Genomic DNA, 52,957 nt, shown 5'->3' with positions numbered 1-52,957 from the left:
TGAAGAACAGGTCCTAATTTTCTTGGATATCGTGTATCACAATAACAACATGCACCAGACAGCGGTTAAGTTCCGCTGTGGCTTGTTTACAATTACTTGGTGAGCAGTTGCTTACTTTGCAAAATAATTGATTGTTTCAATTCATTAACAATGTGTGCCGTTTGATCAGGTACTTCGGAATTGTTCTTGAATCACTTGTTGCTATATATCCAAACTATGTGAAATTTGACATGGAGATGTGTCAACAAACTGAGGCAATTTCAGAAAACCCCAAGTATAAAGCTTTCAAGAATGCTCTAGGCGCTCTTGACGGGGTATTTGTACCTGCGACTGTACCAGCTGAGATTCAGAGCCCATGGCAAAACCGGAAACATTTCGTGGCCCAGAACGTACTTGCAGTGGTTAGCTTCAACTTCGAATTTGTTTATGTCTTGGCTGGGTGGGAAGGAAGTGCTCATGATACGCAAGTCTTCAACAATGCCACATCCAAAAGTCTCAAGATCCCTCAAAAGAACTACTTCCTTGCCAATGCCGGATACGGTCTTTGACAAGGATTAATGACACCATATCGAGGTGTCCAATACCATCTTAAAGAACAAGCACAATCTGGTCTGAAGCCGTCAAAAAACCGAGAGCTGTACAACTTAAGACACACCTCGCTCCGCAACACCGTTGAGTGTATCTTTGGATGTATCAAAAGGAAGTTTTCAATCCTCCAATCAGCACCCGAGCTTGATTTAAACAAACAAATCCGTTTGATCTATGCTCTCTGCATGCTTTGGAATTAAATCCAAAGTCATGAGAGCATTGAAAACCTCTTCGATGATCCTAAGGAAGATGCCCGAGTATTTGCACGTACCCAAATGGACTCAGAACGGTTTGATGTTGCCGAGGAGGATGCAATCATGAAGCAAAGGCGCGATTGCCTGGCAAAGAAGCTCTGGGAACAATATCAAGCCTATGCAAGGCAAAAATAGTTTTTTTTTTCTTATGTCACCTATCATGTCATACTATAAAAAAACAAACATAGGTTCCAAAGAGAAATTTTGAAGAAAATAAATAGTGCATGTTAAAACTATTGAAATCACTAAAAAAATAACTGTGAATAAAAAAGTCTGTCAGCAACAAAGATGAAAGAGATGGAATATAGTATTTAGCTTTTAGACTCACATGTGTTAGATCATGCTTTCTGGTTTGCCTTTGATACATGCCTCTCAAGACAAGCTTGGCAAACTTTGAAGTTGGAAGTACAATTGAGGGTTATGAAAGTTGAGGCCTTATCTTTGTGTTTGAGCACAGATACATATTCAACGTACAAGTCAACCGGGACAATACCAAAGAACTTCTTGGAGCAAAGGTCGAGGGCCTCCTCTTTGACCAATTGGTTTGGTTGGACTGGGTGGGTTGGGGTCGCAATTGAATGTTCTTCATCTTTTGGGTTGTTTGATATCGCTGAGGCAATCATTGTGAATGATTCCATGAGACCTTTGGAGTTCTCCGAGACGGCCTGGATTGCACCGTTGATGCTGTCCATTTCGGACTTGATGAGCATGTTCTTGGATTCTCGCACACGTTTGGGTTTTGCATTTGAGGTGGTGATTTTGAGAGACAATGGGGGGTTCACTTCCACATCACTATTGTCTTTGTCATTGTCTTCCATTGCCATTTTTCTCTTGACTGCCGGTGTGAGTTTGATTGCATCGGTTGTCAATGCAGGGAGCAGATTACCCACATCTTTGCCAACAGCGGCCGTTCCATCAAAGACACTGAGAGCAAGATCACACAGGGGAAACAACTTGCCCTTCAGTTTGGAAAATTCTCTTTAAGGGTGTGTTTCAAGCAGCTCGGCCCAAACCTTTTTGTCATCAGTCACCGTTTGAAGCTCCTCATCCCACCCGAATCCGCTTTGGTCTTGAAGAAAATTGAAGTCAAGGAAAAGTTTTTGGAGGGCGTTCTTTTGGTTCCTGCATTGATCACCAGTAAGATTTGTTCCAAGCTTTTTGTTCAGTTTTTTCACAACCACCGGCCAAGTTCCTTCTTCAAACCACCATTATCGGTTTGTTTTCCAGCAGCATATTGTGTTGCTATAAGCTCCAGCAGGGCCAACCGTTCCTTGTTTGTCCAGATGTGGGGTGGTGATTTGGATTCAACATCGTCATTGTCGTTGTTTTGGTTGTCCTTGGCTTTTTTTTTAGGTTTCTTGGGAGCAGCTTTTGTTGGCGGTGGTGGCTTTGTTGCAGGCATGCTGGATGGTACGGTGGGTGGTGGGGTGTCCATGAGGACTGCAGGATTGATATTTTGCATTTCCATGAGCTGACCGCCAGTGATGGGCAATGATGAGCGGCGAGACCGGAAATTGGGTGAAGAAACAGGGTCAGGCCTGTTTCTGGAAATCAATTGTTTTGAAAGAAAAACAACATTTGGTTCTCCTCAAAAACATGTGTTGTGGTACATTTTTTTTGGTGAAAACTGTTTTTCACAAAGAAACTTGTTTTCTGGGCGGAAAACAGTTTCCTGGACCGCTGTGGTACAGGCCCTAATAATCGCATACAATTGGGATTTACATAAGAAGCATACAAGCGGAATTGGGTTTTTTAGCGGTTCAGTCAGCCGGTGGGTAAAAATCTGGGGTATTAATCACTATACATGCGGGATGGGTTTTTGTGCGGGTACAAAAGCTAATAAGTGATGTATGTACGTAGGTATGTGATGGGCAAATGTACCATTGGCTTTACGAGTTAGTGACAATTCAGAGGGGTGGCCATTGGCATGTGGCTGATGCAGAATCACCAAGACAAGACAATCAAGCTCATTCAAATGAGACACCTCGGAGGTCATCAAACCGGGCACCGTCCATAGCTGAATTGATAGGGGCGAGCCCGCCACGCGCGATTTCTTCTTCAACATCCTTGTCAGTTGGCAGTTTAATAGACGCCTTCGGAATTTGCTTGAATTCTTGAGTCCCAAACAGCGCTTTGTCAGTTGACACAATGAGCCGTGCAAACCTGAACAACCAAAAGCAGTACACACTTCAGCTGCAGCGCCCCAGTTCACCCATTAATGAAAAATTAAAACTCATACATACACATTCTTGTAGTCGTTTCTTTGCCTTTGGAGATACTTGAGATTACGGTCAATGATATCCCACTGAGTCAAATTGGAGCTGGGGTCCGGGTTCAAGTAGTGGAACACAACCTCAAGGCGAATGTACGCAATTCAAATCTTCATGGTTGCTGTATAAGTCGCATTGACCGCGGGGGAAGCTCTCATATCATTTGGGGCACCCATGGCTTGATCAATCTAGAAGCTCAGTAGCAACGGAGCTGATCAGAGGTAATGGGTCCCACAGATGGGAAACTTCTGGAGCTATCTGACTTACAATCATAATCAATTGCATCAGGCTGGGGACCGGGCCATCGACCAGACGGCAGTTGGAAGACTTGATATTGCTCAAAAGCTATTGATGACATGGTGGTTTGTACCAACGGTGGGGCGTTACAGTTAACCGTAACTGTAAATTATTGTAAAGTATTGAAAAATAAGTTACAATACAGAAAATTAAGATTATTGCACCAGGAAAAAAAATAGTCACTTGATGGCAAGTGACATGATGCAGCTTTGGTTTCTGCTCCAGAGCTACTCCAGCGCTGCTCCAAGTCTGCTCCACCAGCACTTTTAGAGCTTGCAGGACTGCACCAGAGCACTTAATGTGGCACAGTCAGCTGATCCTAATTTTTTCCCAGGAACAGCTGATGCTCATCATAAGCTGAGCAGTAGGCATTGACTGAGCCTGGGCCAAAGCTGAGCATTGGCTGAGCCTGGGCCACAGCTGAGCATTGGATATTCCAAGCCTGAAACAAACCCAAGTGTCAGCTGGACCAAGAATATTCCAAATCTGAGCATCAGCTTAGCCAACAATGGTCCAAAGCTGAGCATCATCTTGGAAAAGGCTTGTGCAGAGCTTAGGATCAGCTGGGACAATACTGTTCCAAAGATTAACACCAGCTGGACCAAAATTTTTTAAAAGCTGAGCATTGGCTGAGCCAATGCTGGTACAAAGCTGAGCATTGGCTGAGCCAAGGCTGTTCCAAAGCTGAGTATCAGATTTTTTGAGACTATTCAAAAGATTAATATCACCTGAGCCAAGGCTGTTCCACAGCTGAGCATCAGCTGAGCCAAGGCTGGTCCACAGCTGATCATCAGCTGAGCCAAGGCTGGTCCACAGCTGATCATCAGCTGAGCCAAGGCTGGTCCACAGCTGAGCATCAGCTGAGCCAAGGCTGGTCCACAGCTGAGCATCAGCTGAGCCAAGGCTGGTCCACAGCTGAGCATCAGCTGAGCCAAGGCTGGTCCACAGCTGAGCATCAGCTGAGCCAAGGCTGGTCCACAGCTGAGCATTGTCTTAGCCAAGGTTGGTCCACAGCTGAGCATCAGCTGAGCCAAGGCTGGTCCATAGATGAGCATAAGCTGTTACAGTAGTGGTCAGACTCAGAATCTGAGCATTGGCTGGGCCGAGATTTATCCAAAGCTGAAAATCAGCTGAGCCAATAATGGTCCAAAGCTGAGCATTGGCTGGGCCAATGATAGTCCTAATCTGAGTCTAAGCTGAGCCATGACTGGAATAAAGCTGAAAATAAGCTTGGCCAGGACTGGTTCTGATCTAGGCAACAAAGCTGAGCATGAGCTGGGCACCAAAGCTGAGCATAAGCTGGGAGCTAAAGCTGAGTATCAGCTGACCAGAAATGGGGATCAGTGGTTCCCAGCAAAAACTGAGGATCTCCTGTGGAAATTCTTAAACTGGTTAGATGGTGGATAGATGGTGGGTAGATGATGGGTAGATGGTGGGTAGATGGTGGGTAGCCCGCTGGAGCTGGCATGATGTCACTTGTCATCAAGTGACTATTTTTTTTTCCTGGTGTTGAGTGTATAAAACAAGTTAACTATAACACCCACGGTGAGGGACTCCTGTCCGTACTAGCGGTGGCAGTCGGTTGAGGGGATGTTTGCTGTTTAGGCTGCCCTCGAGGTGATGGTCCGTGAAGGTGAGCGCGGATGAGATCGGTGATAGCTTTGGGGTTAGGTGGTTTTGAGAGGTTCGCCGGGGTTTGGATCCTCGGCGGCGGTTGTTTGTTGTTGTTGAAGGGGGGGTAGGAGGTGATCTTAACGAAGAGAAAGAAGGGGGATCGCGAAAACTCTAGATGAAGAAAGATCGGCGAGCTGAGCTCAAAGGTTTGAACTCTGAAGATATGATCGATATACTCTTGATGGTCCGTATTCTGGGGATCAGAATGCCATGCCTCTCCCATCATCCAAGTTCGGCGAACTTGGACTCCGGGAGAGCCACATGTCACGTGTATTTCATCATCTCCTCCGCGCGCTACGCGCGCACACACACACAACAAACAGGAGAAACAGGAAACAGAGAACACAAGTCAAAGAACAAAGAAATGAAAGTGAGAGGAGACAGAAGAAAAAGAACCAGAGGAAAGGAGAAGGAAAAGAGGAAGGAGGAAGCAGAAAGACTCAGGCCAAAACAGACAGAAAAAAAAGAATAGAAGGAAGAGAACCAGAAGAAACCAGGGAATAAACCCACAGCAGATGAAAAAAGAGAGGGGGGAAGGAGTATGGAAGAGAAGGGTGAAAGATGAGGAAAAATGGGGGAGTTGAGGGTCTTGAGAATCTTGATGTTTCTTGAGACTTGAGGAATGAAACTGAAACTGGACTCTTGATGACAATCCTGGCGGCGGCGATGATCCTGACTAGCTGGCCACGAGAGGGGCCACCACATCCACCCACCACTTGGAGTCTGTCCCCAGACTCCTTCGACGTTCCCTACGGCCAAAGACAGAGGCAGAAACCTGGAAAGAAAACCCAAACAAAGGTCCCAAAGGCGGCTCACGAAGTGGCGACGTAATGCTTACAAACAGCGTAGAGGAACCCTAAGGTGCATACTAAGGAGGGGGACTTACTTCTGGTCAGTAATGCCCCCACGCGGAAAGTACCGCTTGACCTGATCCGCCGCGAAACGGCGTTTGAGCTCCGTCCCGTCAAGCTCGGCGAGGACGTAGGAGCCCCCTTGAACCTGCTTGACAATTTGGTAGGGGCCGTTCCACTTGTGGGCGAAAAGCTGCCCCATTGCACTTCTAGAGATCGGTTGTAGGCGAGGACGAGGTCGCCAGACTGGAGCGGATGCCGGAATTTCCCGAAGTTCTTCTCTTGCCAGTATCGAACGGACTCTTCACGCGAATTCATCATCCTCTCGTACGCGAGACGCCGAGAATCTTCGCTCCTCTCAAGCTGCTTGGACCGTGCTACCAAGAGATCTGTCGTGTCGCGGACTTCTTCCCAGTCGACGCCGAGGTAGGATTCAATGTCCAAATCGATTGGCAGGGCCCCACGCTGCCCGAAGACAAGCTCATACGGGGAATAACCCGTCGTGCGCTTAGTTGAAATACGATTGGCAAACAAGACCAAAGGCAGGAACTTCCGGCAGTTCTTGCCTGACTCGCCCGCCAGCTTGACTAACGCCGCTTTCAGAGGGCCGTGTCCCCGCTCAACCATACCCTTGTTGCGGAGGAGCTCCTGAAACGTCTTGATCCCAATTGAACGAGGATCTTGAAACAAAGCCGTAATCAAAACCTTCTCAAGATAAAACACGGATAGCTTATTCCTTTTATGGAGATGACCTTCTGGCGTGAAGAGCAACTCCGCGCCGTCGAACGATAGCGGATCTTCAAGCTGAACCAAGCGCTCCGCGAGCTGGCGGGGCTGGCTGATCAGAACCATGTTGGTTGGTTGTTTCAGACCGATAGCCTTCTGAGTTGAGGTCAGCGGGCTAAGATTCGCGCTAGAAAGTTGAGGAACCCAAAGAGTTGAGCGCTTCCCCTTGAGTTTCAGCTTCCGAACCCACTCATCGTCCTCTTTCGGATGAAAGGAGGGCGGCTTGATCTTGCTGAAACGATTGAGAGTAATCGGCCGTATCGACACCTCACTAGGAAAAGAGAAAAGCGACCAAGTACGGCTCACGAGAGTGGCAGGATGTAGAGTTTTTACAACACGGTAGGTATCTACCCGGAGGCGCATACTAAGGAGAGAACTTACTTCTATACTCCTTGCCTCCACTAAAACTAAGCCTCCTCGACCGCGCTCCGGCTGAAGTAAAGGTAGTTTACCCTCATTTCGGAGGCGATCTTCGGATGTTGGGATTGAATCGGAGCCTACTCCAGTTCGACTCCATGCAAGTCCAGGATCCACTTTGCCATGCGAGACAAGAGAACCGCTTGAGTTGATCTGAAAGGATGGACCGCGATGACAGGCAAGGAGATCACGGAAGCCAATCAGGTTAAGAGGAGCCCGGACCCATTTGTCGAGCGATCTAGAATCCAAGACATCCCAGGATTCGGGACCAGGGTTTGCGCAGAGACCAACACTCAGATTCCTGACACAATCACGCGAGGTCGTCGGCTCTTTGATTGTTTGTTGGGAAAACTCGGAATCAGTGTTCAACTCTGACCCGGGGATCGTACGCGCGGACTCCCTGGAGAGACCAAGACCTGGGGGAAAGGATGCACCGAGACCCTCGGGAGACTGGCGAATATCATCTTGTCTTTGGAAGGGGTTGGATCTAAAAGATTCAACTGTGGATAAGGATGTGACTGGATCGGACACAGAGATGGGATCCTTGAAAGAACCTTGAGAAGGGTTGGATTGATTGCCTCGGGGAAAGGGATTGGATGCAATGACTGAGGGCGGCTTCGGATCTAAAATAGCCTTCTTGACATCTTTTTCTTGCGGGTCGGCAAACGTACAAGTGGGCTCCTTGGAGAGACTGAGGCCTGGAGGATAGAATACAGGAAGGATTTTGAAGGGCTTGAGATCATCAGGTTGTTTTCGGGCAGGATGGCATTGAACATTTTCGACAAGAGACGGAGACGCAATTGGACTAGTCAAGGAAAAGTCTTTCTGATCTGAATCGGAGGCTGCTTCCGGTGAACTGAGCGATGAAGGTTGAGCGATCAGGGAAAATACTTCATAACACGAGCTCTTAACTTCTTCAAGAGTGTTGATATAAAAGGACTTCCCAACTAGCGCGGAAAAAAGGGAATCCCAAGATCGGCAGAAGACTGGACAATCCTCAGCGAACGATCTGCCCTCCTCTTCTGACCACGATTGAGCTAGGAATTCTAGATCCTGAAGTGTGAACTCTACAATGCCGACGCGGCGATTGGGAAGACTAGGCTTTGAATCTGGGGCTTGAGGAACCTGGGGATCTGAGAGTTCCCTCTCACAGTGCTTCCTTGATGATCGCGGCACCTTAGGAAATTCGTCCACCGGCGGTGAGGATTTGCGTGAATCCAAGAATTCCGTGGCATGTTGGTCGGCTTCCAGATTCAGCATGACCTGATTGACAGCTTCGCTGAGCTTCTCAAAACTCGGGAGCTGAAATCGTTGATTGCGCGTGGTTATCCTTATCTTCTTCCTGATCAGCTCGGCCCGGATTTGCTCTTGAATACCAACGGAGAAGGCGAGATAAAAGTCAGTTTTGATCTCTTCAACGGTACCGATCTGATTGTTCCTAAGCAGGGATGACTGAATCGGATCCCAGGACTGCCGAAAGATCTGGTAGTCGTTAACTGAAGAAATTCCTCCTTTTGCGGACCACGTCCGCACTAGAGCTTCAAGATCTTGACGCAAGAACCGAGATACATCAGCTCGACCCCAGTAAGCAAGCATTGATGCTTTGAGCTTCGCCCAGTCGTGATCCTCAAATCCATCGAGGGTCTCGACCACATCTAGAACATCGTACGTTGAAATGAAGCACTCGAGCTGATAGGCCATGTCAAATTCTGATGCGCCGTCCTCTTTAGCTGCTGTTTGGTATGCTTCGAGGAACCCCTCGACATTTGTCCCGTCAAATTCAAGGTCCCGATCCTCATCGTCGATTTTGACCATCCTCGCTGGCCGGACAACGTCCGACGTAGATGAACTCAAAACTGCAAATGATACAGAGAGACGTACAAGGGCGGCTCACAGCGGTGGCGATGATGTTTTGACAAAAGACGGGTAGAACTTCAGAGGTGCCACTGATTTGGTGGGGACTTACTTCTACAACCCAAGTGCCCCGCCGCTGAACCCTAAAAGAAAGACAGAATCGAATCCAAGAGAGCGATTGAGAGATAGGGGTCGTCTTGATCCTTTGAAACAAGGAGTAGATCGATGAGATTGAGAGGGAATTGCTCTGAGGCACCGTCGGCGCCTCAAAGGAATCCGCTCAAGGAGAGAGGCCCGCACGATCGATCGAGGTTGTTTGTGGTCGTGGATGTGCGGGATAGTCAAGAGAAAAGAACCAGACTCCGTTCAGCTGGAATCCTCGTGGATTTGGATGGATAAGAAAATTCAGAGAAAGGATCGAAAGAAAAGAATACTGATAACCGCCAAACGGCCTCAAAACCACAGTACAAGACTGTAAATCTTGAGGTCGCTGGTTCGATCCCGGCTTGGGGGACCAAATGAGGGACTCCTGTCCGTACTAGCGGTGGCAGTTGGTTGAGGGGATGTTTGCTGTTTAGGCTGCCCTCGAGGTGATGGTCCGTGAAGGTGAGCGCGGATGAGATCGGTGATAGCTTTGGGGTTAGGTGGTTTTGAGAGGTTCGCCGGGGTTTGGATCCTCGGCGGCGGTTGTTTGTTGTTGTTGAAGGGGGGGTAGGAGGTGATCTTAACGAAGAGAAAGAAGGGGGATCGCGAAAACTCTAGATGAAGAAAGATCGGCGAGCTGAGCTCGAAGGTTTGAACTCTGAAGATATGATCGATATACTCTTGATGGTCCGTATTCTGGGGATCAGAATGCCATGCCTCTCCCATCATCCAAGTTCGGCGAACTTGGACTCCGGGAGAGCCACATGTCACGTGTATTTCATCATCTCCTCCGCGCGCTACGCGCGCACACACACACAACAAACAGGAGAAACAGGAAACAGAGAACACAAGTCAAAGAACAAAGAAATGAAAGTGAGAGGAGACAGAAGAAAAAGAACCAGAGGAAAGGAGAAGGAAAAGAGGAAGGAGGAAGCAGAAAGACTCAGGCCAAAACAGACAGAACAAAAAGAATAGAAGGAAGAGAACCAGAAGAAACCAGGGAATAAACCCACAGCAGATGAAAAAAGAGAGGGGGGAAGGAGTATGGAAGAGAAGGGTGAAAGATGAGGAAAAATGGGGGAGTTGAGGGTCTTGAGAATCTTGATGTTTCTTGAGACTTGAGGAATGAAACTGAAACTGGACTCTTGATGACAATCCTGGCGGCGGCGATGATCCTGACTAGCTGGCCACGAGAGGGGCCACCACAACGGGTGCAAAAATATGCAAAAATACCCTAAATAACAGCAAATATTGGCCATTTTTCATAGATACAGCCAAAAATGTATCGTAATTTATCGTAAAGTATTGAAAATTTGATATTTTTTTGATAAAATTAACACCTTTTTCTTAAAAATAACGGTCGATGTGTTACACGTTTAGGCCTAAATATCGTAACATAACGCATTGGCCCACCGTTGTTTGTACATGGACTCAATCCAATTGCGACCAAAAGTACATACCAGATTACACAAATTTCCTCTCTCGTGCTTCAAGAGGACTTGCAACATGCCCAGGACACTCCTGTTGGACACATGATTTCTTGGCCAGCCGGCCGGGAGTTGTTTGGCTTGGAATTTGGGCGTTTGTGCGGCAAGGAATGCCTATAAAATGATCCAATGCTTAGCGTGGGAGTTTGGTAACAAGAGTGAACTTAGCCTACCTTCAAGAGTACCAATGGAGTGCAATTGATGGGGACACCGCCAGTCAAATGAGTGCGGCTGTAAGCATCCAAATTTCCTTGAGTGAGGAGTTTGCAGATTTTGATGCGGACAAATGTCTCCAGAACAAACACTGAGCTTAAGTTTGCGGCATAATGAAACAGGGGTCAATTGATCATATGGACTCACCTTGAGATCACACAAAGCAGGATTCACTGGTGGTGGGATGGGGCCCGGCGGAGGGACTACCTCAGTTCCCAGAACCCCATTGGCCAATTGGTTGAGGATTGCCATGTTGGTCATCATTGACACCCGCCATTGGCCCTTGGGGGGAGTCTTTCAATCACCATAAACATATATATTTGTTGAGTAAACTTGAGGATGTGGCATGATCTGATCAGAGGAATTAATGTGTGCCAGCTCACCAACAAAAGACGGATCAACGTCTGGGTGTGTCTCTTGTCAAGTTGGACCAGGCCTGCGAGCTCCGTTGCAGTAACATACAGCCCCTCTTCATCTGGTAAAGAACTTTGATCATCATGGTTGCTTGAATCAGGGTTACCGTTGGGCTCATTACGATTGCCGCTGGGGGTTGGGTTGGGTTGAGCTGCTGCCGGGGGGTGACCACCATTGGGAACGGCTGGGGTGGGATTAGTCTGACCACGCATTTGGTTGTATTGTTCTGGTCATGCCGGGTAATATTTGGGGTCAGCGTGCTTGGAATGGGATAAAACATCCCACACTTGTATCTACTCACAGAGATTGGGTGGGGTGGATTGCAGGTGTGCAGTAGAGCAATTAACACTTGCGCAAGACTGACGAGAGGCTGTATTTTGGTTGACAGATGCAGTTCGACGCAACATGACTAATGTATGTATTTTGAACAGTTGAAGTTAAAGGGAGCCAATGATCTTTCTGTTGGGTGACGGAGGCAAAACAGGTGAAGAAGGTCAGACAAGGTTTGTTGCTGGCATAATCGCAGGGAAGATAGTCGTTTTTAAGGTCCTCCAAGGCCCCGGTTTGCCAGATCAAAGCCATCAGCTGTGGAGACTTGGGAAAACTGCTCTCAGACATTTCGGATCGCCAAGCAACCGGTCACAAATGAGTCATGTGAAGCGGCTGATAAGGTGTTTGCAAGTGAGCCTCTCCTCAGGCATTATGCGGTCAGCACTCTGGTGACTCAACGGATCCCTTGCACCACCAAACTGTGTCTGTTTGAAGGGTTATTCCTCCATGTCCCCTGGGCAAATTCCCGTTGCACAGGAAGCAGTCCCTCAGATTTTGGTGAGGCAACTGTTTTGAGTGGGGAGAGGTGAGAGATGAGGTTGGAGTGGGCTAAATTCCATGGTGATTGGTGTAGATTGCTCATATTCCCAATATTCATTGCAACCAATCATCAGATTAGATTTATTGATAAGAAAAGCCTAGACAAAGAGGCCAAAGGACGCAAGCCAACTCCATAGCAGACTTGCGCAATGAGTGAAACTCGTTCAAACGTGCCCAAAGGTGAATGGGCATACGCGTTTCTGCTGCCAAATTTTCAAACAGAAACTTAAGAGTGTTCCTTTATGCCAGACTTTGTCATAGATCGGCGGGAATCAGGCAGGACATATTACAGATGTCTTGTATGTGTTCGAAGGGCTCCGACTCTGAGCTACGCTGAACACATGTGCACCGTGTTGCATCAAAGAAACCTTACGGAAAGGGATTCCACGGAGAATGGAGACACTGAAGTGATCCTGGTCCTAGCCGAAAACATGGAATCCGGCCATTTAGACCGGGAGCAGGCAAATGAACTGGTGCTTGATTCTATTGGCCTGGAAGAAAATACTTCTTCAACCGGCTCAGAATCCGACTGTGACCCCTTTGAAGGATTGGACCTGGCGGTTTATTCTCTGTTCAATAATTCAGTGGATCCAGACGGAGACGCCAATGGTGAAATAAGCTGGGACGACTATCTTTTTGAGGCACTCAACCAGCTGGCTGATGAGCCAGTCCCATGGGAATTTCTGACTAAGAAATGGCCAAAAGAAGACCAACCGTCATGGTATCCCTTCAAAGGAAAGGAGGTTTGTTTGTTTTGTGGATCTGTTTGAGAGGGGCCTAATACTGATTGGATACTTTTGATTGTTGCACAGTATCTAATTGGCTCACTCATGATGGGCTATATGCACCACATCATGTCCTGCAACATATATGCACAACTCCGCCTGATTATTTCCTTGACTGGTTGCAAGCTTCCACACTGGACGACCTTGGTGAAGGTGCGTGCGGATATCCAAAAAATGCTGAATATCAAGTTGCATCAACGGACAAGTATTTTGAACAATGAATGCTACTCCGTTAGCTTGTCCGCATTGCTGAAACAGGCCAGTTGAGTTATTTGTGGCGGCATTTTTGATGTGATTTTACAAAACAACTGACGGATTTGCATCAGGAACTCTTGAATCCTTACTTGAATCCGCACTTGGACTTCTATCCAGAGGACAGTCATGGGCTCAATGTGTATAAATCTTCCCAGTCCACAAAATGGCTCAAAGAGCTTCCTCCGGGAATGCGCGCTCCAATGGCCAACATTTTTATGTTTTTGAACCTGCACAATTGCGCAACGGAGATATTGTTGTTCCCCTATTCTTCTACAAGGATGGCTTGGACTCCCAGCTGTACGCAAAATGTGCAATACCCACCATGGAACCGCTTCCCGGCCAAAATGAGAGTTGTCTACATATTCGTGCGGAATTGCAGTACAACTCCGAGTTACTAGTTCCTATCCAACTGGCTCATTTTGACTTGATATACTTGGAGATCTATATGGGAGATTGGGGAATGTTGTCAGATTGGTGTTCCACTCAACTTTGGGGTGAGCAGGAGTCTGATCCCAACAGATGGGGCCTCACTAATTTGTTTGCCTTTCATTTGTGTAACAGAGATTAGGTCCACTGCCACCTCGCGCAAATTGCCACAACCTGCCAAAGGTAGGTTAATCCGACAGATGCCCATTAATTTATTTGCAGATGATACCTCTGGCAATGTCTCAAAACAGTGGAATTGCCATATCTCATACTACTGCACGCTTGCCGGGCTGCCTCTGAAGGCAACAAATATGCAATACAACTGTCACTTCCTGTCGAGGCTGGCGTGTTGGAATTGGGCAAGCAGATTGTTGAGGAGCTCAAGTAAGAGGCTTGGGGTGATTGTTTCCTTCCCGCAAAGCTGACCTGATTGGCCTCACTGGATGCTAAGTTTATCCTCCTCCAAAGGATTTCCAGCATATACCCGGGCCTGGATGCCTGTCAGCCTTAGAGTCATCACAGCTGACCTAAAAGCTGCCTGTTCTACTTTTGTTACATATAAATTACTTTATATCTTTTTCATCTTAAGAGATATCCCTGTTTTGACTTCATATTCTGTTTCCTCATGCAATTTTAACCCTAGTTACAACTTACCAATTCATTGTAACTATACTCCTTCCCTGAGTTACTGAGTTGTAGCGCCCTTGCGCAGTTGTGACGTGTCAGCGCTACTAGGCGCGCCAAACCACATGTACATATGTAAATTACATAAGCAAACTGTGAAAATTTTCGTAGTCAGGATCCCCCTTGCCTGAGGCGGATCCACAGACTTCAGCACACCAGAACCACCACCCAGATAACTCCAGGATCACCACCAAAGAGCCTACTATACTCCCAGTATACCTACCGTCACAGGCGCCTAGGATATTGACAGTAAGTAACCTCTTTCACTGAACCTTGTTTATCTCAGAGGTACAACTCTGTGTCTTGCTTGATCTGCTCTTTCTTCTGGTTTTGCCTCCTTTTTGATCACAGGGCTGTCCCTCCAAATCCACAGGCCTTTGCCTCTATCTTGATCACAGGGCTGTCCCTTATTATCACTTGGCCTTTGCCTCAAATCTAGGTTACAGGGCTGTCCCTCAGGTTTCCCTTTAAGAACCTTGACTATCCAGAAGGAAGCTAAAAAATTGTGGCTGGATTAAACTTATCTAATCCAGATACCCTCCTGAGAGGAAGCTGTAGCACTTCTAGCACAGATTAGCAGCACTCTTCTGAAGAGTAGCATTGCCAGTGGACGTGCATTCCCACTAGAATAACCTAGTACTTCTCTTTTTCCTTATCCTGCTTGGTTTCTCTCTCTCTTTCTCTTTTTCTCTTATAGTTGTAGTTTCTTTATCCCAAGAAATCCAACTATTGCCCCCCCACTTCTTGTGTCCTGTTGTCACTATAGAGACTCAGGCTCACAATGCCAATGTGCTTGTCATGAGCTTTGTGTTGTGTTTTCAGGGCAATTTGCCAATGCACGCCAAAGTGACAAATACAATGATGCCCAATGTGGCGCTCAACCCATGCCGGATGTGCATGTTACACGTGGACAACCTGAATGACAAACGCAAACAGGCCTACATCCGTGAATTTTTGCACATTGATTCCTCCGGCAAACATATAAGCACTTGATAGGATTGCCGCTTGAAAGTATAGAAGCTGAAGGGTTTCCAATTCAGTGCCCAGTGGCAAGCTGCAATTGGGAATACATAAAGGAGCAGTCTGTGGAACTGTGGGAATTAGCTCAGGATGGCGTCAAATGCCATTACGGTGACCCCTCAAAGGAGAAGGGGATTTGCGATACCATCAACAGACACTTTGTTGAAAAGCTTTTTGATAAAGCAAACCCCGAGCTCAAAGCCAAAGTCCATCGGCTGGCTCAAGAGGATCTTGAATGCTTGTTCAATTCCTTCCTGAAGTTGAAAGGTTTGTGCCTCATTGCCTGCAGCTTATGGATGCAACAGATAAGCTGATGGACTGGTCCGTGCAAAGTCCTTTAGGATTTGATGGGTGTAAGGACACTCCGGTCAAAATTTTACATGTCTTCCTCCTGGGCATTGTCAAGTACATGACGCGTGACTTCTTGAAAGGATCAAAACCACCTCAACTTGCTTGCGTCATGGCTTTGTGGGAGGCATTTGATATCAAATCCCTGAACATCTTGTCGATCCAATCCGAGTACTGGATGTCCCATTATAAATCCTTGGCCGGCAAAGATTTTAAGATTATTATCCAAACAGCCCCCTTTGTTCTGTTTCAATTTATGACCAATGCACAACGGAGCCTGTGGGGTTCACTCTGTACACTTGCAACCTTGATCTTCAAAACACATATTGCCAACATGTTGGAGTATCTTACCGAACTCCGCAAACACATCCGGATCTTCTTGTGGCATTCGATCCATACCACCGCGCAATGGATCAACAGACCCAAGCTGCACATGTTATTACACCTTCCTGAGTCCATAGAGAGATTTGAACCGCCCATCCTACTCTCTACAGAGAATTTTGAGAGCTTTAACAGTCTATTGTGCAACACTTCCGTCCATTCTAATTGCCTACAACCGGGGCGGGATATAGGACTGAGATTTTTGGACTTCCAAGCACTCCGTTCAATTACCTCTCGTGCTTGCCTCGAAAACCACAAGACACACACCCAATTTTACGCTGCGGATGAAGTGACTGCAATTTTTGCCCAGAACAGCCTCATCCAGATGTCCATGGGTTACAACAATTTGCTTATGAACCCTGGAAATGGCTTTCCGCATGTCATGCAAATCCCTCTGACCAAGCAAGAAGTGCAATCAATCCCGCCAACTTTGATTGGATCCCAAACGCCCATCCAAAACAAGTATGCCAGTTGAGGCTGAGCAAGAAGGATATTATCAAGAGGGGCTTCTTTGTTCTGGTAAGATATCTGTGGTCTTTATTTGCGCGCAAGGAATGTCTTGCTGACCCCAGATCCTGCGCAGCTGGCCCTGGGCCCTTGCGGTCAATCAGCAAATCAGATTATTGGCCGTGTGGATTCATTGTGGGAATGCAGGAATCATAATTGCGTGAAGTATCTGGTTAGGCTGATCCACTTCCATAAAGAAGGGGTTAGCACATTTTATAATATGCGATGTCTTACCAAATCCGCTACTACTAGAATCCATTTGGTCTTGGTCAGTCCAGTGCCATCTTGCTCAATTATTTTTACCAGGTGAATTTCCAAAGCTTACCAGATGATCTCCTCATGGGGTTGGCATCTTTCTGCAGGACATCAAGGCGTGCTTGAATGTACAGCATGACTGCTTTTCAGGAAGTTGTTCTTTGACTCTGAACACCAATCCTGTCAACAAGAACAAAGAAGCTGCGCCGGCTCCAAAAGTCATTATGCATTCCGATGATCAACACTTCATATTAAATTCTGCTGCGTTGCGATCCTCGGCTTCTCATTGTCAACTGGCATCTATAAATTTACCCTCCATTGTGCCTTCCTCATGGAAAACAGCCATTACCCACGGTATGAAAGAATGGGCCTGCGGATTAAGAACTCGGCAGGATAAGAAACAAACCGCGGCTGTTGAGGTATAGCACATCATGATTGGATTTTGTTTTTGGGTTCTGATAGCTATTTGCTACCGTCATGTCTAACACTTCCCTTATAGCCAGATTTTCACTGCAAGACAAATGCTTTTCAACAATTTTCATGTATTTACCATATTTTCATAACAGTCACAGCTAATTATTCCAATTCAACCAAGCAAGCCATTATGGAACTTGATATTAGAGCAGTTGAGCTTGTTTGTGTTGATAAGAGTAATGAGATAGTCAGAGGCAAAATCAGGATCAAGGTCAGAATGGTAATGATTCAACTTCAACAACAATGGTCATGACCGGGTTCATGCAAAAGACTGGTTAAACAAAACCCGAATCTCATGGATTGAGAATACATCTCATCATGTTGGGGATTGTTGACTATACAAGGCTAATGAACGGAGTTGTTGATCAAAAATAATATACTTGGACTAGGCTAACCATAAGATGTAATATAATCTCTACAACTCTGCTTGATTGGGTTTATCACGGGCGGCATCTGCAAAGACCATCAGCATTTGGGATTCCAGAGCGCTGTTGTCTTTGGATTGTTGTTGTTGTCTCATGGTCTGCATCTCGTAACCGATGATCCAAGTCAAAACATGGCTTCTTAGTTTTTGATTGAAACTCTCCAGGCTTGCAGAAAGAGCCTTGTGGAATTTTTCATCATCAACACGACCCTTCCATTCCCAAAACTCGGCCCGCCCATTACACCGCGCAAATACCCCCTCCATGATTTCGTGTAACTTGACTCAAACTGATAGAGGTAGATTGGCCAGCTCGCCTGGTAGGTCGGTGCTGCATGGGGGTTCCGGGCGGGGTTTGTCGCGGCTGTTGGCTGAAGTAGTTGGATTGGCTGCTGAGGATATGCCAAGCGCCGTGGACGGAGCAGACGAGTCCCTGCCTCCGCCATCCGGAGAAGTCCCGGCGGCCTTCCGGGCAAGGTTGATGTCGTTCCCCTCGCGGTTGGTGATGATAGAATCAATAAAATTCAGGAATGGTGGTTTTTCACCACTGAGAATCCTCCCTATTTTAGCATAAAGCTGACAAACACAATCAATTGGACATGGGGTGGGCCAAAGCTAAGGTGACCAACTTACCAATGGCTTCATGCCGTGTAAGGCAAGTAACTTGTCAAGGTCGTGTTCAGGATTCTTATCAAGCTCAGCCTGGATTTTCTAGATGATACATAAATATGTAGACCAAGCCAGTGAAAAGATCAATTTTAATTGACAATATCAATCTTTTAGTGGGCAGTATGCAAATGATCAACCGTACATACCTTGTAGGTACCAATCAACAATTCATAATTCACCTGTCGCTCGGGAATGGTGAAACTCAGTAAGCTCAGGCTGAAATGGATTGCGAGGTGGCTGGCTAGATATTCATTGAAAGTCTGGGTGGATTCGTGTTTGGTAACTTGGCAAGAATGGCGCCACTGGACCTTGTGATACCACAAAACTAGCTCATATTGGGTATTATGGTCTCTGATGATGACCATGCCATCCTGCTTGGTGGGCGGCGGTGGCTGACTGATGACGCTTGGGCGGCTCGCTGAGGCAGGGTGGATGGTGGGGGATTTGATGCAAGTAATTAGACATCTACAAGCTTGGACTTTGGGGGTCGGTGACGTGGGCTAGTGGGCATGGAGGACGCGGGCAGATAATTCACTTTGAAGTGTGCCGTTTGGCCATCTTCAGCGGCAGGGTCATGCTCTTCAACAAACTGGGTGACTTGGCTAATGTCTTGCAACAATGGGAGATACTCAGACAGCTGGGGGTTGTAGTATATTATAAGAGCTGGGGTTTGGGTAGAGGCCTCCATATAGAGTTGGGGATGACGGGGTGGGCTTGAGCGGTGCGTGATCAGTGGGAGAAGAGGGATGCTCTTAAATATGTGGCCCCATCAGCCAAACTGTTGCTATTCAATCAGTCTGATATGATGGCTTGTTGGAGGCCCAAATTTCTGCCACCTCTGATGATGGAATCAGAGATGACTGAAGTATATCAGTTCCAAGGACCACTTCAACTGTTTGGTGGCCTTGGCGGTAAGCACACCGTACTATCATCTTTTACGAAGCTGGGCCACCGACCAAGGCCGGCAAATAGGCAGCATGCTGCCAACCCCTCAACCTTGCCGGTTGGCATGCTGTGGTTTCAAGTCGGAGAGCTGTTTTTCTGGCCTGGCCAACTCGTTGACCCAATGCAAGTTTGCAGATTGTGCCGGCCGTGTAGGTGAGAGCAGTACAGGGGCCCCAAACTCGAGCTTAACTAGGCCTCTGGGCGGGAGTGGGAGCGAGCAGCAGAGCTGTCCACGCCAGTGGAGGCCTTTACCGTAAGTCGGGATTCCCGCATGATGAGTTTTTTGATTTTGCGGGAAAACCCTCTTTTTTGACTTCCTCCTCCTGTACCCGCTTCCTTGATCCTATCCACCTAATTTCCTTGGCAGACAATGAAGTCCTGCTTCTTGTCTTTCTTTTGGTGTTATGTATCATGTTGTACTGGTCTTCACTGATTTTATAATGATTTTCAAAACTGTCTGTTTTCAGCTCCCGAGGACTTGTTTTGGTGTGCGCGGGGTGCTCAAACCGCTCGTTCTAGCAAAAAAAAAAGTTCAAAGTGTGATTTTATAAACATCATTATCAAATCACAACGTTATGCAGTTTTTCTGAGTTTGGGTTGGATGAACAGGAAGATGCAGCTCTTCCATAAACCCTGCTCAGACATCCTCAAATTTTTGGGGACATTGTGTAATTCAAGGCTGAAGTTTTCTCCCACCAAAAGGTGGGATACTCATCACGCGGGTTTGCTGACCTAAGGCGCAAGTCCCCCCTGCGGGGGGGTTTGCTTTGCAAACCAACCAGCCAGCCAAACGGCTGGCGCACCCGGAAGTAGGGTACTTGTGTTAAGTTTGTCCCAAACTTGATAAAATCCCTTGCTGCTACGGGGCTGAGTGGTGAACAAAGTGCCGCTGACTGCAGGGAGGGACTTAGGACTAAAGTGGGGGTCGTGGCGCGTAGGCCATTGCGGGAATGGGTGGTTCATCTTACACAGGCTGTAGCTCACTTGTTTTGTGAGCTACACCCCGGGACAAATTGGGCAAAGCCATGGCGCCATGAAGATGCCAGGGCCATAAAGGCGCCCAGTGGGTGTTACATGACGCCATCTTGACCCGGAGTCCAGCTTGGCGTCACTGTGATAGGGGGTGGGGCGCCTAAGGCCAGGTGGCCTCAGGACCCACCCCAGTTTGCTGTATACCAATCTGGGCGCCTGCCGGTTGTCCGTCCCCCAGGCCAACCTGTTGGGATGGTCAGGCAGGCGTCAATCACCTGCGCAGCCGTGGGGCCACCAGGGGGCACCACCAGGTCGGCCGGGTCAGGTAGGCGGCATGCAAGGTCCACATCAGGGGGCCGCCCCCACGCCGCCTACATGCCCCGGTTGCCTGGGTGGCAATCCACTGAGGCGTCTAGCCCCACCGCGCGGGCAAGGTGGCCTCTCAGCGACCTGATGATGCTGGCCATCAAGCATGCCCGCCGTTTCAGGCCGGCAACCGCTTACAGGCTATGAGACCATATGAGACCGTACTTGGGACAAAACATCCCCTGCAGTGCAGCTCCCTTGGCAGGGACCTGGCCACAACATATGTATTGGGGTGTTGCAGCACACCTCGATTCCTCGATTCTCTTTCATTGACCGCTCCCGCCCTCCATCCTTCACCTTCACAACCTTCCCCAAACACGCAACTGAATATGAACCCCAACAAAGACTTCACCTACCCTGACAACGTCTACTACTGCAAGCTCTGTCCCCTGGCGAGGGGGACAAAGCATTGGAGTTGCCACATCCGTGGATCTCAGGTTGAATCAAAGGCCGTCAATCAAAGTCACGTCCGCGGCCTTGGGTGGGGAAGATGGACTTGGTGCCCACATCAGACACCGATCTCATGGGCCGGGCCTCCCCGGTCCAGACGCCGCAATCACGGGCGGGGTCACCCGGCCCAACTTGGTTGGGGGGCGTGGCCCAAGTTCAGTTGGCCCGCAGCCGCATCCAAATTAGGGCCACGTGCACAGCTATTGTCGCAGCCTCACCAGCCACTTAAGGTACCGCTGCTTGGGACCATAATGCTTAAGTAGAGACTAGAGAGCCCCCGGCATGGCAAATAGGAGGAGACATGTTCCCACGCCACCCCAACCATCAGAACCCACCGCACCTTGCCGTCACCACCACCCCATCCCCTTGGCTCCCTCCGTCAGCCCCAGCCCTACTTGTTGTTCGCGCCCATGATTTCTACGCCAAACCTGACCAGGCGTCGGTCTGGGACCCCCAGCAATGACAGTAAGTTCCTCCAAGCTACCGCGACCCCCCCCCCCCCCCCCCCCTCAACACCCTGATCTCGCCAGCCCTGGACCATTGCTGACATATACCCCAGTTGACAATAATCACCCTGCCCAGCGCACCTGCGGCAAGGCAACCCCCCCCCCCCCCCCCCCCCCTCCCACATGAGCCTGGTTTAACACTTTTGCCCACTTCAACCAAGCAAGGGCCAACCAGGGGGACAACCTGCCTGACTTAGCACCCCAGCCGGTAGTTCTGACTCCGACGCAGTAGATGTATGCTGCTCTTGGCGTCACACCTATCCAAGCAGACCTAGCCGCCAGAATTGAGATGGTGTGTCATTGTCCATCCCCCACATGCCCCCGCCCCCATCACCAAAAGGGCCACCACTTACACCTGACCACCAATACCGTTAATGGCCTGAGCCCCCCGTTCCATTGGACCTTGTTCCCTACAACCCCCCCCCCCACTGCAAGTTGTTCTTCATGTTATCCTCCCTACCTAACCAATCTTATCCAAGTTGTTCCCCATGTTATCCTCCCTACCTACCCCATCTTAGCCCAGAAATGAAATGTATGGCCCAATGCCCATACTCTTGGGCCCCCAGCGGGCCCGGTTCCACCTCGATATCCCTCTCTGCCGGCTCAGTATTGGATTAAGATCTGCCCCCCCCTCCTCCTGCAATGTCTTATTGGACCCCAGGCAATAAGGGACCCTCAGTGGTGTGATTGCGCCGCCTGAGAGGTACATAGTTGCCCCAACCTCATGGTCCCATGGATTTGGTGGCTGCAGGTGTTGCTTTGTGCCCCATGCTACCCATGTCGACCCATGAAGGCCTAGCGTCAGCCACCCGGTGTTGCTCCTTACACCCTCAATGATGGCCTAGCCACGCCCGCGCGGCGTAGTGGCGCTTGATCAGAAAGATGCCACGATGCCGGCATGAAAACGGCGCCCTGGGCCTCCCGTGGAATGGCTCAAGTTGTCAGACATTGACGACATGCTGAGACCACATGCCCGCCACACAGGCATTGTTAGGAGGGCCAAACCCCTTGCCTAGCCTGCGTCAACTTGACCTGCTTCCCCGGTGTCTCAAGTTGACGCCCCCTGGCCCAGGCGTCATGTGGTCAATGCAGGTTGGCGCCAACCTGAACAAACGTATGGCGTGGGGCCTGTACGTCAATTGAGTATCTCGGGGAGCCACACCCAACTGGTGTTCCCCCCTTGCGGGGCGCAGGTGGCGCCCCTGACTGCGTTAAGTGGGAGCCCCAATGGCCCAGGTGTGTACATATGAGGTCCTGGGCATCAATAGATACCCTGACATCTTGGCTATTGTTCTGTCTGCTCAGACTTCTGATACATCTTGTCAAACAAAAAAGAAACAATGAAGAAGCCAAACAAAAACTGGATGTGCTCGGACCCTTGGACTCAAGCACCACGCCAGATGAGGGTTGTTCTGGCTTGCCTTGACTTATTTCAAAAATCCGCCAAAAAAAGTCCTGTGGGTTGATTGATAGGGGGAGAGCTCTAAAAATTGGCGCCATGGAGGAGCTTCTAAGAGCATTTCCACTGCGGGCCCCAAATTGGGGCCCTAGTGGGAATTTTCAGGAATTTACCGCCTCAACCCAACCCACCGGGGGCGCTATTTGGGTCCAAAATTTACGGCCAACCCTAGATTTTGTGCTCAAGTCCCTACATGTAGGGACTCCTAGAGACTCAACTACTGACTCCTCCATCCCCCTTCGACTCCCTTTCATGGAACAAATTCACGTGAAACTACAGCTCACACCATTGGTCACACCCCCAAACACAATATAAATATGTACCTTGATGGCCAAGGCAGGCCGGTCATCAAGAGCTACTCCCCTCAACGGCCTGTTTGTTCTGGTCATCAAGAGGAGTACATACTCCCCTTGATGGCCGGTTTCTCCCGGTCATCAAGAGGAGCACATACTCCCCTCAATGTCCGGTCCCTTCCGGTCATCAAGAGGAATAGTACTCCCCATGATGACCAGAACAAACTCATGGTCTGTTCTGATCATTGAGGGAAGTACATACTTCCCTCAATGGCTGGTTTGTTCCAGTTATTGAGAGGAGTATATACTCCCCACAATGACCGGTTTGTTCCAACCTCATCAAGGGGGGTACATACTCCCCTTGATGGCCGGTTTGTTCCAGTTATTGAGAGGAGTATATACTCCCCACAATGACTGGAACAACCCGGTTTGTTCCAATCATCGAGAAGAGAATTCCCCTCAATAACTGGCCTTTCATATGATTGACGGGGAATGGACCGGGGGCAACATATGCCTTTCATGAATTTTTAGAGACTCTCATGGTGTATGCCGCAGCAGTTTGGGGCGCTAAAACTGGCTGTGCACTCCCAGAAGTCAAATTTTAGCGGCCCAAAAATACCGCCCGCAGTGGAAATGCTCTAAGTTCCGGTAGCTGGAATGGCCAGTGTTGAAACTACAGGCTACAAAATTTGGAGACTGCATTTCTGCCACTTTTTGGTGGGTGGTCTATGGGCCCAGACCCCCACATTAGGCCCAAGTCCCTCCCTGCAGGAGGGGTGGCTTTTCCACCAGCCAAACTTGAGCTCCACCCAAATGAGCTACCACCCAAACCACCAACCAAACTCCGAACTCCAACCTCCTGCATAGGGAGGGACTTTGATAAGTTAGTTGCTGCTGCAGGTGTGTGACTTGCAAAGCAAGCCTCTGACAGCCCTTGGCAGGGGGGACTTATACTGTACCTCCCCATCCTGGCGCACAGAAAATGGATTTTCACCCCTCTTTTTACTTTCCCCTTTAATGTACATCTCTCATACCACAACCTGTTTTTTTTTTTTTTTTGCTCCAGGTCAGCCCAACATGCTACAGCTGAGACAGGACCCAGGAAAGCCCCCATGGAACACAGTAATGAAAATGTATGAATTTTTGGTCAAAAAACAAAAAATGTACGCACCCCAGATGTATGAATGGGAAATTTGGCAGATAAGGTACTCAACCCAATTGTATGAAGTTTTTTGGGGACAGGGGGGGTAGTAACCAAAAATGTATGAGAATGAGGATATGATGCCAGGGTTTCCCCCCCCCCCCCCCCCCCCCCCCCTTATATTGGTCCAGCTCTTCCTGTTTCAACCACATATCCCAATTGCGGCTGGTTTCTACACTTCCTTGCCAAGTTCCGGGATTTTTGTGCGTCCTGAAATAGCACATCTGCACCATTTATTCCCAGTCACCAAAGGCTTGAATATTACGGATGCTGGTGGTAATTGTGTATCCATCTCCCAAAGATTACATTCTCTTCTTCTTACAATGTCTCAAATTGCTTTTCTAGAACACTGGCAGAACACATTTCTGAAGATAAAAGCTCTCAAAAAAGCAATGAAAATGTAGATGAAGAGTAACAATCAGTTGTTGATGATAGTCTATGCAGTTTTCTACTTGAATGTGAAATTTAAAATATCTTCTTCTTCCATTTTTTACCTTTGTCACTGCTCCTCTGGGTATGTAGCAGAAATGGCTACTCAAAAAAGCATTTCTGGGAGTATTTCTTCACACCCGCGGCAAAAAAAATGTATGCACAAAATTTGCAACAATTTTTTGAAAAAGCTCTGCACCTTTGCACAAAACATGTATGAATGGGCTCCAAAAATGTATGAATTTTTTGAAAATCTTGGAATTTGGGTTACTGTGTTCCATAGGGGCTTTCCAGGGTCCAGCTGAGACCTATATTTTTTCCCCTTTATGTACTGATACCAGTATGTCCTGAAAAATTAAACAAGACAAATAAACCTCAAGTCTGTTACCAAGTCTTCAACCCAGAATTGCAGAAATTAATCACAAAATGAGAGCACGGTGTGGTGACCATATTCGTGGCGCCGCAGGCGCGCAGGATTTCCGGCCAGGCTTGAATCTCAGCAAGCTTCAATATCCCACGCGCAGCATCAAAGTGAATCAGTGCGCTTTGCGCGCCCTCAAGAAGCCCACGTGTCCTTCCTTGTGTTATTTTGTTCTGTTTCTTTTCTTTTTTTTCTTTCCTCCTTCTTCTTTTTTTGTTTCTTCTGACTCACTTTGCCTTTTTGTTTCTATATGTGCGTGTTGGAGAGGCCTTGCCATGAGGAGGGTTTGGTTTTGTTTCTGTTTTTGTCTCAGGTTGTCTTTGTTGGTTGTGTTTTCTTCTTTTCCTCTCTCCTCTTGTTGTGTTGTGCGCGCGTGCGCACAGGTGTATGATGACCTGTCCGCAGGTGTCAAAACCCCAAAGTCTGAGTTCAGCCCGAACTCAGATGATGGGGGGGGGGGGCATGGACTTTGTCTGAACCATGAATTTTTCTATCTCAGATCATCCGTCAAAACCAAAGAGTCCCAAATCTTAAGTTTATTGATCCCATTTTTGCCAATATACTTGCGGAGCTTCTGAGTTCATCCTCTCATCCCCGTGCCAATCTTTTCCCAAGAGCTTTTTGTTCAGATCACTTTTCCTCCCTTCCCCAGCTCAGTTGCTGGCTTTTTCCTCTTGATCCTTTCAAAACAAACCACCGCTGACAGGAATCTAACTCCCGTTGTCTCAACAAAACCCCCCCCAGCTATCTTTTTCAATCCCGGATCTCTTCCCAGACCACCGTGAAGGCAGCGCACCGCGCATTTTCCATTCCAGTAACTGCCAACGGCCCAGCACCAGTTGAAGTTCCACAACGGACTTTCTGTTTAATCACTTCAAGGATAATTAAATTTCCCAAAAAAAATACTCAAAGTTTGAGGTTGGGAAAATCATTGAAAAAAAATCACTCCGTACTGAAAAAAAATGCAAACTGAGTGTGCTCAGCCAAAAAAATAAAAATGTGTCAGACTGAGTAAAAAACAATGGGGCACATTTTTGGGGTGATTTGTTGGACGGGCCTGCACAAGGCCCGCATGGGCCCCTAACAGGCCCGTTGGCCCCATTGAAAAAGTAGTATTTGTTTGGAATTCCAATGCTCTGCTAAAATGTGAAATGGGTCAAACTGAATAAAAAAAATGGGGGTACATTTTTGGGGAGATTTTTTGGACGGGCCTGAATGAGGCCCACATGGCCCCCACAAAGCCCACTGGGCCCATTGAAAGAGTAGCCTTGGTTAAGAAAGCATATGCTCAGCTAAGAAATAAAATGTGTCAGACTGAGTAAAAACCCTAGGGGCACATTGTTGGGGAGGCTTTTTGGACGGGCCTGCATCAGGCCCGTACGGGCCAACAGGGTTCCAAGGAAAAGGAAAGGGCCTGGACATACATTCTGTGAGTGCACAAATGTCATACAGATGGCAGAAGCCCTTCAATATCTTCTGTTGATTAGTGGTCAATTGGTGCTGTTCTGAAACATCATATGGGCATTCTTAACCAAGACTACTTCTGGGTTGGCCGAACCAGCTTTGGGTGGGCCCTGACGGGCCTGATTCAGGTCTGTCAATAAGCCCTCCTCAAAAGTGTGGCCCCATGTTTTTTACTCGGGTTGACACATTTTTGCTTCTTAGCTGAGCATAGGCATTCTTGACCAAGGCTACTCTTTCAATGGGCTCAGTGGGCTTTGTGAGGGCCATGTGGGCCTCATTCAGGCCCGTCCAAAAAATCTCCCCAAAAATGTACCCCCATTTTTTTTATTCAGTTTGACCCATTTCACATTTTAGCAGAGCATTGGAATTCCAAACAAATACTACTTTTTCAATGGGCCCAACGGGCCTGTTAGGGGCCCATGCGGGCCTTGTGCAGGCCCGTCCAACAAATCACCCCAAAAATGTGCCCCATTGTTTTTTACTCAGTCTGACACATTTTTATTTTTTTGGCTGAGCACACTCAGTTTGCATTTTTTTTCAGTACGGAGTGATTTTTTTTCAATGATTTTCCCAACCTCAAACTTTGAGTATTTTTTTTGGGAAATTTAATTATCCTTGAAGTGAATACATAGTGTGTTTCACATGCAGCTAGCTTGAGGATGGTGCTCCCTAGTGACTAGGGTGCTCAGTAGCGCGTTTGGCTGATGGTAAACCACCAAAAGTTTTCCATCACCAATTTCCCATTTCTTACTATTATTAACATCTTTGAGCTTTTGGGGTTGGTTGGAATAGACAGCATAAACTACATTTACTCGTACCCCAAAAAACCATCTGCAAGCGCCTAGTCTCCAGGACCGCTGATTGCCTGATAGCTAGAGTGGACAATCATCACTGTCATGTCCAACGGTGAATTGGCTTCAGATGTTGCTGAAGAGCGCAGGACAACAAGGGATGTATAAGACACCAATGGAAGGTGAATGCACCCTGACAAAAAGGTATGTGTCGCAGTGAGCTCAAGCACTGCTGGTATTGGGTCCAAACTCGGTGATATTGATTACACTCACCTGACAAAAAGGCATGTGTCACAGTGAGCTCAAGCACTGCCGGTCCCCATCATGCAATTTCTACTACATCCCCTCTGTAGCACCTTTTAACATCACCCTTATATGCACTTTCACCCACTACACTTTGTATGCACCTCTCCCCCCCATACTCTCTGTAGCACCTTTACACACCTCACTTAGATAACATTTCACCCCTCAGAAATATATCCCCCAGCATATATCTCATTACACATCTCAGAGTGACTCCCCAAGAGCTTCTGCTTTTCTCCCCAACTCACTTCTCCTCTCTCACTCAGTAGGATTGATACACCTCAAACCCATTAGTGTTAAAGCCATCCAAGTCAAAGAGAATCATCAGCCACACCCTTTTCTTTTTCTTAGTGTAACCCTCTCTCCATCAGCATTAGTCAAGAGGGCAGCCTCACCATCACCTGTAGCCTCTTCTACATTATTAGTAGTGTAGTTGACTATTTCCCCTCTCAGCTCTTTCCCAATCTTTTAGGAGTTCCAAACCAGTCATCAAGAGGGCTCACACCTCTTGATGATTGGTCAGTCCGGTCATCAAGGGTAATAACACCTCTTGATGACCGGTGATGACCGGTCATCAAGGTGAGTCACATCTCTTGATGACTGGTCAGACCGGTCATCGAGGGGAATAACACCTCCTCTGGATGACTGGTGTGGTAAGATCAATCAAAATTAAACCTCTCACAAAATACATTAAAATACATTTCACATATATTACATTCATGTACACACCGTCAAAAAGCGTGGAAGAATTTAGTTTACAAGCTATAAGACAGTTACATACAAATTACATAAGATCTGTTCATCTTAATGCGCTCAAAAGCGCTGAACACCCTTGAAATTAATTGTACACAAATTTGTTTTTGCATGGAGTTTATTTTATCACAATTTCACTTAAAAACCACTCATATCTTGGCAACCACCTCTAAATGGCCATGTTTTCTCTATTAGGAAGTTTCCCCACTTTGATCTTCAATCACATGTAACAAATCACTTCTTAGATGTAATTTTCCTTCCCAATTAGTTCAGGCCAAGTGATCATAACCCAAAGGGGAAAATTGTTTTCATTACATATGTAAAACTTTCCCAAATAGTACATTCATTTCACAATACATTGAACAGCTTTCCCCATTAGTACATTTATTTCACTACATTGTAAATCACTCTCAGACGTGATTTTTCCTACAAAAGGAGGCCTCTCTTACCCCTTCTTGTTTTCTTCCCCCTCATGCTTGCATTAGTGAATGAAAATTGATATCATTCAGCAGACATCACTTCAAAAATTGCCCCTTCAAACATTGTCTTATAAATTTGCCCCCTTATCAAATATTGCCTCAACTTCTCACTTGACTCAAAAATCTGACTTTTTAATTTAAGTTCAGGAATCTCCCAGAGTACTCATCACGCCAAACTCTTTAAAAATATAACATTACATCAAAATTACATGTTACAAGGTTTAAAAAAGTAACAAGATTTACATAGCTAAATTCAAGAAGATTGCGCCACACTAAAATAAATAGTGTATCTCCTAGAGCTTAATTACAGGAGGGCAGCCCTTCAAGCACCCGTTTAAACTGTCAAATCCGTGATATTTACATTTCCCCTCCAAGCTCTGCTTACGCTCTGCGTGAGAGTTCCACACCGGTGTGTACCAGTCATTGAAGGGAGGTGCTACTCTCAATGACCAGTCGGTCTGACCAGTCATCAAGAGGAGGTGCTACTCCCCTTGGTGACCGGCACAGACCGGTCATTGAGGGGACTCACACCTCTCAATGACCGGTGATGACCGGTCATTGAGAGGACTCACACCTCCCAATTACCGGCACAGACCGGTCATTGAGAGGACTCACACCTCTCAATGACCAGTCAGACCAACCGGTCATCAAGGGTAGCACCTCTCCTCAATGACTGGTACACACCGGTCATTGAGAGGTGTTATTACCCTTGATGACAGGTCTGACCGGTCATCAAGAAATGTGAATCACCTTGATGACCGGTCTGACCGGTCATCAAGAAATGTGAATCACCTTGATGACCGGTGATGACCGGTCATCAAGAGGTGTGAGTCCCCTGGATGACCGGTCTGACCAATCATTGAGAGGTGTGAATCCTCTCAATGACCGGTCTGGCCGGTCATCGGGAGGTGTGATTGATGACCAGTCCGCGCCGGTCATCACAAGGTGGGAGTCCCCTCAATGACAGGTAAAGACCAGTCATCAACACCAGGAAAAAACAATGATCACTTGTCTGCAAGTGACATAGCAAAGTACAAAGGGGCCTTTGTAATTTTTCATGTCACTTGTAGGCAAGTGATCATTGTTTTTTCCTGGTGCAAGAGTAGCACCTCCCCTCAATGACTGGTACACACTGGTCATCGAGAGGTGTGACTGATGACCAGTCCGTGCCGGTCACCAAGAGGTATGAGTCCTCTGGATGACCGGTTGTGTGCCCCTTGATGACCAGTCCAGACCGGTCATTGAGAGGTGTGATTGCTTTGGGAACTCCAAAAAAAAGGAGACTTGGAGTGCACCCCAATCACTAAAAACATTTATTATTTTGCCCAAAAAAAAAAAAAAGTCAACATGAAAAAAATAAAACCAAAATTTCACTCAGGGGAACAAACTGAGCATGCTGAGCCAAAAAAATAAAATGTCCCAAACTGAGCAAAAATCATTGGACAATGTTTTGGGATGGTTTTTTTTCACGGGCCTGGCGGGCCTGGAGCGGGCTTGAGCAGGCCTTGAGCAGGCCTGAGACGGGCCTGCCCCAAAAGCACATTGGGTCAGTATTAAAGGAGTTTTGCCTTGCCCTGGGAGCTTCTTGGGCTTTTGATGGGCCCAAAGTATCAACATGGGCTCTTGGTGGCTTAGAAGTATTAACCAGGGCCACTGAATAGCCCATGGGCCTTTGAATTCCCAGAAAGCCCACCATGAGCCCCCACATAGCTAATGGGCTCTTGGTAGCCCATGAAGATCCCTATGGGCCAACAGATACTTCCATCATGGGATCCCATGGGCGCTTTGCCTCCTTTCTGGGCCACAAAAAGCCCATGGGGAGCTTTTTGGACCACCAAAAGCCCATGAGGATATCTGTTGGCCCATGGAGATCTTCATGGGCCACCAAAAGCCCATGAGGATATCTGTTGGCCCATGGAGATCTTCATGGGCTACCAAGAGCCCATTAGCTATGTGGGGGCTCATGGTGGGCTTTCTGGAAATTCAAAGGCCCATGGGCTATTCAGTGGCCCGGGTTGATACTTCTAGACCACCAAAAGCCCATGTTGAGATTTTGGGCCCATTAAAAGCCCAAGAAGCTCCCAGGGCAAGGCAAAACTCCTTTAATACTGACCCAATGTGCTTTTGGGGCAGGCCCGTCTCAGGCCTGCTCAAGGCCTGCTCAAGCCCGCTCCAGGCCCGCCAGGCCCGTGAAAAAAAACCATCCCAAAACATTGTCCAATGATTTTTGCTCAGTTTGGGACATTTTATTTTTTTGGCTCAGCATGCTCAGTTTGTCCCCCTGAGTGAAATTTTGGTTTTATTTTTGTCATGTTGATTTTTTTTTTTTGGGCAAAATAATAAATGTTTGTAGTGAATGCACTTCATTTGGTATTTGCCAGCTGGAGTGCAAAGCCAAAATCCTTCACTGAAAAGGTGGAGTGCTTGGGCTTGCACTCCATTTTTTTTGGAGTGCATCTAGCTGCACTCCCCTATTTTGGTCAATTTTGGAGTACCCAGTTGTGTACTCCAATAAACATGGAGTGCCCATCTGGGGACTCCATGTTTTGGGAGTACAAAATCAAAGCACTCCAACTTTTTTGGAGTGCTTCCCCCCAAAGCCAAAAATGTGGAGTGCACAAAGTAATGTGGAGTGCACGAAGTAAAAGTTTGGAGTGCATTTAGGCTGACCCTTATGGTATCCCATGTACCAAAATCAAAATGTTCTGTTTTTCTTTCTTATTCCTATTAGTTTCACTCTTAATCTCCCTTTTCCTCTTATAAATAACTTAATATTCCTCAAGATTCAGCTTCCAGGGACAAATTCACCCCTAGTCTTGTTTTACAGAACACTCATAATGGCACTCATTCACACCATGGGAGTTTGCTCAGCACTTGCGTGCAAGTGCCATCTCTGAACTCAGTTATAGATTTGGTTGGATCTCAGTTAGATACTGGTTTGAAGGAAAGGTTCATGTCTGCCAAAACATATTCTGATATTAACTTGAACAACACTTGATGTATTGTGTAATGTATATGTAAGATGTATGCCATAGCTATCCTGGAAACAAGGCCAATTTAAGGATAAGGTTTAGGGCCTGTACCATAGACCCCAATTTTCGCAAATTTTTGCACAATTTCAATTTCCCACTCCAAAATTGAAGTGGTGTACCACACGTTGATAATTTTGAGAATGACCACCAATGGATACTGCTTGATTTGTGAAATTGACGGCAACCACAGTATCCAACTCAAATCACTGACTCCTCCCATCATAAAAAGGTTGCCTCCACACTTCCTTGGTGTTTCACACATTTCCAAACCCACTCTCGTCTTCAACATCATTACCAAAACTGCACACTTCCCATCTGTCTTCTTCTACAATCATCTTTGTCTTCTTCTGCAATCCAACAAACTATGACCAAGACCAGTGCTAAACACCAGCCAGAAGCGATGAAACTCCCTCTCAAAGCCACAAATCAGCCGGTCAAAGCCACCAAACAGCGGAAAGGACCTCATAACTGGACCCTCGACTAGAAGAAAAAGATGCTTGAACTTGTCCTGGACTACTCTCGGCGTGGACATGCCACCGACAACGCTGGCTTGAAGAAGGATGCCTGGCCTCTGCTCGCAGCTGACTTGAACAAGGCCTGTGGGACCAGCCTCGATGTTCAACAGATCCAAAACCAGAAAGGTGCGATTTGGAAAATATATCAAGACTTCAAGTTTCTTTGCAACCAGTCCGGGTTTGGTTGGGACAAAGAAGGCTTGACTCCAACCGCAGATCCAAGGACTTGGGATGAGCTGTTTGCAGCTCACCCAAGACAAAATTTTGATAAGCTCAAGGGAAAGTCATTCCCACTCTTCCACCTTGCCAAAGATGTCTTCCTTGGAACTGTTGCGTTGGGCGAATTGGCAGATACCGGCTTCCCAGGATATCAAGAACCAGAGCTTCCTGTGTCCCCCCCAGAAGCCCCTCAGTTAAACCACAAGAAAGCGTTGGCAACTTTGAAGCGACAAATGGCAATGGAAGCTGATGTCAATGAGGAGGAGGATCTTGGCAACTCGGCTCAACCATCCCCCAGTCAACCCATCCCAAAAAGGATCCGCGAAGGCAAGAATGATATCTTGAGCAATGGGATCACCGGGCTCATTTCTGCCATCGGAAAGGCTTCGGAGGGATCCAAAGACCTTGTTGGAGCAATGCTATCTATTGCCTCTAACCAAAATCATTCTTCCAGACTTACCAATACCTCACCCACCACCAACAAAAGCTCATCCAAATGTGCCCTTGAAAAACTTCAGCAAATGTTTGGAGACAACATCCCGGACGATGAGTTTGTTGACTACATCAGCATCATTGAAGATAACAGCAAAGCACGAACCTTCCTGAAGTTAGTTCAAACAACCTTGCCAAACATAGTCCAAAAGTGGCTTGCCAAAGAGGTTCTTGTGCAAACACAAGCTCGTGCCAAGGAGCTTCTCGCGTGATGTTCCCCCACTCCATTGACGCACACAATGTATATACACTGTTTTACAGCTATCCCTTGAGTCTGTGTTTCACTGCTTCTGTATTCTGCCCAATCTTCAATTTTTTCTCTTCATCCCGGCTGTTGCTTATCCTATAAAGACATTGATGACCGGTCTGACCGGTCATCAAGATGACTCAACCCAATTCAAGCCTCACTGGTCATCAAGGATTACCAGTCTGACTCTTCATCAAGCTGGGTGAAGGCCTCCATGTACACCCAAGTGTGGTGAGCTCTCCCCTCCCGTCCGGCAAGGACAAAGATGAATTCAAATCAAAAATTAACAGCAGCAAGGACATTCTGAGCAAGGTAACCTTTGCAACATCTCCATGCCGCCTGATTGTTCATGGGGACATGAGCATTGATTAGAACTCCATCCACGGCACCAACCGCATTCTTGAACGCAGCAAACTTGGGGTTATCTCGGATCTCGGACACTGCCAGCATAATTGGCTAGGTTGAGGGTATCCTAGTTGAACTGGGATGACCTCAACCAATTTAAACTTGGTTGATCTCAACTGATGAAATATAAATCCAAGGTACCCCCCTTGGGTTCATATTTCATTGGATGAGATCAACCCATTTTAAATTGGTTGAGTGCATCCCAGTTAAACTGGGATGTCTTCATCCCAGTCAAACATGCTGGCAGTGGGAGGGCTGGGCTGTTGTGTGAGAATCCAGCTGGACATAATCTGGGTACATCGTTACAAGTGCCTCTAAAACCAGCTCAAAATAACTGCTCATCTTTGTCAGGCTTATGAAAATAATCAAGGAGTGGAGGAGATAGTGAAAATCAAACATACCGGTTGACAGTGTACAATCCTTGACAGAACTTGAGGGCAGTTTCACGCATTGAGTTGTTGTAGCGGACTATGTTCAGGAAGATCAACACTTGCTCTTCCACTGTAGCGGATCTGGCATCTGCAAGCAACCTTTGGCTCCAAAGCTTGGCAATAAGCGCATCAAAGGTTGGTCGTTTCATTGAGGTGACTTCGTAGAACAATTCCTCTCTGGCAAAATTTAATAAGAAATTGACATGGGTTGCTTGTCCGCCGTCTCCATAGTATGGTTGACCGTGATTCATCTGTTTTGCGAGTAGAATAACAGCTATGCTGGCTGCAATGATGGCAGTGAACAACTGTGGGTCCATCGTGAGCAAGACGCGGTGTGGCTTTGAAATTTTTGGGTAAGAGGGGGGGGGGCAATAGGCCGGGGCTGGAGGTGCAATGTGATGGCTGTTGGGAGGGGAGGAGTGAGTAGATGTGATGATGTTGGGGGGTTGATTGACCGTGCTGTGGGGTGTTTGTATGGGCTGGATGGATGTGAGGTGAGTTGCATTCTTTGCCGGAAAGCCAGGGCTGCGTTGATGTGCTGGGAAGCCAGGGCTGAGTTGGTGCCATGGGACATCATTTTGGGTCAATGAATTTTGAGTGTGTGAATTTCATGTTTTGATGAAAGTGAAATTGGGCTCAAAATTGAAATTTGGAAATTCTGGCTATGGTACAGGCCCTTACTTGATCCTCAATCTTGACCAAAGTTCCTCATGTTTTGATGGTGATGATTTTTGACCTCTTTTTAAACACACCCTGTTGGTTTCTCAGAAACTATTTTTTCAGGGTGCACACCAAAAACCTGCTAGTTTTTGTTAATTTTTTTCTATTGCACATGGTTCAAACTTATGATGGAGTGTAGTGAGACTCTGGGAGGTCTGATTTTGCCCTGGTACTATGGTTTGACTTTGGCTTGCATTGGCTGAAGGTCCCACTGTCACACAAACATATAATGCGTGTGGGCTTGTGTGACAACTTGTGTCACACAAACGTACGCGCGCACGCTTGTGTGACACATTGTCCATCACAAAACAAAATTGCGCCACACTTAGTGCCCCTGCAGAGCCAGGGGATTCAGAGAATCCTTGAAAAATTTCACTTTATTTTCATACATCTGTACATAAATCTCTTTGAGGAGATTTTCTGAAGTCATTCACAAACCCCTTGTAATCTGAGGCCCTCCTGGAATTGTCCCAGAATTTGAACTCCCTGGGGAAAAAATTTAGCAGCTGAAGAATATTTTACACAAATTTACACATGCATTGTGGTTTGTCACATTTTTCATCACCAAGACAGCTGACACCAAGCTGAGTGTGCATGCAGCACCACAGGCTTATGTGGACCCTTCACCAATTGTATGTAATTTTCAGAAATATGTATAAATATAATTTTAGGGAGACTTTATGAAGTCATGTCCAACTCCTAGTTAATATGAGATTTTTTCCCATGGACTTTTCCCTGAGCTTCAGCTATGTTTTGAAAAACTTTAGAAACTGAAGAATGTGTCACACAAATGTACATGTGCATTTTTTTGTGACACTAACATACATAAAGATTTTTGGAATTTATGATAAACACATGATAAATCCAAGTGTATCATTCCCGTGAAAAACCCCTTTTTTCTACAGATTTACTTTGCGCACGGAGGGAAACTTGTTGCACACGGGAATTTCCGTTGGCTCGACGTCATGTGACGTTGGTCCCCCCTCCGTGCGCGCCACCAGCCTCCCCCAAAAAACTATCCGCACACGGGGGTGCCGTGCGGTAACAGGTGGGCGGGTTGAGACACTCCGGCCATCCAGAGGAGACAATCCCCTTGATGACCGGCACAGACCGGTCATCAAGAGGCTACATCCCTCTTGATGACCAGAATAGACCAGTCATTGAGAGGCTACATCCCTCCCAATGACCGGCATTCTGGTCATTGAGAGGCTACATCTCTTTTGATGACTGGTACAGACCAGTCATTGAGAGGCTAAATCCCTTTCTATGACCGGTCTATTCCGGTCATTGAGAGGAATGTGTCCTCTTCATGACTGGAATGCCGGTCATTGAGAGAGACGTATTTTCTCAATGACCGATCTATTCCGGTCATCTAGAGGGATGTAGCTTATGACCGGAAAAGACCGGTCATTGAGAGGGATGTAGCCTCTTGATGACCGGAAAAGACCGGTCATTGAGAGGGATGTAGCCTCTCAATGACTGGTCTATTCCGGTCATCGAGGGGGATGTGTCCTCTCAATGACCGGTCTGTGCCAGTCATTGAGGGGATTGTCTCCTCTGGATGGCCGGAGTGTCTCAACCCGCCCACCTGTTACCGCACGGCACCCCCGTGTGCGGATAGTTTTTTGGGGGAAGCTGGTGGCGCGCATGGAGGGGGGCCCAACATCACATGACGTTGAGTCAAAGGAAATTCCCGTGCGCAACAAGTTTCCCTCCGTGCGGGAAGCAAATCTGTTTTTCTACAAAGTATTTGATATTTCTTTGCAAGGCATTCTAAAATGAGTTCTCAAATGGTTCCAATAATACATAGGGTCAAGTTTGGGCATGTTTTTGATCAAATTCAACCCTCTTTCAGCATTCCTTCAGCTCAATTGAGCATCATCTCAACATGAATTCATCATGACTTCAGCGTGTTTTGAGGTTAATGTTCCAGGATATATCTAACAGGGTTCTTTAACAACAAGCAAACTCCCATGGTGTCAGAAGTTACATACTTTCACACACTCACAACATCCCTTACAACCTCAACCAGTTACACAAACCACATTTACAACACTTGGTTTACACACACGGTTACATACATAGCTACATACATATTTACACATAGCTGCATCATCACTTACATACATACAGTGTACACATGCAGGCACTCATGCAGGTGATAGCTGCATGTGATAGCTGCATGCATTAGCTGCATGCGCTAGTGGATTTTTGTTGCATTAAAACAGCAGGTGACCTGGTTACAGGATGACTACACTAACATCCTGTCCTGACCAATCACACCCCCTGATTCAGCCTGCAGATCATAACCCACAATCACATGTACAGTCCTGACCAATCACATTCACCCATTCAGCATATGTTCTAGCCAAAAACCCTCATGTACCTAGCTAAAATCTCTCAGGTGGAGCTCCTCTGGAGCTAAAATCCCTCACTGTTGTCTATAAAAGAAGGCTCTCCTCCGCTGTTGTAACTTTCCCCCAGCAGACAACCTGCACTCAGTTTCCCCTATAAAAAAGTACACAAACTGCTCACTCCACAATATATCAGTCACTCTATATTTTGATTTTACACCTATTACAACACTTACCTACACACATTACATAACACAACTCTCTGAGTGGTCCTATTTGGCCAAATATCACCTGGTTGAAGTCCAGACTCCTCATTCATAACAAATTTTAGCAACTTCATTGCACCCACTTTATAACAACAGTTATCTTTTGATAACACCCCATTATCACTACATTAAACCTTCCAATCTGAGATTGGTGGGCTTGTTTTAGTGTCTAGTGAACCAGGAAAGGCAGAGGTTTCCTCATACATCCCTTTCTGCACTCAAAAGGTTCTCAGGAACACTTTTGAGCTTTACAACGGGATAAGAGGAAGAAAGAGATAGGATGAAAAAACAGGTCCAAAAAGAACACGGGTGCGGTATAAGGTTGTTGCAAACTGTCAATGATAACAATGAAAAAAGAGCTAGGTTGTGGAGCTGGGAAATCTGATTGGTGAGTAAATGAGAAGCAGGGTGCAGAAATGTGAGCTATGAGTGAAGTGAGATGACTGAGAGAACAACAAAAGAAAATTCAAGAGTGTCAGTGCTCTCTTTATAGGGTTTCATATAGCGGAACAGGTGGAGCTTCTGTTGCTACGTACTGAGGCTTGGTTGTGACTACAACAGGCCAGTCCAAGTAAACAGGGACGTGATTGCACCGGATTGGTCTTGGTTGGTTTGAGGGTCCACGATCATGTTCTTGTTGTCTGAACAACACGGTAAGCAAGAAGGGATTTAAATTAGTTTGTTGACTTGTACATCAGGGTTGGTTGCATTTCAGGGCCTGGTTCAGTCTTTGATGAGAAGTTGTGAAGGGTTTTACTTACCATTGAGGGCTTGTTGCAAGGAGCCAACGTGGATATCAGTAGATGTGAAGAGGCTGTGGCTTGGCTGGGTTGAACCAGGGTGGTCTGGGTTTGCGGTGGATTTGAGCGGGCCCGGGCCTGAAATCTGACAGGCTTGATAAGATCACATGGGTTCCCGTGCTGTGGTGGTCAGAGTACAAGAAATACAGACTTCCTTACGGGCCAAGCTGCATTCAATGGGGTGGCCTGTTCAAAGCAGGTGTGGACAAATAGGGTGACAGTGAAACATTGTGAAGGCAATTGAGGGAAGGAGTATTGGTAATGGGGATGAAACTGGGCCAAAGGCCTGATACGGTGTAGGACTCCAGGGATGGATGGGTAATCGAAGTTCCTTTGAGGGGGGAAATAAATTGCTAATAGGTTGAAAGGCTACTACAATCTACGGGTGGTTTGAAAGACCTGCCCCTCTAATAGTACTATGCAAATAACCAAGAGTCTTGTAATCAATATTTAAGAAAAATGTGGCAGATTCCAAGATAGCTCTTACTTTTATATAGTAATCTCTATCAGACCTAAATATCTGATTCAATGTGTTTTCCAGACCGGTTATAACTAAGGATAACGTGTTTTGTTATGGTGAAGTTACTCTACTGTTGTTGATGTTATAATTTGTACTACTACTTCTACTTATACTACTACTACTACTAATATGCTAATAAGGAGAATGGTTTGTTGGTTGGTTGGTTAGTTGGTTGGTTGTTGATTGTTGGTTCTACTACTGCACTAACACTCTACTGACTGACTGACTCTACGCTACTCAAGACTACTACTGCTAAACTACCATATGTGACCAGACCTCTGTAGGTTGATGATCAAAAAGAGAAATTATGGGGGGGAGAAGAGCTCCTTTTATAATGAAGAGTGAGGGATTTTAGCTCCAGGGAATGCGTTTGAGGGAATTTAGCTGCAGGGGATCTCAGTTGCACAGCATATGTACACCTGTACTGCACAGCCACACAAACAATGAGGGAATTATGCTGCAGTGACACTATTTGTACACCTTATCTGCCTGCGTATATTGCACTGCCTGATGTCATGCGTTGCTATGTACCCAAGCCACCTTCCATATCCTTCAGAATGTGTTGCTATGTAACCAAGCCACCTTCCATGCACTCTGCACCCAACTAGAATACTCATCCTTTCCAGGATTTGGGGGTCAAAGCCTCTTTCTGGTCCTCCTTCCTTCCTCCTTCCTCGTCCTTGTATCTATGTCGTGTATTCTTCTGTCCAATCCGCCGTGGCTACCAAAGGGTGTATGTGTGTAAATGTTGTAACTGTTGTGTAAGATTATCTCCTCCTCTTGTAATGGGTTCCACCTGTATGTAACTGTACTATCATGATACCTTTTCATATTTCCTTTTGGCATTGCAACGGGCACAGCACACCACAACGGTCCAAATGTTGACTATCTGGTGCGGATTTGAAGCTTCTTGAAAGCGTGGGTTCCATGCAGAGTCATGGGTGATGAGCACTGGGTGTGAGGAGCAGGGGTATAAAATGAGGGTCAGTTTTGGGCTATTGTTCCCCCACGCACCCCCACTTAGGCACTTTAAAGCCTTGGGGGTGTGTCAAAGGCAAAGGGGGCTTGGGGTACTGGCTAGCAAGCCCCACTGAGTTAACACTCACTGAACTTGTTGGATTTAATCTGAGATACTAAAACCTGTATATCATAAGGGGAAACCCTTGATCAAAGTTCCATGAGTTGCAGGTTTTAGTGAACTTAGATTATATTGCCTATATCAATACCAGTGCCAACCAAGGCCTACAACTAATAGGCCCAATTTCCAGTCAAGAATGACGGCTATGATTTCCGTTATCGTGTGTGTATGGGTAATCATGAAGTTGGTTCAGGTTTTAACATCAATGCCGGTGTTGACAGAAAAGGTATGGGTGGTATGTGTGAAGTAAGAATGTTTGACATTTCTTGTTTACATTACAAGATGGATGATAGTCGCAAGACTTGTTAGATTACAAGGAGGTCATTCTGAGGTAAGGGGTCTTGTGGTCGATGGGGTTGGGGAATATTTTTTCAGCATCTTGGTTAGTGACTGAGGGATGAACGATGACTGGCTGGCCAGGGGTCCAATTGGCTGGCGTGGTGACGGGATGTTTGTCGCCGAGTTGGAGCGAGTCCAAGGCGCGAATGATTTCGTCAAATTGGCGACCGGTCGAGGCTGGGTACTGCAGGATCAGTCTAACCTTCTTCGCGGGATCGATGACGAATACTGATCGGACAGTCTAGTGGATGAGCGGGTATATGGGCAGAATTGTCGAAGTTAGCCGACAAAAAAAGGGTCGGGGTTTTTTTCGGAAAACTTACAAATGGTACGCCCTTGCTGTCGCGGTTGGTTAGATCCTGTTCATCCAACATGTCGTACAGAGTGGCTATCTTGCGGTCGGGATCAGCGATGATTGGAAAAGATAATTGGACTGAGTTGACACGGTTAATGCTGAGAAACGGTCATGTAGGAGGTCAGGATTATCCTAAGTCACAACTCCGATCGATTCCTCCTAATTTCAAGACGGTAGGACCAAGCAGGGGTAGAACGAGAACTGCATACTCTTTGATCCAGTCATCATGAGACTTGAGCTCGTTGCAGCTGAGGCCGATGACTTTGGTATTACGAGCCTCGAAGTCCTTTTGTCGTCGGGCAACCTCGCCCAGCTCGGTGGTGCAAACGGGCGTAAAGTCGGCAGGATGAGAGAAGAGGATGGCCCATGAATCGGCTGTCCACTCGTGGAAGGACTTGATCGGACCATTCGTCGTCTCGGCAGAGAATTCGGGCGCGACTGATCCTAACCTGACCGACGGCATCTTGGAGCTGACTGGCGATTCTCAAGCCGGAGATAAACTGAAAATGTGTGTGTATGGCGTTGGTTCTGCGTAGGAAGGGATGCTCAAAGGCTCAAGGGACTGATGTTGTAGTTGGCCCTGGATTGTACACAGCCCGGCCGTCCCCTGCGCTTCTCCTCTGGCCGCGGGCGATGTATGACGCAATCTGGCGCAGACGATTGCGTCACACTGCCTGCTCGGCTCTGCTCGGCTCTGCTCGGGTCGCTCGGGCCCCCGGACCTCCGTCATCGGCCTCAATCATCCGGGCCGGGCACAGGACATCGACCCCTCGTTGCATTTCCCTAACCATCTCATCCGTCGTCCTCGATCAACCTCCTTGAACACTTCGGCCTCTTCCATCGTAAGTTCGTCGCCTGCTTGCAGTGTTATTGGTCGGCCTTTGACGCCACCCTCGTCGACCTCTAAACCTGTTTTACATAGGTTTTCTCTCTCGCAGTTCTGGGAGACTCCCTTCGCAATTCCATACGTTTTTTGGGGGCACGGTACACACTCGAGTAGGAAGGTCAGCAATGGTGCCGATTTTAAGGGTAATTCATCGGACGGCAATCAGGTAACCCATTCGACACGACCGGACACATCTCTCAACAAGGTTTTGGGGGAGAAAATGTGGCAACCAGGTTAGCAGCTTATAATTACACCACAGTTACATGAGCCTATGTGCTCGTCGAAAATCGATAGTTAGGTCCACATAACGAGTGCCGGTACTATGGCCGGTGATAAAGACCGGGGTCATGAGGATATCCAGTTGTCAAAGACGGGACACAATCTTTTTCAGCACTGTCAAAGACGGGACACAATCTTTTTCAGCACAATTTTTTGAAACCAAGGTGCATTATCTGATTGGATAGAGAGCCGGTTCGAGGGTGATACATCTCAACGATGGCAAAGAGATCTTGCGATGAGCGCGGGCGGCATGGTCGGTGGCAGGACTGATGACCGGGGCCGGCGGAGGAATCCAGCACCCAGCTTACACGTGGCTTCTGTCGGTCGTGAAACGAGCCGGCCGCGTCGGCCATTGAAAGCAACCTCTCCATAAGTAACAGGCAGCTCTTGGCTAGATTCCCCCGACAAATAGTTGTTTGCGGGCGCTGATCATTCGTCTTCATTGCCCAGAGAGGACACTGGCTGGCCTGCACTCACCTCTGAGAGCATCGACCGGAGAGAAAGGTCCAGTCTTGGTGATGCCCTCTTGTCCGACAAAAGGGCGTCTGCATACAAAAGAACACGCAGCCTGAGGGGGGAGCAGATGCTCCCGCATGCCGGCCGCAGGGACAGGCGAGTTATCTGGGCGGACAGGGTCGTCCGTCACCAACGGGTCGGAAAGGCAAATGGGGCAGCCTTTCCAACCCATCCCTTCTGTCAGTTAGTTTCTTTGACTGCGTGGTCGGACTTGGAGGTGCTGGCCGGCGCCAGTGGCAAGGTCTGTTTGCCGCTTTGGGGAACAGCGGCGCGGCCTCCCAGTTCATGATCTTGGACAGGGGGAGTCGCGGATCACTCACAATAAATAAACTCTTTCAAAAGAAACAAGCTTTGCAGCTTGGGGAAATTGGAGAATGAGAAAAGAACACAAAGAGATGGAGAAAATAAAGAAGAGGAAAAGAGATGGAGACAAAAAAGAGATAGAGGACTACAACAGATATGAAAATAGAGAGAGTAGAGAAAGAAGAGAATGAGGAAAGGATGCACTACACAAACACAGGAGAAGGAAATCGATAGCCACATCCCAAGCACAAGACGAAAAAGAGAAACAGACAGACTTATAGACTTTTGTTTGTTTTGGTTTGGGTTAACAGATTGCGAGAAAAAGAAGAAGTGATCAATCCGAGGTACTAGAGCAAGGACTGGTAGGAAGAGATTTCGAGCTTCGGCGAGAGAAAGTGAGATAACGAAGCCCAGAGTGAGAAAGAGAGGCAGCCTTAGGAGGTTTAGCACGAATGAAGGAGATTTTTGTGAATGCTTGAGTCACTTTGGCGCGCAGGGACATCGCCCGCTCAATCTTGACATCCTCCTCGTCGTCTTCGAAGACCGACTTGAGCACGTTCGATTGGCATGGGGGGCACGCGGGGGCTGCCTGCTTGGGCATCAGATAGACCGAAAAATCGTTGATTGCGTACATTCCTATGGTAGACATCCTATAACAACACAAAAAAGCGGCGAAGAGTGCGGAAGCGGGGGGTTAGGGCGGGGGGATTTGGTGGGGGTGAAGGTCAGTTAGTCCAACGGTCTAGCGGGGTTTGGTCAGTTTTTTGGGGAGTGGATTGTTTGGGGGTGGGTTGGAGGGATGGGGTGCAGCTGTTGTGGTGAAGGATGGGATGAAGGAGCAAGGGCGAGTGGGGGAAACAGGCGCCCTTTATGCGAAGCGGCGGCAAGGATTCGGGATGTCAGATTGGCAATCGGACCGGCTGCCGCCACTTTCCGGTCAGAAAAGTGAGCCGGTCGGTGTCACAATCTGGGCTAGCACAGGCTCACTAAGAGCCGGGATTGTGACTCGGGCCGCGTCGCGCTGCCTGAGGGTCAGTGTGCATCGAGGTCTCCGCTATCGCCCACCAGATATGCCGGCCCGGGCCGCTTCCGAATCCACTCATCATAGGCCTTCAGCATCGATTTGTCACGTATTACCGGTCCGCTTCCGAATCAATCAGAATGCACCGGACGGGTCGGTCCGAGAGGTACTGCCACCATTTGCGCTCGAATGTGCACCCGATGATCATTCGCACGCAGGCTCCACCAGGCCAATGTGCACACTGTGATCATTCGCCCGCAGGCTTCTCCTTGCACCGGTCTGTGGCTGGTCAGTATTGATGACAACAGTGGACTGACCAAGGACGTCGGGATTCGGGAAAGAAGTCTGGCCGATGGGCGGGGCCCGCGACCGGCGCGTGAATACAGCAGCCTGCACATGGCTTTTGTCGGTCAAGAACAAAGTCCTAGTTGATACTCGACCTTCCTCATCGGCAAAAGGGACCTTGCTCGACAAGCCACGAGACATTGTTGACCAGACCGAGAGCGAACGTTCTTCACACGGATGGAGCTGTGTGCGTCTCGCCACCCTCATTTGTCTGCAATACACAGAGAGATTACCATCTCATACACCCATGCCTGACAACACCAAGGGGAAAGGAAGATCCAACAAGGGCATGGTCACGCCTGGCCGGACTCTTGTCACTCTTGCCGGGCAAGGTCGTCCAAGTTAGAGCCGCCGGGCTGAGCAGATCCACCCGCCTGCTACTGCTAATCTACCTGGAGGGACAGGTAGTTCGAGCTCCTGGCGGACATGGCTGTCCCGTCCGATGACAAGAGATTGGGAAGGCACATTGGAGCTGCCTTTCCAATCAGTCACTTGGTCTGTGCTTCTGGCAGCGTGGTGCCGGGATGTGGGTCTTGTTTGCCGCTTCGTGGAACAGCGACTCAACCTGCTATGTGGCTTGTTCAATTATCATGATACCAATCGCATAACTGCCGCCCTCTCAGAAAAAAACATATACATATCAAGCTACAAAACTCACAGAAATTTAAAGATGAGAGAAGATAAAAAGAGAGAGAGAGATAAAGCAGAGAAAATGAAACACTACAAGCCCAGAGAGAGACGAGCTTGGTAGCAACAGACCAAGCAGAAGAAGAAAAAAAGAGAGAAAAAGACTTATGGACTTTTGATGATTTTTTCAGGAGGAAACAGACTGCCAAAAGAAGAGGTGATCAATCTGAAGTACTAGAACGGGGACTGGTAGTAAGAGATTTCGAGCTATGACGAGAGAAAGTGAGAGAACGGAGCCGAGAACGAGAGAGAAACTTGGGAGAGACGGCCTTAGGAAGGTTAGCGCGAACGACGGAGATCTTTTTGAATACTTGGTTGACTTTGGATAGCAGGGACATTGGCACTTCGTAATCCTCATCATCGTCTTCGAAGACTGAGTGAAGGATGTTTGATTGGCATGGGGGGCACGCGGGGGCTGCCTGCTTGGGCATCAAATAGACCGTGAAATCGTCGATTGCGTACATTGCTATGGTAGACATCCTGTAACAAGACAAAAAAAGTCGTGCAGAAACAAAAATTCGCGGGATGGGTTGGGGTGGGGGGATTGGATGGGGGTGAAGGTCAGTTAGTTTAGCGGTCTAGCGGGGTTTGGTCAGTTTTTTGGGGAGTGGATTGTTTGGGGAGTGGGTTGGAGTAGCTGTTGCGGTGCGATGCGGTTCAAGATGGGGATGAAGGAATCAGGCCGAGTGGGAAAGACAGGTGCCCTTTATGGGCAGCGGCGGCGAGGATTCGGAATGCTAGATTCTCAATCGGACCGACTCCCGCCACTAATTTCCGGTTGGAAAAGCGGGCCAGTCTGCGTCAGAATATCGGCTCGCACAGACTCCCTAGGATTTGGGATTCTGAAGTCGGCCGGCTCCCGCCGCCTGATGGTCAGTCTGCATGGCAATCTTAGCTATCGCCGTGGTGCCCGGGAGGACGCAATTGCCGGGCCGGGCCATTTCCGAATCGACTAACTGGGTCCCGGCTCAGGATTCCCTCAGCGCACGGCGGACTTGGCAATTAGCCCTAACTTAGCTAACTCCCTCCTCCTCGGGGGAGCGAAGCGACCTCTTCGGAGGGTCCCTGCGGGACGGCGTCCCCCCTCCACAAAGAGAGATGATTATGATGACTAATAAAATGTTGTGATCAATGATTGCCCGGTATGCTAAAGCCAAACACAGAAAAGCCGGGCACATTTATTTACGCTCTATTTTTATCCTCTTATCTTTTCCTTTTATTTCTCTGTTTCCACACGTTTTCGATCTTCAAATTTCATTCCCTCAATTCTCTTTCTGATTTTCTGGATCGGTGTATCAATCTTTCTCCTGTGTCTTTCTTTCTTTTTCTGTTTTTTTTGCCTCTAATTCGAGGACGGGAATAAGTCACATCCCTGGGCAGGTAGAATCTGTAAGAGCACCGATCTGCCAATGATGATTCGTCTTCAGCAGGAAGGGTACCGTTGGGAAGACGAGGACTCCCCCTCGCCGGCTTGGTACTTCGTAGCTTGGTACAGTCTGCCCCGAATCCTCCTCGGCTGGTGCTCCGACCGCGCCAGCTGGCGGGTAGGCCGCGCCGCCGCCGCCGCAGCAGCAGCAGCAGTGCTTCGCACGGGGCCCCCGGCTCCATGCGAGTGGCTTTCCCACGCCATTTTTTTATGGGCAGGGACCCCGCCACGATGTCCACTCAAAACCCACCCTCAGCCCACTCGCCCGCCACTGCCATCACGAAAACTGCGACAGCGGAGAATCCAACACCGAAGACAACTCCAGCAACCGGGCCCACGCTGCAGAAAGTAAATGCGACGATAAAGGCTGCGAAGAAAAAAAAGAAAAAAGCAGCCGGCAGTCTTGCATACGAGCCAGTCACTGATGCCGAAGTGGAAACTCTCCTCGCATGTTCAGCCACCCGTAAGTGTTTCAACAAGCTAACGTGCGCGAAATCAATGCTTGTTATGATTTTTATTATTAATATTATCTTTTGCATATACATCCAGGGGGACAAGGCAAGAAAGCGCTTGCCGCATTTAGGGAAAGCCGGTCATCCGACGATTTGTTTGCGACTCAACCATACGTTGACCACAAGGACCCATCGTATGTGCGGCTCACACGATACTTGACCTTCTTTTCTGGACGCGAATCGAAAACGTCCACGTCAGGCCGAAAGACCTCAGGATGGCCTATTACCCGGGAAAAGTTTCTCCTCTGGGCTGCTCGCGACCCTTTTCGAGCAAGCGATTCTATCACTCTTTACCTTCAGACTATCGAGGCCGCCCGCGCTGCAACCCACCACCTCCTCGCCCCCCTCTTCCCCGAGCTCTCGAACCAATCCCTGCTACTCGACCCTTTGGTCCAGGTGGCGGTCACTTATTTTGAGCCTAGTCTCCCCGCCCAGCCCAGTCCAGCTGGTCAAAGTAGCAAACCTGCTGCGAAAAAGCGCGCGGGTACGGGAGCTAATGCCACCAACTTAGGAAGTCAACGGGGTACGGGAGCTAATACCACCAACTTGGGAAGTCAACGTAGCTCCTCTACCATCAAACAACACAGCTGGGTTACGATGGCACAAGGCCCTTCGGCGTCAGCCTGCTCACTCCCTCCTAAGCCCATCTTCCTTGCTGCTAAACCGTCCCAACAGACAGCACCAATGACCTACAATCCGTCGGCTTTCGAAAGACCCGCACTCTCTCAGATCGTCTCCCCCGGGAACTTGCCCTGGAGGCGCGACCTTCAAAAGAAATTCGTCTACACTCTTGAAAGTTCTGGCGCAGAAGCAATTTTATCCAATGGCCATCAGCTCCCCTTTGCGCCTCAGCTCCCCAACCCCGAAGAAAAGGAAGACAGTGGCGTGTTGGCTAATCCGCGGAAGTCAGCCCGGAGCCTCTCTGAGAGCTCAGACGATATCCCGCTGACCCTCCTACCCGCCCCTCTTTCTTACCGCAAGAAAATCAAAACTAGCCATTGCGATCTCCCCATCAGCCCCCCCACTGTGGATCTCACCTTGGAACCCGACGAACTTGTTGAGGATGTCCCCGCGCCGCCAATCTATGATCAAATCCTTGTCTTTACTGAAACCCGTGTCCCTGCAGTTCGCCAACAATTCCTCGAGGCTCTGCGGCGTGATCATCGAAGTCAGTCTTGTTGCATACTACAACGCCGGAGGAAGCTTCGAATACTGAATTTTTTGGCCGATTTGGCTGGGTATAGATAACTTGAGCACGGAAGATGTGCTCGAAGGATTAAAGGCGGAGATAAACAGTTTGACAGGGCCCAAGGGAGAGTCAAGAAGCATGGGAAGCGAGGAAGATCTGACGGCGTGTCTGAAGACGTATCTCGATTATTGGGCGAGCGAAGGGATCGCAGGCTTTCCGATGGGCGCGTTGAAGGTCTGTGTGTGGCTGGACTCAATTGAGCCGACGGTGACGGCGCAGGAGACGCGAGACATCTCTCGGAGCTTCGACGGCTTGTGTCGCAACATCGCCGCGGCTTTCCCAGAGGACCAGCCCGCCAAGATGTTCGCCTATCCGTGCCCGATCCTCGACGCCCCTCTCTGGCGGTCCTTCCTTGACTTCTACCAATGGCCCGCTGACATTCTTCCTTCGAACTTCAATCCGGTGCCCACAGCGTCCAGAGACCCCTCTTGCTCAACTGTGGAAAACTCCCCCTCTTCCCATCCCCAATCTCCACCCTTCTTCCATACCTGTCTTGACACTTCAATCTCCCTCAAGAACTGCTTGCCAGACGCTCATACCGGCCTACATTTTGATCCCGTACGTCTCTGCTTCTTCTCTCATGAAAGATTAACTCCCTTCCCATACATGTATTCTTTTTGACAGAAACATATGAAGACTGGACTCTTTCCTCGCGAACAACTTGCAGAAGGACGTGAGGTTGAATACACTCCAGGAAATTACCGACAATTTTGTTATACACGTGATTGGATCGGCTCGGTTGAGCACCGAAAGGGCATTCAAAACTTGCACCGTTTCCTACGACTTCTCGCTTAACCACACCCTTCAGTTCTCGTCCGTTCACTTCTCTATATTGTCGTTCGTTCTCGTCTGTTCACTTCTCTATATTGTCGTTCTTGTTTGGCAGACCGATCTGTTTTCTTTCTCTTGCTTGATTTGTTTTCTTTTGTTGATGCAACATTGCTTTCTTATGGTCTTCAAATGCTTACTGAAATGTCAACACAGACTCTTAGCAGATCAAGCAGGATGTATCAAGCTGTCCATACATACGTTGCTCATCAAAAACTACCTGGTCAAAATGGTTTTTGAGAATTGTAGGAAAACAATCAGTTCTGTCCGCAACCACGAAAATGTCTCTAAAATCTACCCCCCACTCCCCAAATCACAAATCACCTCTCACTGAGACAGAACCTCTCCCTCCCCCAATGCCTCCTGGCGATCCCCTCCCCCCCTCCCCCCCATGGGCATCTCACCGGACTCGACGCACCAATTGACGGGCTTGATCCGCCATGTGCGCGACGCGCCGGGTACAGCGAACGCGTCTGGCGATGTCACCATGAACGCTCCCCCCCAACCACACCGCACAGGCCCCCGCGCGACCCGAAGCCGAAGTAGCGCCTCTGACTCTCCTCAAGTCTTTAGTGGCTGACCCTAACAAGCGCAGCCCCGACGGCTCAATAAACGTCCACCCGCAAACGATGGAGCTACTGATCCAAACGGTGGAAAACAAGTCGGAACAAAAACGGCAACTCAAGCTCATCATCGAAGAGCTCCGGAGGCTCAGAAACAGCGTCCAGGAACTTCAAGAGCTCCGAGGTCGCGTCCAGACCATTGAAGCCGGGCAACTCCCAAGACAACCATCGATCCTGACCAAGTCATATGCGTCGACAACCGCCACCGCCCCCAAGAAACAAGCCCCTCCTCCCACCAAGAACGACATGCTGATGGCCAGACCGGGCCTATCTATCATCCACGCGAAAACCGCCGCTGCACCCCTCAAGGACGCCGACGCCGGTCAGGTTGTTCGCAAAACCAACGAAATCTTAGAGCGGCTAAACGCCACAGTTAATGGAGAAAAAGTTTTGATCAAAGCAGTCCGTTTCTTACCTTCAGGCGACACATCCTTCTATTTCAAGAACCGCCAACACAAAACCTGGCTGAACCAGAACAAACACACGTGGAGCAAACAACTCCACCCAGACTTGGTGGCATTACCAAGCACCTACTCCATACTCGCCCATGGAATCCTGATTGGTTTTGACGTGGACAAGGCTGAAAGCAAGATTAGAATTGCCTTGGACAACACGTTTATGGCAGACAAGATCCACCAAATCAGATGGCTAGGCAGAAGCAGAGACCCAAACAACCCGCGGAAGGCAGGAACAATTGTGGTTTCCTTCACAGATTCAGGAATAGCTGACCATCTGATCAAACAACAGTGCCCATGGCTAGATTGGGAACACCACCAGGTCAAAAGGTTCAAGAGACTACTGCCTCAGTGTTTCAAGTGCTTATTGATGGGACATTTTGGGAAATGGGGCTGTGCAGCTCCCAAGTGCAGGCACTATGGCGATGCTCATGAGACTCGTGAATGCCCTGCCTCCAAGGAGGGAAGCAGGAAGATTTGTGTACTGTGCCGCAAGGGCGGGAAAGATAAGGAAGTATGGTCTTCGCACATGCCTTTTGATAAGATGTGCGGGATCAAGCGCAACTGGCTCATATCAGAAAAACACTTACCTCATGATTAATATAGGCCATACGCTAACCCCTCCAATGAATTCTTCTATTATTGTCCCTAGAATTGTGCCCAGTGGTAATGAACACCATTTTCCCTCCACAGCTGTGCAGTTGAACTGCCACAACAGTTGAGCGGTGAAATGACTCAACCATTTTTCTCCTCCTTCAAGAACCTTGGATCAACACACTGACACTGTTGCCCCTGGATCATGAAAGCTGGTGCTCTTTTGTCAGCCCGGAAAATCAACCAATCAACATTAAGGATAAGCACTGGGTGGTGACTTATATAAGGCGGACTTTCCAATCTCAAGATATAAATGTAGCACAGACTAACTCCAAATTTCTTCTTGCGCTGGATGTTACCATAGGACCAAACCAAAAATTACAACTCATCAACCTCTACAACCAATCTTGAATCTTTGAAGGCGTTAAACAGTAGGATGCCTGGCTAGCAAGCTCCAACAACCAAAAAGTGGCAAGTGTGATTGTGATGGACTCCAATCTCCACCGTCAAAGTTGGAACCTGGCGGGATATCATCAAAGCCACCTGGATGCAACCAGTCTGATCAAGATGTGCAGAAGAAGCGGGTTTTGCCTCAACATTGACATAGACTCCCCAACCTTTGTTTCAAGCCGGGGCACCAAGACAATCATTGACTTGACTTGGACAAATTCCCTGGGCAGCAAAATTGTCAGGGCAGTATTGAAAAGCTCCATTAATCATGGCTCAGACCACCAGAAGATACTAATATACTTGGATGTCTCCCCTCCATCCACAGGCACTCGCAGGATCCCTCCCCCATAGAACAAGGTGGACAGGGAGAAATAGAATAGTACATTAAACAGCACACTGACCCAGCTAAGTACCTCAGTTTCTGTTCCAGAAATAGATTTGCTAGAAGCAACACTGACATCTGCGGTACATACAGCCTGAATGGACTAGGGGAGATCAGTTTGAGAAAACCTAGCCAAGGTTAAGAAATGGTGGGATAAGGATGTCCTTGATCCGCTAGTCAAAATTTGGAATCAATGTTGCCAACTGATGCTGCAAACAGGAACACAAGAAGACATCCGCTGCTTCAATCATTGGAACTTCCAGTTCAAAGAGAAGGTGGTCGAACTGAAACAGCAACACTGGCGCCGCTTTCTAGCAGGAACAACAGCAACCATGGTCTTCCAGGCATTCCATTTCACCAAACCACAGAGCAGTGTGGGGGTCCTAAAGCTGAGGGACAAGGGTGGTGTGAGACTCCAAAAGTGGTTTGCACCTCTTATGGCTGAATTTAGAGAAGTATGTGTGGGGAAACCCCTGCCTCTCTGAAAGACAAAGACTGACAACACCCCCAGCTAGGCTGGAAGCAAGAAGACAGTGGTCTAGTGTAGTTGAATATTTTTCTCACAAGTGGCTGTACAATGGACTGTGTATTGCAAAATATAAAGCTAGTAGTTTATTATGTGGCAGAGAGTCTGAGGGTGACAATTTATTTGAATCTTGTAGGGGGAATGATCTCCTGGAGTGGATTTGATCCAATTTGATTCAATGGGGGGAAAAGAAAGAGAGAGCCCCTCCTTAGCAAACCTGAATGTAGCCTAAGAAATGCCAACTCAATTTGGTTGCTAGACAGGAAATAAACAATATTCAAATCCATACAGCCAAAAGGGGTATGAAAAAACCACATTTGAAGGTACCTAGCCAACAAGCCAGGATGAGCCCACACATAGAAACCGGCCCTCAGAGCCAAGTGACCAAGCCTGATTCCTCACCAGCATGCCGGTGGTGCTGGCTGCCCGCCAAGGAGAAGGTTTCCTGAGACAGTCGGGTATGTATCAGGCAAGCGGGCACACCCCGTACATAGCTGCTCTCTGCAAGAACGTACAATGATATTGCCAAGGAGGAGGCCTCTCTGGCAAGCGGGTCTTTTGACTGCTTGCTGTGGAGGAATCTTCCTTGGAATCATCCCCGGCAAGCGGATCACCACTTGCCTGTGAGGATTCCTCCTACGCAAGCACCTTGCACCTGCTTGCCAAGAAATCTTCCTCAACAAGCAGGTACAAGTGATCCGGGGCAATGGAAGAATATTCATTCCGGCTGAGTACACAGGGCGCCAGCGGAAGAAGCCCCAAGTGTATGTATAACATGTATCTGCTTGACCAAGATAATTCCTAGACCTTGGCAAGCAGGTTTCATTTCCACATCCAAGGGCAAGAGGAAGCCTTCTGGGCGAGCA

The 52,957-nt window shown here is 48.0% G+C and overlaps 9 protein-coding genes across 9 annotated transcripts; 5 read left to right on the top strand and 4 right to left on the bottom strand.

Annotated features, from left to right (window-relative positions):
• Window positions 1-12,460: 12,460 nt before the first annotated feature.
• On the top strand, window positions 12,461-12,889 carry PtA15_18A311 (uncharacterized protein; the record flags this gene model as incomplete). The annotated part of the gene is made up of 1 exon (XM_053164839.1): window positions 12,461-12,889. One exon carries the CDS (start codon window positions 12,461-12,463, stop codon window positions 12,887-12,889), a length of 429 nt encoding a protein of 142 aa, XP_053028808.1.
• Window positions 12,890-17,960: 5,071 nt separating this feature from the next.
• On the bottom strand, window positions 17,961-19,032 carry PtA15_18A310 (uncharacterized protein; the record flags this gene model as incomplete). The annotated part of the gene is made up of 4 exons (XM_053164838.1): window positions 17,961-18,251; window positions 18,309-18,386; window positions 18,491-18,762; window positions 18,840-19,032. The coding sequence occupies 4 exons, from the start codon at window positions 19,030-19,032 to the stop codon at window positions 17,961-17,963; spliced, it is 834 nt and encodes a 277-aa protein (XP_053028807.1).
• Window positions 19,033-21,378: 2,346 nt separating this feature from the next.
• On the top strand, window positions 21,379-22,726 carry PtA15_18A309 (uncharacterized protein; the record flags this gene model as incomplete). Its single annotated transcript, XM_053164836.1, has 2 exons — window positions 21,379-21,519; window positions 22,568-22,726. The coding sequence occupies 2 exons, from the start codon at window positions 21,379-21,381 to the stop codon at window positions 22,724-22,726; spliced, it is 300 nt and encodes a 99-aa protein (XP_053028806.1).
• Window positions 22,727-33,175: 10,449 nt separating this feature from the next.
• On the top strand, window positions 33,176-33,646 carry PtA15_18A308 (uncharacterized protein; the record flags this gene model as incomplete). Its single annotated transcript, XM_053164835.1, has 1 exon — window positions 33,176-33,646. The coding sequence occupies one exon, from the start codon at window positions 33,176-33,178 to the stop codon at window positions 33,644-33,646; it is 471 nt and encodes a 156-aa protein (XP_053028805.1).
• Window positions 33,647-40,625: 6,979 nt separating this feature from the next.
• PtA15_18A307 (uncharacterized protein) lies at window positions 40,626-41,472 on the bottom strand (the record flags this gene model as incomplete). Its single annotated transcript, XM_053164834.1, has 3 exons — window positions 40,626-40,895; window positions 40,978-41,107; window positions 41,219-41,472. The coding sequence occupies 3 exons, from the start codon at window positions 41,470-41,472 to the stop codon at window positions 40,626-40,628; spliced, it is 654 nt and encodes a 217-aa protein (XP_053028804.1).
• Window positions 41,473-43,340: 1,868 nt separating this feature from the next.
• Window positions 43,341-43,642, bottom strand: PtA15_18A306 (uncharacterized protein; the record flags this gene model as incomplete). The annotated part of the gene is made up of 2 exons (XM_053164833.1): window positions 43,341-43,373; window positions 43,478-43,642. The coding sequence occupies 2 exons, from the start codon at window positions 43,640-43,642 to the stop codon at window positions 43,341-43,343; spliced, it is 198 nt and encodes a 65-aa protein (XP_053028803.1).
• A 247-nt stretch (window positions 43,643-43,889) lies between these two features.
• Window positions 43,890-44,705, top strand: PtA15_18A305 (uncharacterized protein; the record flags this gene model as incomplete). The annotated part of the gene is made up of 2 exons (XM_053164832.1): window positions 43,890-44,248; window positions 44,336-44,705. 2 exons carry the CDS (start codon window positions 43,890-43,892, stop codon window positions 44,703-44,705), a joined length of 729 nt encoding a protein of 242 aa, XP_053028802.1.
• A 515-nt stretch (window positions 44,706-45,220) lies between these two features.
• PtA15_18A304 (uncharacterized protein) lies at window positions 45,221-45,525 on the bottom strand (the record flags this gene model as incomplete). Its single annotated transcript, XM_053164831.1, has 2 exons — window positions 45,221-45,253; window positions 45,313-45,525. 2 exons carry the CDS (start codon window positions 45,523-45,525, stop codon window positions 45,221-45,223), a joined length of 246 nt encoding a protein of 81 aa, XP_053028801.1.
• A 1,178-nt stretch (window positions 45,526-46,703) lies between these two features.
• Window positions 46,704-49,028, top strand: PtA15_18A303 (uncharacterized protein; the record flags this gene model as incomplete). The annotated part of the gene is made up of 4 exons (XM_053164830.1): window positions 46,704-46,935; window positions 47,022-48,152; window positions 48,229-48,791; window positions 48,858-49,028. The coding sequence occupies 4 exons, from the start codon at window positions 46,704-46,706 to the stop codon at window positions 49,026-49,028; spliced, it is 2,097 nt and encodes a 698-aa protein (XP_053028800.1).
• Window positions 49,029-52,957: the final 3,929 nt, after the last annotated feature.

The sequence above is a fragment of the Puccinia triticina genome, chromosome 18A (genome assembly GCF_026914185.1).
Source record: "Puccinia triticina chromosome 18A, complete sequence".
In the NCBI taxonomy this organism is placed as follows: domain Eukaryota; kingdom Fungi; phylum Basidiomycota; class Pucciniomycetes; order Pucciniales; family Pucciniaceae; genus Puccinia; species Puccinia triticina.
The sequence above is the reverse complement of the archived record's forward strand: the minus strand, read 5'-3'. Positions and strand labels throughout refer to the sequence as shown.